This window comes from Cervus elaphus, chromosome 12 (assembly GCF_910594005.1).
Source record: "Cervus elaphus chromosome 12, mCerEla1.1, whole genome shotgun sequence".
NCBI classification, from domain to species: Eukaryota; Metazoa; Chordata; class Mammalia; order Artiodactyla; family Cervidae; genus Cervus; species Cervus elaphus.
Genome location: NC_057826.1, coordinates 75,783,871 through 75,855,959, shown reverse-complemented (window position 1 = coordinate 75,855,959; position 72,089 = coordinate 75,783,871). Strand labels below are relative to the sequence as shown.

General features: G+C 40.9%; 5 gene segments (V, D, J or C); all 5 read right to left on the bottom strand.

Annotated features, from left to right (window-relative positions):
• Positions 1-29,588: 29,588 nt before the first annotated feature.
• On the bottom strand, positions 29,589-30,496 carry LOC122705738. The segment is given in 3 exon segments: positions 29,589-29,953; positions 30,165-30,257; positions 30,487-30,496. Coding segments are annotated over 2 exon segments (417 nt in total).
• A 14,252-nt stretch (positions 30,497-44,748) lies between these two features.
• LOC122705737 lies at positions 44,749-45,334 on the bottom strand. The segment is given in 2 exon segments: positions 44,749-45,116; positions 45,286-45,334. Coding segments are annotated over 2 exon segments (417 nt in total).
• Positions 45,335-49,039: 3,705 nt separating this feature from the next.
• Positions 49,040-53,236, bottom strand: LOC122705736. The segment is given in 3 exon segments: positions 49,040-49,254; positions 52,598-52,966; positions 53,161-53,236. Coding segments are annotated over 3 exon segments (636 nt in total).
• A 5,018-nt stretch (positions 53,237-58,254) lies between these two features.
• Positions 58,255-58,794, bottom strand: LOC122705735. The segment is given in 2 exon segments: positions 58,255-58,589; positions 58,713-58,794. Coding segments are annotated over 2 exon segments (381 nt in total).
• A 7,170-nt stretch (positions 58,795-65,964) lies between these two features.
• LOC122705734 lies at positions 65,965-67,238 on the bottom strand. The segment is given in 2 exon segments: positions 65,965-66,461; positions 67,181-67,238. Coding segments are annotated over 2 exon segments (555 nt in total).
• Positions 67,239-72,089: the final 4,851 nt, after the last annotated feature.

Sequence of the window (72,089 nt, the reverse complement as noted above, 5' to 3'; positions counted from 1 at the left end):
AATCTTGCTAACATGTGAAATGAGTGCAACTGTATGGTAATTTGAACGTTCTTTGGCATTCATTTCCCTGAGATGAGGTTATTAGCAAAGAGAATATCCTGCAGCCAGTATGAATACAAACAATACACACAACACCTGCAATATTTACAGAGAGGGCTGCTCTGATCCACAGGGCCCTTGACAGAAGGAATGTCTTGTCAGAAACTCTCCTCTTGGAACTTACTTAGGTAGCAGCATTTCTGGAGCCACCAGAAGGGATGGAAAAGTCAAGAAAAGAGAGAATAAAGCTCCAGTCACTGAAGATGGAGTGTCTGCAGGTGAAACTCAGCAGGGTACACAATCTTGGCCTGAATTTTAAAAACCAGAGACTAGCTTCCTGATCACACAGTCATCCATCAACAGTGAGACCTGGAATTTTTATTAACACATTGTGAAATATTTCAGCATATATAATCTGAACTGTTGTTGAAGAGTTAATGTCACTTTAAGGGATTCTATGACATCTGGGGGCATGTGGATGGGCTGAAAACAGGCATTTCTGGAGAAAAACGCTTAGGTTCCTCTTTACACTGTCTTGTCCCAGATTCCTCTGTCAGGCAATTCAAGAATTCCAAGGTCCTTGGCCCGGAGTATCAGAGCTGGAAGTGCTTCGACAGCACCTCTGAGAGAGAAACAACACTTTCTTCCGGGTCTGCCCACAGCCGGAGCCCCATCTGCACCTGGGTTTGCGCTCAGCTCCCCCTGCAGCCCTCCATCACTGTGTCCCTCAGAGCACAGTAGTACACAGCCGAGTCTGATGCTTGCACTGCCTGTTTCTGCAGGTGGAAGGAGCTGTCCCTCTTCACAAGAGTGGCCTGAAAACCTTCATGCTCTACCGTCTTGTCTGCTGTTGAGCCCTTCAGGAGGAGCTGAGGAGCTTTGTTGAGATGCTGGACATACCAGAAAAGATAGGAAGTTGAATATGTAGTCTGGTAAGTGCAGTTCAGGGTCATGAGAGCCCCCTCTGAGACAGTCACTGGGCCTTCTGTCTGGTTCACTGAGTGACCATCAGTCCCTCCTACAAGAGAATCACTTTGTTATGATAGAAATGTACAGGAGGAGAGTTTTCAGCCAGAGAAGAAAAATAAAATTTACCTGTTATCATAGGAAAATGAGAAAATATTTTAGGATAAAATGCTACTTACCAAGTATTAAGAAGATGACCAGAACTGAGTGACTGGCAGAAAACATTCTGGCAACAGTCCTTGTTCCCTAGAAACACCAAATCTATCAAAGGTAGTCTTCAGCTGGATGTTACCGAAATTTCTCACTCAGAAAATGGGAGCCCCTTTCTGCACAGCAGCAGTCACCTGTCTTGTGGCTACAGAGGAGGCAAGTCAAACCAGCTCCTGAATACAAAAAGGAATCACATTTGAAGAAAGCCCCACCCTCTGGTGGTGATCTTAAAGATTACACCACAGTCATATCTGACCTCAGTTCACTTCAGTAGCTCAGTCATGTCCAACTCTTTGCGACCCCATGGACAGCAGCAGGCCAGGCTTCGCTGTCCAACACCAGCTCCTGGAGCTTGCTCAAACCCATGTCCATTGAGTCGGTGATGCCATCCAACCATCTCATCTTCTGTCGTCCCTTTCTCCTCCTGCCTTCAATCTTTCCCAGCATCAGGGTCTTTTTTAATGAGTCGGCTCTTCCCATCAGGTGGCCAAAGTATTGGAGCGTCAACTTCAACATCAGTCCTTCCAGTGAATATTCAGAACTGATTTCTTTTAGGACTGACTGGTTTGATCCCCTTGCAGTCCAAGGGGCTCTCAAGAGCCAAGGGATTCTCTTTTGAACACCATAGTTCAAAAGCATCAATTCTTCAGCTCTCAGCTTTCTTTTTGGTCCAACTCTCACATCCATACATGACTACGGGAAAAACCATAGTTTTGACTATATGGACCTTTGTCAGCAAAGTAATGTCTCTGCTTTTTAATATGCTGTCTAGGTTGGTCATAGCTTTTCTTCCAAGGAGCAAGTGTCTTTTAATTTCATGTCTGCAGTCACCATTTGCAGTGATTTTGGAGCCCTAGAAATTAAAGTCTCTCACTGTTTCCATTGTTTCCCCATCTATTTGCCATGAAGTGATGGGCCTGGATGCCGTGATCTTAGTTTTTGAATGCTTAGTTTAAAGCCAGCTTTTTCACTCTCCTCATCCTGACCTACCCCTGACCTAGTCCTCCTGATGAGAGTTTGTGGAGTACACACAGGAGAATGGGACAGGACTCTAAGAGGAGAGCCCCAAACACAAACATGCTTTGGGAAACGTTCCATTATTACATCCATTATTTTCTGTGTGGTATGATATCACTAGCTTTGCAAAGAATTCTAGTGAACAATTTTTAGGAGAAATAGTCAGAGGGTTTCTTCTTTACATATGTCTCCATGATTCCCATGGGTCAGAAAAGGACCCTTCAGCATGGAAAGTGCTCCCTCCTCTCCCCAAGACCTTCACCTGAATTAGCCCTGTTCATCTCCAAGACACAGCCAATATGCTGCTGGAATGTTGGAATGTTACATAATGTTGGAAACATTGTCTAAGTCAGGTCTCAAACAATGTGTGGCTGAACGATCAGGTGAATGAATGATCCCTGTGCCCTGTGCTGGGCTCAGTCACTCAGTCATGTCTGACTCTTTGTGGCCCTAGAGACTACAGCCTGCCAGGCTCCTCTGTCCATGGGATTTTCCAGGCACGAATACTAGAGTGGCTTGCCATGCCCTCCTCCAGGGGATCTTCCTAACACAGGGATTGAGCCAGAGTCTCCTGCATCTCCTGCCATGCAGGCAGATTCTTTACACATGTGAGCCACCTGATCATTTAAGGCAGATCTCATCTAATGTGTGGTTGAATGAGCAGGTTATTACCCCTATCCATCATAAAATGTCATATTTGTAAAATTAAAAAATAAATTGCTGTTACTTCTTTTTATTGATAAAGGTAGAGTCGACCTTCTAACTAGAAAACTGGACAAAATATATGAGACAAGTTGTGGATCTTGGACATCAGGTAGCACAGAGGTAAGGAAAACAGTTGAGATGAGCCAGGACATCGCCCAGCCTTCTTCACGGAGGCAGCTTCTAGACACCAGTGCATGAGAGATTTAATAAAAATGGCCCAACTGTCTCACTCTGAGATGGAATAATGTTTTGGGGATCCTGAGGAACCTAGAAATTTGTGGACCAGTGGACCAGAGAAGAGGGACGTGGGCAAAAGAGAGAGAGGGAGAAAGATGAGGGCAAAGAGGTGGGGGGAGGGGTCGCTGTGAATCTTGGACTGAGTACTGATCTGTAACTAAACAGAGAAGACTCAATGAGTCTGGTAAACCTCCCTTAAGGGGCCTCCTTTGGGGCCTGGACTCTACTTGGATGACAGCCATCTCACACCTTCAGCCTCATGAGGGACGGACGACCTTACTTAGGAAACCTGGTTCTTGAAACATTTTTTAACCTCTTGTCACATTCTTGCTTTAATTCAACTAAGTATTTTTTTTAGAATGTCAAGTTTAGATGCTTAATATATTAGCCAGGCACTCTTCATGACAGAGGCGTGTGTGTGCTATTTATCTGTCTTCTGTTTATTTATGAGGGATTCAGGAATCTCAATGGAAAGAACTGTTTGCTCACTGTCTGCTAGCCTGTTTGTCTAGTTCCCTGTGAAATTATTTGTGCTAGTGAAGTGAACCCAGCAAAAGATTTAATGGGGTCATTTCATAGCTTGTTCTTTCCTCTAGGATAGGGTTTATTTTATGCAAAGTCCGACTATATTATGGTAAGAAGTCAAAACATTGTTCTTTACTGACATAAACCATGTTAAGGCATGGAAACACTGTGGCTGCAGACAGCTGTGAGGTCGCCTTACACGGGCTCTCAGGGCAATGCTGTCAATCCAGTAACAATGGTTGTGACTAAGTCAGTTGAACTTAAGAACTGCTGCTCCTGCTGCTGCTAAGTCGTTGCAGTCGTATCCGACTCTGTGTGACCCCATAGATGGCAGCCCAGCAGGCTCCCCGGTCCCTGGGATTCTCCAGGCAAGAACACTGGAATGGGTTGCCATTTCCTTCTCCAATGCATGAAAGTGAAGTCGCTAAGTCGTGTCCGACTCTTAGCGACCCCATGGATGGCAGCCCACCAGGCTCCTCCGTCCATGGGATTTTCCAGGCAAGAGCACTGGAGTGGGGAGCCATTGCTTCTCCGGAACTCAAGAGCAGTCTTCTTCAAACCTCTACAGAGATTTTCTCACCAGTTAAAATGAACTTTGTTAGTTCTTACCAAAACTGGGATCATTTTTAATGCACAGCTGTTTGCTGAATTGTTCTTTTTGTTTGTGTTTTGTCTGGGCCAGGTGTTAGTTTAGGCTTGTGGGATCCAGTTCCCTGACCAGGGTTCGAACCTGGGCCTCCAGCAATGTGAGTGCAGAGTCCTACTCACCGAACCAACCCTCCACCTAAAATGAGAATCTTGAGTTGAAGTTATCATGCTGGCAGGACTCTGGCTCAGCAGATCACTGGATTCTCTTAAACTCTTGTGCATTTTCAGGAATCCCTAGCTTCCAGCATTCATTCTGGAAATTTACAGGGTTGACTGCAATGTGGAAACCAAAATCAGATACAATTCCTATCTCAAATTGCTTTCAATTGATTAAGAAGCAGGTAAGCAAAAAAGAAAAAAAAAAAAAAACCTATGCCCTGTCTGTACTCCCACTAGGCTGGACCCCACTACATGAAATGAGGGATCAGACTGGAATAGAGAGCTGATGCAGTTACCACCAGGGAAATAAAACCTGCTAGAATACTTTTATTTTCCCACTATTAAGATTCATTTTTGTTCTTTCATCTCCCTCTCCATTTCTAGGCCTGTTTATTAAGATGTTGAGCCCCCAGGGCACAGGTGGCCAGCCCCCAGTGTGCAGGGCTCTAGGATGTCAGGGAGGAAGGCAGTGCTCACCTTCAGGTGGGTGTCCAGACCCACCCTAAGTGATGATGGTGACTACATCTGCCAAGACCATAAAACTACTATAACTATTAAACTATGCATTTAAGTAGTTCTGTCTATAAATTGGGTTTCCCCAGTAGCTCAGCAGTAAAGAATCTGCCTGCCAATTGAGGAGATGAGAGTTCAATCCCTGGGTCAGGAAGATCCCCTGGAGTAGAAAATAGCAACCCACTCTAGTGTTCTTGCCTGGAAAATTCCACAGACAGGGGAGCCTGGCAGCTACAGTCCACAGGATGGCAGAGAGTCGGATGCCACTTAAAAACTGAGCACCAGACACAATACACCCAGACCTGTAAATTATGAAATGACAAGGATTCAGTATCCTGGCCACACCTCACAGACTGCCCAGCAGTAAAACATACATCTCTTCCTACCTGCCGTGCCCACCACTGTCCTTCCAGAAAGTCTGCTCCCGGAAGTTGCAGACAGGGGTTCAGCCTGAGAAGATGAGGGGCTCTCTGTGCAATGGGCATGATTGTAGCAGGGACACAGAGCGGGGACCAGAGTGGCTCCGCATCCCACTCACGAGCAGAGGAGTGTGGAGATGCTCCTGCTCGCTGAGTGGGTGGTAATTTCTCCTAGTCTCCTGAGCAGGTGAAAAGCCCACTCCACTACCAAGATAGCCTATTGTAAGAGTACACAGAGACTTCCCCCACGTGTCTGAAATATGACTGACTGATGAATTGATTTTCCCTGCTTTTGCTGTTGTTCAGTCACTAGGTCATATCTGACTCTTTACGACCCCACGAACTGCAGCACGTCAGGCTTCCCTGTCCTTCACTAGCTCCCAGAATTTGCTCAAACTCCTGTCCATTGAGTCAGTGATGCCATCCAACCATTTTATCCTCTGTCACCTCCTTATCCTCTTGCCCTCAATCTTTCCCAGCATCAGGGTCTCCTCTAGTGAATTGTTTCTTCACATCAGGTGGCCAAAATACTGGAACTGCAGCTTCAGCCTCAGTCCTTCCAATGAATATTCATGGTTGATATCCTTTAGGATGGACTGGTTTGATCTCCTTGCAGTCCAAGGGACTCTCAAGAGTCTTCTCTAACACCACAGCTAGAAAGCATCAATTCTGTGGCACTCAGCCTTCTTTATGGTCCAACTCTCACATCCATTCATGATTACTGGGAAAACCATAGCTCTGACTATATGGACCTTTGCCGGTAAAGTAATGTCTCTGCTTTTTAACATGCTGTCTAGGTTGGTCATAGCTTTTCTTCCAAGCAGCAAGCATCTTTTAATTTCATGGCTGCAGTCACCATTTGCAGTGATTTTGAAGCCCAAGAAAATTAAATCTGTCACTGTTCCATATTTTCCCCATCTATTTGCCATAAAATGATGGGACTGGATGCCATAACCTTAGTTTTTTTTTTTTTTTGATGTTGAGTTTTAATCCAGCTTTTTCACTCTCCTCTTTCACTGCATCAAGATGTTCTTTAGTTTCTTTTCACTTTCTGCCATCAGAGTGGTGTCATCTGCATATCTGAGGTTGTTGATATTTCTCCTGGCAATCTTGATTCCAGCTTTTGAGTCATCCAGCCCTGCATTTCACCTGATGTATATAAGTTATATAAGTTATATTATACATATATATATAATATATATAGTAAGTTATATAAGTTAAATAAGCAGGGTGACAATATATAGCCTTGATGTACTCCTTTCCCAATTTTGAACCAGTCCATTGTTCCCTGTGCCGTACTAAATGTTGCTTCTTGTCTTGCATACAGGTTTCTTGATTATCCCTGTCTTTTTAAGAATTTTCCACAGTTTGTTGTGATCCACACAGTCAAAGGCTTTAGCGTAGTCAGTGAAGCAGAAGTAGATCTTTTTTTTAAATTCCCTTGCTTTTGCTGTGATCCAGCAGATATTGGATCTGCTCTGGTTCCTCTGCCTTTTCTAAACCCAGCTTCTACATCTGAAATTCTTGGTTCATGTACTGCTGAGGCATGGCTTGAAGGATTTTGAGCATAATCTTGCTAACATGTGAAATGAGTGCAACTGTATGGTAATTTGAACGTTCTTTGGCATTCATTTCCCTGAGATGAGGTTATTAGCAAAGAGAATATCCTGCAGCCAGTATGAATACAAACAATACACACAACACCTGCAATATTTACAGAGAGGGCTGCTCTGATCCACAGGGCCCTTGACAGAAGGAATGTCTTGTCAGAAACTCTCCTCTTGGAACTTACTTAGGTAGCAGCATTTCTGGAGCCACCAGAAGGGATGGAAAAGTCAAGAAAAGAGAGAATAAAGCTCCGGTCACTGAAGATGGAGTGTCTGCAGGTGAAACTCAGCAGGGTACACAATCTTGGCCTGAATTTTAAAAACCAGAGACTAGCTTCCTGATCACACAGTCATCCATCAACAGTGAGACCTGGAATTTTTATTAACACATTGTGAAATATTTCAGCATATATAATCTGAACTGTTGTTGAAGAGTTAATGTCACTTTAAGGGATTCTATGACATCTGGGGGCATGTGGATGGGCTGAAAACAGGCATTTCTGGAGAAAAACGCTTAGGTTCCTCTTTACACTGTCCTGCCCCAGATTCCTCTGTTGGGCAGTCCAAGAATTCCAAGGCCCTTGGCTTGGAGTATCAGAGCTGGAAGTGCTTTGACAGTACCTCTGAGAGAGAAACAACACCCCCTTCCAGGTCTGCCCACAGCCAGAGCCCCATCTGCATCTGGGTTTGTGCTCAGCTCCCCCTGCAGCCCTCCATCACTGTGTCACTCAGAGCACAGTAGTACACAGCCGAGTCTGATGTTTGCACTGCCTGTTTCTGCAGGTGGAAGGAGCTGTCCCTCTTAACAAGAGTGGCCTGAAAACCTTCATGCTCGGGCCTCTGGTTTGTCATTGAGCCCTTCAGGAGGAGTTGTGGAGCTTTGTTGAGATGCTGGACATACCAGAAAAGATAGGGAGCTGAATCAGCAGTCTGGTAAGTGCAGTTCAGGGTCATGAGAGCACCCTCTGAGACAGTCACTGGGCCTTCTGTCTGGTTCACTGAGTCACCATTGGTCCTTCCTACAAGAAAATCACTTTGTTATTGTAGAAATGCACAGGAGAGGAGTTTTCAGTCAGAGAAGAAAAATAAAACTTACCTATATTCATAGGAAAATGAAAAATCATTAACATTTTGGATAAAATGTTACTTACTGAATATTAAGATGATCAGAAGAACTGAGTGAGTGGCAGAATGCATGTTCGCAAAAGAAAACGGTCCTTGTTCCCTGGAATACACCAGTCTAACAAATCTAGTCTCCATCTGGATGTTCCAGAACCTCCTCACTCAGAAACGGAGAGCCCCTTTCTGCACCATAGCAGTATTCTTTCTTGCGGCTACAGAGTAGGCAAGTCAAACCAACTCCTGAACACAATGAGGAACCGCATCTGAAGGAAGCCCCGCCCTCTGGTGGTGATCGTGAGAATTGCACCACAGTCCGTTCTGACCTATTTTTCCTGATAATAGCTTGTGGGAGTACATGCAGGAGAATGGGACAGGACCCTAAGAAGAAAGTTCTAAACATAAGCGTGCTTAGGCAAACTATCATTACTTCCATGATTTTTTGCATGGTACAGGTATCTCTAGCTTCTCAAAAAATCCCAGTTACAATTTCTAGATGGAATAGTCAGAGATTTCTTCCTTCAATGTGTCTCCAAGATACCCATGAATCAGAGAAGGATCCTCCTGAATGGAAAGTGCTCCCTGCTCTACTCGAGTTCTTTACCTGAATTAGCTCTGTTCATCCCCAAGACTCAGTCAACATGCCATGGAGGAAACCTTATCTACAGCAGGTCTCAAATAATATGTGGTTGAATGATAAGGCTATTATTACATACCCTACCATCATAAAATGACACATTTGTAAAAACACTAAAAAAAAAAAAAAAAAAAATTACCGTTACTTCTTTTTCACAGTTAAAGGTAGAGTTGACCTTACAACTAGAAAACTGGACAAGATACATGAAACAAATTTTGGACCTTGGACATCAGGTAGCACAGAGATAAGGAAGACAGATGAGATGAGGGCTAACACTGCCCAGCTTACTTCATGGAGGCAGCTTCCAGGCACCAGTACTTGCAGGGTTTACCAAAACTGTCTCACTGTGGGATTGAGATGGAACCTAGAAATGTGTGGACCACTGGACAAGAAAAGAGAGATGTAGGCAAAAAGAGAGAGAGAGAGAGATGGGGCAAGGGGGTAGCATGTGGAGGGCAGAGATCCAAAGTGAATCTTAGGCTGAGTAATAATCTACTGTAAAAGAGAGAAACCTCAGGGAGTTTGGTAAACCTCCCTGAAAAGATCTCCTTTGGAGCCCCTGGACCATACTTGGATGATAGCACTTGTCACATTCTTGTTTTAATTCAACTAAGTATTTTTTTTTTTTTTTTTAGGAAATCATTCTTTTGCAAGTGGTTGACCAGTTTTCCCAGCACCACTTGTTAAAGAGGTTGTCTCTTTTCCACTGTATATTCTGGCCTCCTTTGTTGAAGATAAGGTGTCCATAGGTATGTGGATTTATCTGTGGGCTTTCTATATTGTTCCACTGATCTATATTTCTGTCTTTGTGCCAGTACCATACTGTCTTGATGACTGTGGCTTTGTAGTAGAGCCTGAAGTCAGGCAGGTTGATTCCTCCAGTTCCATTCTTCTTTCTCAAGATTGCTTTTGCTATTCAAGGTTTTTTGTATTTCCATACAAATTGTGAAATTATTTGTTCTAGTTCTGTGAAGAATATTGGTAGCTTGATAGGGATTGCATTGAATCTATAGATTGCTTTGGTTAGTATACTCATTTCCACAATATTGATTCATCCAATCCATGAACACGGTATATTTCTCCATCTATTTGTGTCCTCTTTGATTTCTTTCATCAGTGTTTTATAGTCTTCTATGTACAGGTCTTTTGTTTCTTTAGGTAGATATATTCCTAAGTATTTCATTCTTTTTGTTGCAATGGTGAATGGTATTGTTTCCTTAATTTCTCTTTCTGTTTTCTCATTGTTAGTGTATAGGAATGCAAGGGGTTTCTGTGTGTTAATTTTATATCCTGCAACTTTACTATATTCATTGATTAGCTCTAGTAATTTTCTGGTAGAGTCTTTAGAAAATGAAGTTCAGATGCTTAAAATATTAACCAGGCTTGCTTCATTTCAAAGGCATGTGTGTGGTGTTTATCAGGCTCCTGTGTATTTATTTTATTAGAGATTCAGGGATCTCATTGGGAAGAACTGTCTGCTCAGTGTCTGTCAGCCTGTTTGTCTAGGTTCCTGTGCAATTATTTGTGCAAGTGAAGTGAACCCAGCAGAAGATATAACAAAGTCATTTCATAGCTGCTTCTTTTTCTAGGATTTACTTTATGGAAAGTATGGTTGTATTATGGTAAGAAGTCAAAACATTGTTCTTTGCTGACAGTAGCCATTTTAAGGCATGAAGACTTTGTGGCTGCACTCAGGTGTGAGGTTGCCTTACATGGGTTTTCAGGGCAGTGCTATCAATCCAGTAGCATTTGTGTGTTGTTTTTCAAACTTGGTTTGATGCACCTGAGATCAGGAACTTAATCTTATTAATCTCAGTGGCCAACTTCTCAAAATACACAGAACACTAGTTCAGGGCAAATGGTTTAAAAATATTTGAAAAATGAATGAATAAGTGAATGAGTGGACATGTCCAGGTGTACAATGATCTGTTTATGAAGTATAGTCTCTATGAGAAATAGTTCTCAGGCCCGCGGTATGATGAGCTTTTTCCAGCAGCATGTCTAGGGTCTGAACACAGGGGCATTAGGTATTTCTCAAACTAAAGCACAGTTCTTCATGTAAGAGATCATTCTCATACTGACTATTTAAAAAATACTATAGCACTTTTATACATACAAAACTCAGGTTAAGTATAAATGTCTTCGGTTCACAGTTCTTAATCACTAAAGTGAAACTCGCTTAGTCGTGTCTGACTCTTTGCGACCCCATGAACTATATGGGGTTCTCCAGGCCAGAATACTGGAGTGGGTAGCTTTTCCCTTCTCCAGGGATCTTCCCAATCCAGAGATCAAACCCAGATCCCACATTGCAGACGGATTCTTTACCAGTTGAGCCACAAGCAAAGCTCTAGAATATGGAGTGGTAACCTATCCCTTCTCCAACGGATCTTCCCAATGTAGAAATCGAACCGGGGTCTCCTGCGTTGCAGGCGGATTCTTTACCAACTGAGCTATCAGGGAAGCCCATGCACACAAAATATAAAGTTAATAAAATTCATATTAAAACATTAATGTGAGGAGTGATATTTTGATGAAACTAAAGAGGTGGTGAAAACTCATTAGTAGAAAGCTATAGATTGTGTCAGTCAACAATTCACCTGATTAAGATGATTTGGAGCTTAGTACACTATTTGCTGCTGCTGCTGGTAAGTTGCTTCAGTCGTGTCTTGACTCTGCATGACCCCATAGATGGCAGCCCACCAGGCTCCCCTATCCCTGGGATTCTCCAGGCAAGAACACTGGAGTAGGTTGCCATTTCCTTCTCTAATGCATGAAAGTGAAAAGTGAAAGTGAAGACGCTCAGTCGTGTCTGACAGTTAGCGACCCCATGGACCACAGCCTACTAGACTACTCGGTCCATGGGATTGTCCAGGCAAGAGTACTGGAGAGGGTTGCCATTGCCTTCTCCACACTGTTGTCTGAATTACTGTGATTACTGATTTCCAGTATTTTTACTTCTATTCAAAAATATCCATTTAAGTCAGCATTATATAACTCTATTATTGAACAAAGCATCAAAAAATCAGCACTGAAAAAAATATTGTGCATTTACTGCTGCTCTTTTTTCTGCTGAATTGCATGTTGATACATTCAAACTTTTTAAATGTTTAAAAAATATTCTTAAAACTTTTATCCATTTAAAGACCTATGATGCTTTTATTGTAAAGTGTCATTATTCCATTTGCTTTAATTAGATTAAAAAAATGACATAACACAAAATCTTCAGAAAGACGGGGAGTATTCTAAATTGACCCAACAGATGATTAGAAATATGCCTTTATTATTTAATTTGTTGTCATCAAACAAAAAAATCCAAGTTGAAAAATTCTAATGTAATTCCTACACCCTGTAGGTTGGCAGACTTTTTTGTCCATAAAGGGTCAAATAGTAAATAGTTTAGGTTTTGAAGTCGTACAGGCTCTGCTACAACTATGCTGGTATAGCACAAAGCATCCATGGTCAATGCATAAATGAATGAGCATGGCTGTCTTCCAGCAAAACTTTATTTATAAACATAAGTATCAAGCTACTTTGCCCTGTGGCTATCCTTGGCCAATCCCCGCTATACTCCAAGAATTTATCCATAAACCTCTAAAGATTACTTTTTCCACTAAATATTATCATAGCTTTTTGAGGAGGCTTAAAATAAAGAACACAGTAATGGATAGAAAAGAAGAAGGAAATTGAATGATGCTAATGCCAAAGATACTTCTCGGGTGGCTCAGTGGTAAAGAATCCACTTGCCAAGGTAGGAGATGTGGATTCTTTCCCTGGGTCAGGAAGATCCCCTGGAGGAGGAAATGGCAACCCACTCCACTATTCTCACCTGGAAATCCAATGGAGAGAGGAGTCTTGCAGGCTACAGTCCATGAGGTCACAAAGAGTTGGACATGACTTAGCAACTAAAAAACAACAACAAATGCCTAAGATACAGTGATGCTGAGTTTTCAAGAAAGAAAAACACAGCTATGGACACTATCATTAAGGAGATCACAGAGTAGGATTGAAAATAAACCTTAAACAAATAATGAAAGAAGTAAAAATAAATCACAAACCTGAAAATGCAGAGGTCTGTAATTCTAAAAATATCCACTAAGCTTTCCTTAGCTATTGACTGTTGGACAAGTATACAAGAATGAGTAGGCACCGACTATATTTTTAACTCTTTTGATGGAGAAGGAAATGGCAACCCACTCCAGTATTCATGCCTGGAAAATCCCATGGACTGAGGAGCCTGGTGGGCTACAGTCCATGGGGTGGCAAAGAGTCGGACACGACTGAGCGACTTTTCTTCTCTCTTCTCTTCTAACTCTTTTGAAGCAAGGAAAAGAATTTTAGGAAAAGAAAAAAATTTAAAAATCACCTAAAATTTCTATGAATGGGTTATGTAAGAGGAAAGAAGTGCCTTTGACAAACATAGTATCAGTTCTGTTGAAAGAGAGGGAGAGACAGAGATGGAGATTAGGACACAATGAAATGAACCTAGAGACACAGCTTTTTTTTTACCCTCAGAGCAAATGCAGATCCAGGTGACTGACAGGCTAAAATTTGCTCTCTGACAAAATCGCTCTCACCATGGTATAAGGGACTACATGGAAGAGTGATGGGGTGCGTCGAGTGTTGAACAAGAGACTAAGATGGATTTTTAATGAGGACTGTGGAGGTGAGTTGGGTTGTGGGGCTTGTGACATCTTCTAGAGGACTTTTAGGAAGCAAAGTCAACAGAACTGGGAAGCAGACTGGAGACAATATTTCAAAACTGAATATCACTAAACCAGCAAAGAAAACCTACATGAGTATTAATATACCCCATATTGAGAGTACAGCAGAAACTGCTATTTGCCTATAGAATGCTCATTTTCTACTACCTCTAATAGAGCTACAATTTTTCTCATTTTTATTTTATGTTATAGTTGATTGACAGTATCATGTCAGTTTCAAGTGTACAGCAAAGTGATTCAGTTACATAAACATGGACCTGTTCTTTCTCAAATCTTTTCCCACTTAGGTTATTACAGAACACGGAGCAGTCTTCCCTGTGCTCTACAGTGGGTCCTTGTTGATTATATACTTTATTTTTTTACTTATTTATTGGAGGATAATTACTTTATACTCTAGCGATGGTTTCTGCCATACATCAACATGAATCAGCCACAGGCGTACACATGTCCCCTCCCTCTTAAACCTCACTCCCACCCCCCTCCCCCTTCCACCCCTCTAGGTTGTTAGAAGAGCACCAGCTTTGAGTTCCCTGCGTGATACAGCAAATTCCCACTGGCTCTCTGTTTTACATATAGTAATGTATATATTTCAGTACTACCCTCTCAAGTCTTCCCACCCTCTCCCTTCCTCACTGTGACCAAAAGTCTGTTCTTTATGTCTGTGTCTCCTTTGCTGCCCTGCAAATAGGTTCATCATCACCACCTTTCTAGATTCCATATATATGCATTAATACATGATACTTGTCTTTCTCTTTCTGGCTTACTTCACCCTGTGCAATAGGCTTTAAGTTCATCCACCTCATTAGACCTGACTCAAATGTGTTCCTTTTTATAGCTGAGTGATACTCCATTGTGCATATGTACCACAACTTCTTTACCCACTCATCTGTCAATGGACGTCTAGGTTGCTTCCTTGTCCTAGCTATTGTAAATAGTGCTTAAATAAACTGGGGCATATGTGTCTTTTTCAATTATGGTAGAACCAAAATTTTGTTGTGAGTGACACTGTGAGGCTGTCACGGCTAACGCCATGGCAGGCAGCCTAGATTAGGGAGTAGCCTGGTTTCCCAGGGTAACATAATAATCAGGCCTCCTAGAGCCAGCCAATCAACATATGCCTAGCCAGAGAAAAGGGAACCTATCAGGGGAAAGCTGAAAGCCCCACGTTGGGCCAACAAAAATTACCTTGCAACTGTGTAACCTATCAGCTTGCGCCAACTACCCACTGTGTAACCAATCCGATTGCGCCAACTACCTGCTGCTTATTTTGACCTAATAAATACCCGAGAGAACTGGGGCTCGGGGCCTTTCGTCCTCACACACCTGGTGAGGGCGGGAGGCCCTGGCTCGAGTCAGTAATAAATTCCCATATTGCGAGTTGCATTGTTTCAAGGAGTCTTCTTTCCCGACCGGGGACTCGGACTACGGGCAGAACAGACACCATGCTGAGATTGAGAAGATCCTGATATCCCAACCTAGACAGCATATTAAAAAGCAGAGACAATACTTTGCCAACAAAAGTCCATATAGTCAAACCTATGATTTTTCCAGTAGTCATGTAGGATGTGAGAGTTGGACCATGAAGAAAGCTGAGCACCGAAGAACTGATGCTTTTGAACTGTGGTGTTGGAGAAGACTCTTGAGAGTCTCTTGGACTGCAAGGAGATCCAACCAGTCAACCCTGAAGGAAATCAGTTCTGAATAGTCATTGGAAGGTTGATGCTGAAATTGAAGCTCCAATACTTTGGCCACCTGATGTCAAGAACTCATTCACTGGAAAAGACCCTGATGCTGGGAAAGATTGAAGGCAGAAGGAGAGGGGGATGACAGAGGATGAGATGGCTAGGTGGCATCACAGGCTCAATGGACATCAATTTGAGCAAATTTGGGGAATTGGTGATGCTCAAGGAAGCCTGGCGTGCTGCAGTCTACAGGATCGCAGAGTCGGACACAACTGAGCAACTAAGCTGAATTGAACTGAGAACAACAATTTTGTTGTGAGCGACAACATGCAGAGACTGAAAAAACCCTGATATCCCAGGCTCCTTTGCCGATGGAAAAAAAGTGGAGACACGGACTAACACTCGTGAGTAAAATGTAAGTAGGAGCTGCGGGGTGAAGCTTCTGAAAATGGTTGGCATGGCCAGCATGTGCTCAGTTGCCTCTTGACGTTCTTCCTGGAAGGTGGAAAAAATGGATAGACTTCTTGCTGTTTCGGCAAAGTATATAAACCAAAGTGACAATTTAAGGACAAGAAACAGCCAGAAAGAAGACCCTTGATTCCTCACAAAATTACGAAGCTAGTATACCAGCCCTGGACTGCACATGGTACATGCGATAGAGCTTCTTTATATGAGAGGGAAGTAAATTCCAGCTTGTTAAAAATGTTACCTGAGTTTTTTGTGATGTGAAGCTGAACCAATATCTGATATAAATGCTGTTCATTAAAAATACATCACTGCATCAGTCTGATTGAGTAAGCTCCTAATAACCCAGATCTTCAAAGGTGTTCTAGGCGATTCTGATATAGGTGATGGTGGTGGTTTAAGGTCTGGAATGTGGGAACCACAGTCCTACCAACCTTTCCCCTGCCCTCCTACCTTTTCCACCAAGTGTCACATAAATACAAATGCCCTTTGTCCACAAACACATTTTCAGTAGCATCAAAACTGTATCAAGAAAACTACTCTTACCAGGAACAAGAATACAATGGATGGAAAACTGTTTTATGTGATAATAAACAGAAGTATCCACTTTCAAAAAACAATACTTTAGGGGCTGATAGCAGAAAACATACATCTCTCACTTGTAAGAGGAAAAATTCTGACTTTTAGATAAATTCCCATCTCTTTAATGGAGGAATTGAAGCTTAGAAATCTTACAAATCATAAATGGCAGAATCAGATGCACATCTTTGTCTCTTTTACTCCAAAGACTGAGATCTTTGTGTCTATTATTACATAACATTTTCACTCCTCAGTTTTAAAGTGAAAAGTTTCATTGAAATAGTCCTAAATCCTTTTTATTTCTAATGCCTGATGAATCTACTGTTTCCTATACAGGAATTAGAGAAATACTAAAATCATCTCAGGCATCTTAAAGCCCTCCCTAGGTCATGAGGGGGCTGCACATATAACAGATGAGCCCTTCTATACTGAGAAGTCCTTCTTCATCCTCCAGAGGTGACCTGGTAAAATTAGAACTTGAAGGGTCTTTAGGCTCATCCAGTCTGAATCCTTTGTTTAAACTGAGGAAACTGAAGGCTGCTACACCGATGACATGGCTAAAGACACAGCCAGGATGGGCAGAGCTGAATCTAGCATTTCAGTTTCCCGTTCTAAACCTCATGCCCTTTGCTACAGTCTGACACGCTACCGAAAACATCAGGAGTTTGAGAGGAGCTCCTTTCGTGTTGCTAGCCGTTTGCAGACTCTCCTTTGTGGGAAGACAAAACCACCAACCCTGCACACTGTTGTGGCTTCCGAGAGACAGCTCTGGCAGGTCTGTGCTGGGGCTGCGGGTGCCCGCGGAGCACTGTGGGTCTGCAGCACAGAGGTAAGTAGCAGCATCCTCAGCCTGGGAAGCCGTGATGGACAAGGAACTGCTTTTGATGGAGTCGTCAAGTGTGAAGTGTAGTCTCCCACTATATTTCTGTCTCTCATTTGAACTCATTAAAATCAGATGAACAAAGCCTCGCCTTGAATCCTGTCTGTACCACTGTAAGGCAGTTATAGTAATACTTTTATAACTGCAGTTCATGGTGACATTTTCACCCTCCTGGATGCTCAGGGTCTGAAGATTCTGTTCTCCTTGTTGGCTATTCACCTCTAGGCAGAAACACAAGGACAGAGGCCAGGAGTCAGTCACTGCAATTTCACTCGCTAGTGTTTGCATTTCCTTTCACAAAATGAGGGTACATTTCCCAATTAACAGGCTTTCCTGGTGGCACAGTGGTAAAGAATCTGCCTCCAAAGCAGGAGATGTGTGTTTGATCCCTGGGTCAGGATGATCTCCTGGAGCAGGGAATGGCAACCCACTCCAGTATTCTTGCCTGGAAAATTCCACGGACAGAGGGGCCTCACAGGCTATAGTCCATGGGTCGCAAAGAGTTAGACAGGGCTGAGTGACTAACACTTTCACTTTTCACTTTTCCCAATTAAAGAGATTTTGCCCCTCAGTCTTGTGGGCTCTGAACTTTGGTCACCCTCTTCCCATCACCAAGAGCCCCGACTCACTGGCCAGCTGAAGCCACAGAATCACCAAAGACAGAACCAGAAGCTTCTCCATTCTTCTGTTTTATGGGGAAGAAGACGCAGCTCTCGTCCTGAAATAAAGCCAGGTTCCTCAGTCTAGCTCTCTTTTTTGAGTGTACTCATCCAGTCCCTCTGAGGCCCAGGGAGAGTCTCAGGTTTCTTACCCAGCCAATCAAAGGAAGCTTAATCTTCTGCTTTCAATACAAACATGCTGATTTCAAACAAAGTGAGTCTGAGGAGAGAGGCAATGCCATCTTGTGAGGGCAACATCATCCTGCAAAGAGAACCACTTGAGGAAGATGAAGTGTGTTAGGGCTGGGTCAGAGGAAATCGCAAAGCTGTTCTGTTATCTGCCTTTGTCGAACTCCAGTCCCAGCCTAGAGTGAGAACAGCTACAATCTTATGCACTAAAACTCAATTAAGAAAGAACATTGATGCCCAGTATTTACAGAACACCTCTGAGGAGCACCGTTAGACTTCTTACAGTCACTTCTGATACCATGCCCTTCTTCTTTTTTCCTAACTTGCCTAATGCTGGAATGAGATTGTGTATCAGTCAAGGTTCTTATTTATGAGTAACAGAAACTGACTCTGGCTGAATTAAATAGAAAAGGAATAAGTTAATTAATATTGGGTTTGCCTCAGAATCTCCAATACGGTCAGAGAACTAGACTCCAAAGCTATAGAGTCAGTCTACCAAACATTTAAGGAAGAGTTAACACTGATCCTTTTCAAACTACTCTCAAAAGTTGCAGAGATTGCAGAGGAAGGAACATCTCAGTGCAACCTGCTTCATCACTTTGGTCTCATGACTTCATTATCCGGCCTTGCTAGCAGTCTGAAAGTTATGCCTGAGCTCAAAAGCACTGATTTGCACTTACCAAGTTTGACCTCGATAATGCTATTGCTCAGGGCCTAATCTGTCAATGACACAGACTCATACTGAGTCCCTGATGTGGTGTCATTCCCCAGAGAGACTTCCCAGATGCCTGGTGATGACTGGATTACATTAGATATCTCCTATGATGGAGATGGCTGAGCTTTGTTCTCACTGGAATAGACACTTATACCTGCTGTTGTACTCTGTCAGCGTCCTCCTCATAAACTCACAGAATGCCTAATTTCAGCAAGATATTCCCTACAGTCTTTGCCCACAGGATTGTTTTTCTTACCACATTCCCTATCATCCAGAAATGGCTGACCTTATTAAATTTAGCATGGCTTATTGATTCTATGGGCTTTCCAGGTGGCACAGTGATAAAGGATCCACCTGCCAATACAAGAGATGCAAGAAATGCAGGTTTGAGCCCTGGGTCAGTAAGATCCCCTGGGGTAAGAAATGGCAACCCCCTCCAGTATTCTTGCCTGAAAAATTCCAGGGACAGAGGACCGTGGTGGACCATAGTCCATGGGGTCCCAAAGGGGACTGAATGACTGAGCACTCTCACACACATTGATTCTGTAATAGCACCGGTTGAAAAACAACTCTGAAAAGACGGCATTCTGTCTCATCGGCTGCAATGTGTGCTTTACAGCAGAGATAAGTAATGGTGTTGTCTCCCCCATCGCCAGAATGCGTGATTCCAGAAATCAAGGAGGTGGCACTGGGAGCGGATCCTTCACTGTTATTTTCAGTAACTCACTAGCAAGATTTTTGCATGTAATGTTTGTAACTTTGAGTTGCATTAGTTCTTATTCTCTAAAAGAAATAATGCTTTCCCCAGGGAACACAGCAATGGTTTCACTGAATTGGAAGATAAGACTTCCATGCGGCTATTTGGGCTACATACGTCTCACAACCAATGAATAGAAAATGAGGTTACTCTACTGACTAGGGTGGTTTATACCAATTACCAAGGAGAAATGGGGTGTTGCTACATATCAAATAAAAAGAGGACTATGTCTGGAACCCAGGAGATTTCCTAGGGGAGCCTCTTGGCACTTCCATGCCCAATACTAAAGGTCCTCTGCAGTCCTCTAGAGGTTAACAAATAAATTTGGACATCTACCTTAGCATTTGTTATTAAATAAATTCTAAATATAGATGATTAATATTTTTAAGTAATAGCTATTTTTTGATAAATTTAGGATGGTCATGAATTTTCTAAGCATGAAAGCCAGAAAGAGTATAGGAAAATATTAGCAGATCAGATTTCACAGAAATTTAAGCTACTGTATAGGTTTGTTAATGAAATGCTTAAGCATTACCATACCGAGTTATTTTCCATTCATCATCATTGATTCTGACCTTCCTCACACCAGGAATGGGCCCTTAGAATTTCAGATCTACAGTCTTTTTTTAAATAGTTCATTAACAAAGTAACAAGCATTTGAACTAAAAAGAAGGCAATTCTAGAAAGAGTGTAGATTAAAAATGTTCCTGATCCCCTGTGTTTAGCCAAGGAGCTTTCTGTTGAAGCCAGCCAACGCTGTGCCAACAGAGCTCAAGTGAGTTCTTCCATTGGGGCTCATAATAAATCTGGGGTCAGTAGCAAGGAACTTCAGGATGAAGAGCAGAAATCTATAGGTCGTAAAGAAAGCTTTGCATGCAGAGATCAATGGACCTCTAAGGAAGCTAGTTCTTTTGAGAAAGTCTTTTCTCTAGCCCCCAAATAGCTGAGAAGGAAGTAGCAGATTGAGTCCCATCTGTCCTAAATGGAGAGGAGTACAACGAGATCAGAGAGCAAAGACATGTCTTTCTAGTTTTTCAGCAAGATACTGGCATTGCTGTTGAGACCAGTGCCCTACTGCCTAAGACATTGCTGACCACAGGTACAGAAATATCTAGACATTTCACTCTCATGGCATTGCCTCCACTTAAAGTGCCCCAGCAACCAGACAGGTCAGAAAGGAGTAAAGAAAGGGAAAGGATACTTCAGAGAAAAATAAGGCCTCATCTGGGGAAAATAAAGTCTAAAAAATGATCAGGGTCAGTGACCCAATTCCCCTAGCCAAAAATCAGGACACAAAGTTTTCAGTGATTGAGAATTCATTTAAAAGGAAGCTCTCACAAAGAAGGAATATCTCACTGAATGCATTGCTTATTTATTGAATCCTCTTGAGGGAATAAGTGCAATTAAATAAAATTAGGAGAATTATGTAAACCTCAGACATAATTATCATGAAAAAATACAGTGTCTCCAACAAGATTTTGATTGATGGAAGAGAAATAGGACATGTACATGATGACCACCTGACCTCAATTCCACCGCCCTTCTGCTCCTATCCAGCACTTTCCCCACTCAACTTGCAAGTGCATCTGACTGATTCTGCTCTGTGACTATAAAGTAGGGGCCACAATTCAAGTAACTGTCTCCTATTTCTTTCTCCCCAATCTCTCTTTTCTTTTTCTCTTTTCTGTGCACTACTTCTGTTTCATCTTCTCGTCTCCTTTTTACTTTTTTTTTTTTGTCTCTGAAAGAAATGGATGTGTAATAGAAGGTAGAAATCATTGGAATAATTGTGAAGTGACATCAAGGCTCGTATTTTAGAATTTTTAGTCATGAATATCAAAACTCTAGACAGGTAATGCATGTCTTTTCTTCTTGAACTTTTAGTTTTACCACGGCCCTAATCTGATGCTCAATTCTGTTGGGGAATCATCGATTTACACCACTCAAAGCAACAGATCTTCCTCACAGATGAGTATATGGAGATGCCCCAGTTCCCCATCTGACTAGTTCAGAGGTTTTCCTAACTGCCAGAAACCCTCATTCTAATGTTCACCAAGATTCATCTCAAACCTTGAGAAAAAATTTCGTCATTTGGAGTAGCTTAGAGTGCCCCCTAGTGGTCTAAAATTGTTGGGGCAACTAGCTCATCAGCAGCCTCTAGCCCTCCATTCTCTCCTGAGGACCATCTAGAAATTATCAGGAACAAAAGAACTGTCGGCTTGGGTGGGGATTTTTTAAGTAAACTTATTCCTTCTTCAAAATGTCAGTTAATGGAAACTACTATCTTAAACTATTTTGTCAAATTGCATCTTCAAAGCTGAATGTGATTTTTCCAGTCTATTTCAGAATAAGTCCACAACAAATTATCAAAGGTTTTCTATGAGTGAGATCTTGTTCTAAGTCTTTAAAACTTAAAAACTGAATTCAGCTTTGTATACTTACAAGACATTGCAACATAATAGGAAAGACAAGGACATGTGTGTGTGTGTGTGTCTTCATGTACAAAGTGGCACATGAGATAGTACAAAATGAATCCAGAAATAAGGAGAGATTTCTTATAACAGAGAACAGTCAAACAAAAATTAATGAGAACAAAATCGCCTTGTCTTTTTCCTGGAAATGATGGAAAGGAATGTTATCAGAGGTTAAGTAGAGATATTGGGTTGGGAGTAGACTGAAGACTAGAGACACTTTCTAGATGAAAATGAAAGAGTAGGAGATGGACAGACAGGGGGAAGTAATGTGGGAGATATGAGGTAAAGTGTTCTATTCTATTGTGCATTTCAAAATTTTAAAGGACATATGGATATATTATTAACCTATCTCTCCTCTCTATATGTAATAGTATACTGTTTGCAACTTGAGTTGTGGAACTCCGTTATACGTCCTGATGATCTATTGATGCTAACACCCCGCTTCATGATAATGAAGTCCCCTATATACGAACCTTCAAGTTTCAAACTTTCAAAGATGCAAACATGCATTCTCATGTCCAGTCATGTAAGTTAGTTCACATATCTGGTGTAATTTTCAAGGTACTATAATTTTATTTTGTTTTCTTTATTTTTGTATTCATCTTTTATGTGTCATTTGTGTGAAAAGTATTATAAGCCTATTACAGTACAGTACTATATAACCAGCTGTGTTAGTAGGACAAAGCTAACTTTGTTGGACTTGCAAACAAATTGGAGTTGTGTACACGCTCTCAGAATGGAACTCACTTGTATGTAGGGGGCCTAATGTAGAATAGATTTGTAATACAGGTTTTGAACTCATTTTCTGAGAAACACTTTGTATTTCTTTTTTCCAACTATTACCACCCCCAAGTGCTGCAATAAATGTTTCAAGCATGTCTCTGAGCAGAGGCCAGAGTGAAGTGAAGAGTAAGCTAGGTGGCTACCTGGAGGAAAAGCACTCAGGTCCAGGAAGAAGAGCTGCAGAAACCCCAGGGCAGGAAAGCAGATATCAGGTCAGAGCAGCATCAAATGTGGTGAAGGGGAGAGAGTGAGGAGGAGACAGTGCCTGATGGCAGAGAAGGGCAGGGAACCAGGTGGAGCAGTCTTGCAGGTTGTAGTAAGAATCTGCTTTTCATCTCACTGAGATGAAAAACCACTGCAGAGTTGTGAGCACAGAAGCCACATGATCTGAGTTATGTTCTCAGAAGCTCACTCCGCTGGGTGGAGACCAGACTGAAGACGGCAAGAAGGAAAGAAGAGAGATCAGCGAGGGTTAGTATTGCCACCCCCAGGCAAGAGATGAGAGTGGCTTGGATCAGGTAAGAGCAGAGTAGGGGGTGAAAAGTGATCAATTCTGGGCCTGCTTTGAAGAAAGATCTAATTGACTTTCCTAACAGATCAAATGGTGATATGAGAAAAATTGAGGAGATAAGGGCACCTTCAAAGTTTCTGACCAAGGTGATTAGAGAATTTCAGAGACAGAGCTGCCTTTTGCCTAAATGAGGATGAGTTCACAAAAAGCAGGTGGGAGGTCTGGAGGGTGAAGTAGCTGGAGTGGTGGAAATCAGGAGATCACCTGGAGATATACCAAGAAGAAGATGCCCAAATGGGGATGTCAGATAGAGCATTTAATATACAAGTTCAGAAATCAGAGGAACCATGTGGGTTTCATATATAAATGGTGATATTTAAATAGTTTTTAAAACCAAGAGAATGGATACAATTAGCTGGAAATAAATTGTTGGTAGAAAGTAAAGAGTTCTAAGAATAAAGTCTTGAGATATTCTAATGTTTAGAGATCAGGGGGATGAAGGAAAAACCCTCAAAAGAGACTGAGAAGGAGCAACTGATAACAGGATGAGAACCAAGAAAGTGCTCTGGCTCTAAATCTAAATAAAGAATTTCAAGAAGGGAGTGTTCTATAATCTTAAAATGTCATCATTATTTGCTATGAAATTCGTATGTTGAAACTCTAATCCCCCAATGTCATTGCATTTGAAGGTGGGGTCTTTGAGAGGAAATTAGGGTGGAGCCCTCACTGTGGGATTTGTGCCTTTATAAGAGATGCAAGACAAGCTGTTTCCCTCTCTGCTCTCCACGTGAAGATACAATAAGAGGTGAGCAGTCTGTAAACCACAGAAGGGATCTCACCAGCAACTCACCATGCTGGCACCCTGACCTCAGACTTCCAGCCTCCAGAATGGTGAGAAACAAATAAACCCATGTTGTTTATAATCCCCGGCATATTGTACTTTGGTCCAAACAAAGACACTGCTTCAAATAGTTGAAAATACTAGTTGGAACAATAAATGCATGTAGACACAAATATAAATAGGCAAATTCTCCTGTTAAGTTACAGAGACAATCTGAATGATATCCAAATCTTGCTTAGGAGACATAAAAATAATGCAATGAAGTGACAGAAATGTTAAAAGTCTGTGATTGGGCTCCCTGCTGGACTCAGGTGGTTCAGCAAGCATCATATTCAAAAAAGGAAGGATGGATATGAGTGTCATAGCAGGTGGGGGATGGGGAGAGATTATTCCTCTGTTTGGTGCTAAAAGGGGAAGAGTAAATTAGATCAAAGACTTTTACTTAGCATCAGAATGGAACATGTAATGTTAATTATTTAATCAATGCAAATTAATAAAAAAAACAATAATTTTCTTTGTCAGTCAGAAAGTCTAAATATGACTCGGTTTCAGGTGAACAACTCTGATATTTGCTAAAGCCATGAAAAAAAAAAAAAATGACGTGGGCACCACATGTTTATGTGCAGAAAGGGAGAGTCCCATTCCAATTGTCAATGGTCAGAACAGACAGGTATACTGTGCCAAATGAAGGGGACCTCACACTAAGGAGAATGTCAAGAGGCGTATCTGCAGAGAAACCTGAGCTACATTCTAGCAGTAAAGAAAATATAGCACACAAATAAATGATTCTGGAAAGAACTGTGAGAAAAAGAAGAGTACACTTACATAAACTCAATAAAGCTGGAAGGAGTGAAACCAGGAGAGCAGAAATGAGAAGAACTTCTGTAGGTACAGAGGACACGGCAGTAAATTGACACAGACACTCAACATAGCAAAGCAATTAGCATCCCATGTGGGTAGGAAAGAGGGTCTGTTCACGGGACACTCCTTCTGTGGTCTAATGATAAGATGCAACTCTAAAGGGAAAAGACTTCCCTACCCAGCTTATTTTAGCGTAGATAACACTGAAACCTAATGTTGAAAATATTAAGCAGAGAAATCTCAGCTGAAATGAACGTCTGGTCAGCGGGGGTCCTTTTGACAAGGTCAAATCAACTTCCTTCTTTCTGAGCACTCCATTGACTTGTACCAGTTTGAAATAAATTCTCATTTGTGCTTCTATTTACTTCTTGATCCTGTTGATAGATTTTCTTTCACATGTAAGACCAAATCATATGGTCAGTTTGAAATTCTATATGATTCAAAATATCTGATCAAACACATGTACTCTCCTCCTTTCTCACCAAACTTCCCACTGGGATGAAATTTACAAGTATAAATAGGATGATACCAAATCCATAATGTGAAAATAATAAAAAGATGAAAGATATGAACAGTTCCCATAAGACAAAAAGTAGATGCAAGCATTCTGATGGGTGAAACAGAGAGGGAGAAAGCACAGCCCAGAATGAACTATGAGAAGATTTTATTGGACATGCAAGTGAAGGAAACTTACTCCCTAGGAACCTATAGAGATTCTGGACTGAGAAAGGATAAGTGTGATGGAGGGCAGGAGGGACAGCATGTAGGGACCAGTTGAAGGTCAATATGTGGACTAGTTATACTAGTCTCCTTGCTACTGGACTTGTATGTGAGAAGCATAGTAGGCTAGCCTGTATGTGGGCACTTGATGTTCACTAAAGTTGAAATAAAGCACCTGGAATGCTATTTTTTCCTATGAGCACTTAACAGAGCTAAGCCACCTTCAAACTGATATGAGGTGGAAAGGAGAGGAAGAAACAAGTTAATAACCAGTTCCCTGCTCATTCATCCTAAAAAGAAGCCTTCCAAGTAACACAGTAAGTCCACATGGCCAGAATATTGGCCAAGAATCCCATTCAGGAAGAAACTTTGTGGAGAACAGGGACACGATCATATAAGAAGTCCATTCCACTACCCAGTTCTTCATTCTTAAATATAAAGCAAGAATAAATTAACACTAGTCATTAATAAGTACAGATGGTATCTCTTTCTATATCTTGAAGCATCAAGTCATCAACTGTGAATAGAGAGTCATTATACCTAGGACCAAGGTGGTGGCAGAATGTCATGCTTTACGGTTTCATATGGAAATGCATATTTGGAGAATGACCAAAAGATCTAAGAGAATAATATAATGGTTCCTTGGTCACTACTCTCAAAAAATCTGGAGTCTTAGCTTTAAATAGTAATTCTTTACATTTTTAAATTTTTCTCTTTTAAGTTCTTTACCGTACATTATTTTAATTTTTCCAGATTGGTAAGAAATAGAAAGGGCTTCCTGGTAGCTCAGATGGTAAAGAATCCACCTGCAATTTAGGAGACCTTGGGAAGATCCCCTGGAGAAGGGAATGGCTACCCACTGCAGTACTCTGACCTGGAGAATTCCATGAGCAGAGGAGCTGGCAGGCTACAGTTCATGGGGTCGCAAAGAGTTGGACACAACTGAGCAGCTAACACTTTGACTTTTCACTTTTCCCAATTAACTGGAAGATTCTGGCCTGGAGAACTCCATGGGTTGTATAGTCCATGAGGTCACAAAGAGTTGGACATGACTGAGTGACTCACTTTCACTTTCAAGAAATAGAGAAAGAAATTAGCTTTTTAAATACAATAATTTTCAAGTCTACCATTTATTGAATGCACCCACACGACAAGAGAGTTCCATGCTAGTAGTAGACACTGCTGGTGCTCAACCTAAACCCCCTTTTCCAGGCCAGTAGACCCAATTCCCAGCTGCTGCAAGCATTGGCTATGCTTGGGTCATAGCTGCCCTCTTTCCCAGAAAACTGATCTACACCAATTTGCATCACCTTTCTCCAGTAGAGTATACCCATGCTCCAATGAGTGCCTTATTCTAAGATCAGCTGTATGACCCCCTTGGCTCAAGGTGGGAGGGACCAATTCTGTGGGGCATTTCATGCTCCAGAGACCCCCATGAAGTCAGGCTGGATCAAGAGTTCAGCTCAGCCACATTCATTTTTACCCTCTTCCCCTCCCCACTTGCTTTTCTCAAAATAAGATGGGTGTCAGAAATCCCAACTTTGGCTTTGTTAAGGAAGTCAACCTAAGACAATATGCTACCTCTCTTAACCATAAACATTTCCTGAAATATATATGAGTATAGCCTGAAATCAAGTCTCTCATTAGCAACAAAAGATAATCAGACCAGCACCACAAACCAGGTTCTTTCCAGTGGCACCAGAAGACACACAAGTGGAAAGAGAATTGAAGTATCTTGAGCTCAATATATTTCATGCTCTTTCTCACTGCCTTTCAAGTGCTTTTTCCATGATTTGGAAATATTTCTGAGTCATAAGTTTCCAGACTGAGAATTTGAAGCAAATTCCAATTCGATTACATCCTTCTTTGCATGCTAAGTTGCTTCAGTTGTGTCTGATTCTGTGCAACCTCCTGGGTTGTAGCCTTTTATACTTTTACATCCTTTTAGTCAGTGACTATGTGAACAAAACTGAGTGAAAATCTTAACTAGTCATTCCCAGCTTTTCCTGCTCTTTGGACTAAACAAACAATGTCATGTCTAACAGACCACGACTCCAGCTTTGTGACGACTGTGACTTCTAATTTTTTCCCTGGATCTATTTGTTGTTGTTCAGTCACTCAGTCATGTCTGGCTCTTTGCAACCCCATGGACTGTAGCATACCAGGTTTCCCTGTCATTCACCATCTCCTGGATCTTGCACAAACTCTTGTCTATTGAGCGGTGATGTCATCTGACCATCTCGTCTTCTGCCATCCCTTTCTCCCCTGCCTTCAATCTTTCCCAGCATCAGGGTCTTCCAATGAGTCAACTCTTTGCATCAGGTGACCAAAGTGTTGAAGCTTCAGCATCAGTCCTTCCAATGAATATTCAGGGTTAATTTCCTTTAGCATTGACCGGTTTAATCTCTTTGCAATCCAAGGAACTCTCAAGAGTCTTCAACACCACAGTTCAAAAGCATCAATTGATTTCCATCAGATCACAAACATTTTTCCCGGACTTTGGCATAAGTTATAGGACAATTCCACAGCACCGGTGAGTCAGGTGAGGGTGGATATTCATATTCTTGTTGGTATTCCCAGCTCCCCTCACCAACATTTTCTAAAGCATCCTCAATACCATATGGTCTTTGACAACTGATCCATGTAGGTCTCTAATCACCATAACATTGGTTACTCAGAGATCCTTCTCAGGAAATCTATACCCCTACTGTAGTTTATTCTCTCTACCATCCCCAGCCACACTCAATTACATAGGAACCAATGCACTCTCCCACAAGGCTCACACCTGGAACTTTGAGTTCTATTCAGCCTTTACTAAAAAATGGTAACATAAACCTCTGATCTGAATTCCTGCAACTGTCTAGGCTTTTTGTTTCAACCAGTTTTCACCTCTTGATGCTAGTCCTTCCATCCATCCATCAAATGTATCCTTATCTAATCCATCAATGCGGTTGCAGTTGAAGGTGAAGATGAGGTGGCAGACCTATAACTAAAATAATTCATGACTTACAACATTTTCAAAATAGTTGCTTAAGACTCCATTCTGGGACTTTCCTGGAGGTCCAGTGGTTAAGAACTGGCCTTCAAATGCAGGGGGACTTTCCAATTCTCTTTCCACTTGTGTGCCTTCCAATCCCTGGTCTGGGGACTAAGATCCCACATGCTTCACAGCCAAAAAGCAAAAAACATAAAGTAGAAACAATATTGTAACAAATTCAATAAAGGCTTTAAAAATGGTCCACATTAAAAAAAAAAACTTAAAAAAAAGACTTCTGCATTTATGTTTTTCCATTATTTTCTAAAGCAATGCATATCAAACACCTTGAATAACTACATGGGGAAAGATCAAATGTACCAGGAACTATGAGGGAGTATCTCAGTTATCATATTAAAATATTGTTGTCATATATAAAAGCATCATAATACCAATTCCAGTGAGTAAAGTTATGGTACAAAACTAGAGTACAATGAGAAGATTGAAAAAATTTGTCATTCAGACCAAACTGTGTCTTTAATTTCCCTTCAGAATCAACTGTTTCAGAATTATGAAAATACTTCCCTAATCAATCAAACCTCCTTCACTGTTCAGTTCAGTTCAGTTCAGCCACTCAGTCGTGTCCGACTCTTTGCGACCCAATGAATCGCAGCACACCAGGCCTCCCTGTCCATCACCAACTCCCGGAGTTTACTCAAACTCATGCCCATCAAGTTGGTGATGCCATCCAGCCATCTCATTTTCTGTTGTCCCCTTCTCCTCCTGCCCCCAATCCCTCCCAGCATCAGGGTGTTTTCCAATGAGTCAACTCTTCACATGAGGTGGCCAAAGTATTGGAGTTTCAGCTTCAGCATCAGTCCTTCCAGTGAACACTCAGGACTGATCTCCTTTAGTTACTCTACTCTTAACCTCATTTACATCTAGAGAGGTAGCAGGATGTCTGTGCCCTGCAGCCTCAGCTCTCCACGAGGCACTGCTGGGCCCCCAGCAGGTTTGGGCACAGGCTGCAGGTGTCTGGGGAGCACTGTGTGCTCTCTGCACAGAGGTAGGTGGCTGAGTCGCTGGGCTCGGAGTCTCTGATAAGCAGGGAGACATGCTTGTTGGCTTTGTTGGCCTGCACTGTAAATTTTCCTTCCTCTTTGTCTTTGTCGGCATATACATACAGCAGAAACTCGGGGCCTTTCCCAGGGTACTGTCTGTACCATGCGAAGTACGTAGAAGCACTGTCAGAGTAAGTGCAGCTGAGAGAGGCGATGGCTCCCTCTGGGACAGGCAGAGATGCAGGACTCTGCTCCACTGTGTTCTCTGGGCTGCTCACCGCTGTGCAAAGAGACAGTGAATGGTCAGTCAAAGAAGATTGGTTAGGTAGTGGATGCTTCCTCTCAAGAATTCAAGTTGTCTTTTCACAGGCCTCCCACCTCTACCATCCCTTATTTAAGGGAAATAGTGTTCATGTTTCTCCATGAGTCTAGAAGGGACAATGACTCCAAATACTATATTTTATGGTCCCATAGAAATGCCCCAAACTTACAGATTAACTGAAGCCACAGGATCACTAATAAAACTCTTGAGGATTTCATCATTCTTGCCTCCTCTGGTTCATTGAGGATTCAAATTTTAAGCCCTAAAAAAAAAAAAAAAAAAAAGTCGAGCTCAGACATTTCAATTCTTCTGCTCTAGAAATCATAAAAAGAGCCTGTTCTACCAAAGAAAAAAGAGACTTTTTTCACTATGCATGCAACATACCACTGAGCTCCCCCTCTCTCCTCCCACTTTCTCCCTCCCTTTCTCGCTCTCACTCTCTCTCTCAGTCTCTTGCTCTCTCTCTCTCTCTCTCTCTGTCTCTCTCTCACTCTCTCTCTCGCTCTCTCTCTCGCTCTTGCTCTCTCCCTCTCTCTTTCCCTCTCTCTCTCTCTCTCTCACACACACACACACATAGGAAGGAATACATGAGTAGGGTCCCTGAGAAGACACTGCCATCTTGTGGACTCAAGACCCTGATCAAGGAAATATTCGAAACATAGATCCTTACTATGGGAACTGATGAAAATAAAAATTTGCCACTTTAGTTAAATTAAAAATTTGAGAAGCATATGGTCCAAGTCAATGTGTGTGGGGATAGAGTGATGTGTACATGTGTGTTTTACATCAAATGGCAACACTTGTCTGATTAGAAGCAATTTTATCAAATGGCCACTCTCTCACACTGACAAAAAGGTATTCTAATGATAGACGTCTGGGTGAGGCTCTCATGATTCAGGGGATCTGTGTAGTTCTTCTTCATATCAGGCCAGACACTTCCTATCTTATTTCCCCACCTCTATTTTTAAAGAAATCTAATCTAACTCAAAAGAATCCTCTTAAGACACAATGGGATAACAAACACAGGGACAGATGTTCAACATTACTCATTATCAGAGAAATGCAAATCAAAACAACAGTGAGGCACCATTACATGCCAATCAGAATGTCTGCTATCCAAAAGTCTACAAGCAATAAATGCTGGAGAGGCTGTGGAGAAAAGGAAACCCTCTTACACTGTTGGTGGGAATGCAAACTAGTACAGCCACTATGGAGAACAGTGTGGAGATTCCTTTTAAAACTGGAAATAGAACTGCCATATGAACCAGCAATCCCACTGCTGGGCATACACACTGAGGAAACCAGAACTGAAACAGACATGTGTACCCCAATGTTCATCGCAGCACTGTTTATAATTGCCAGGACATGGAAGCAACCTAGATGCCCATCAGCAGACGAATGGATAAGGAAGCTGTGGTACATATACACAATGGAATATTACTCAGCCATTAAAAAGAATTCATTTGAATCAGTTCTAATGAGATGGATGAAACTGGAGCCCATTATACAGAGTGAAGTAAGCCAGAAAGATAAAGAACATTACAGCATACTAACACATATATATGGAATTTAAAAAGATGGTAATGATAACCCTATATGCAAAACAGAAAAAGAGACACAGATGTACAGAACAGACTTTTGGACTCTGTGGGAGAAGGTGAGGGTGGGATGTTTCGAGAGAACAGCATGTATATTATCTATAGTGAAACAGATCACCAGCCCAGGTGGGATGCATGAGACAAGTGCTCAGGCCTGGTGCACTGGGAAGAACCAGAAGAATCGGGTGGAGAGGGAGGTGGGAGGGGGATCGGGATGGGGAATACATGTAACTCCATGGCTGGTTCATATCAATGTATGACAAAACTCACTGCAATGCTGTGAAGTAATTAGCTTCCAACTAATAAAAATAAATGAAAAGAAAAAAAAAAAAGATGTAAAAGACATGATGTGGCTCTCAGCATGATGGCAAAGGAGGAAGCCATATATCCCTCTCCTGCACAGACATGGATGCAACAACGGTATTAATGACAATATGCCTTGAAGGACAAGGCAGAACCAGCTAAAAGTAAACGCGCTCCCGGAAGAACAAGCTGAGAGCAGTCACATTTACAGGGGGGAGAAGAGCAACTTCACTTCATCCGCATCAGTCCCTCAGATGGGTTCAGCTCAGTACCAAGAAGATAGCCTGTGCCCATCATGTCCCCCGTGGGGGAGGGGAGTGATATTGGAGCTTGCACCCGACCTTCAGTCCTCTCAGGGCGCCCTCTGTGGCTGGTTTTCTATCTTACCTCCCGCCCAGTATGACAGGCAGAGAGCAATCCCTTGGGACAGTGAGCAACAAAGGAAAATGCAGGACGTCTCTTTTGCTGCCGGTCCTGCTCTGTGAACTTGGGAGAGCAGAACTGAGGTTCTTCCACCAAACGGGAAAAGAGAGCAAATGGTGGGAGGAGAAAGAGCTGGCCTTACTCCTAGCATTTCAGAGTAGGAGTGGTTTCTCTCTCCCCCTATTCAGGATGGAGCAGAGCCTGGTCCCTTGGGACAGTAAGGAACAAGGAAAGGGTGAGTGTGGTTCTCCAACTAGCACTGCCCTGCAAGACTGGGAATCAGTGCAGAACTGGTTTTAACCCCACACAGAGTGAAGGGGGCCTTATGCCAGATAATGCAAAGCACCCTCCACGGAGCCAGTTTCTACTTGCTTCAGGTCATACTTGGCACTGAATGACTGACAGGGCTTGGTCACTGGAACAGCTAGCAGCAAAGGGAGAAAGAATGGTGTGGTATTACAGCTAGTACTGATCTGCAAGGTGGAGGAAGGATAGAACTGAGGTGTTTCCTTCAAAGGAAAGGACTGGAAACCAACGGGTCCTTGTCCAAATTTACTCAGGAGTACACTCCCAAAGGGACTGGTCTCTATCTTGCCTCATATTTAGCACTGCTGACTGAGGAAGGTCTCTTCTAGTTAAGACCAGACCATAAATACTGGGAGAGGTACCTGCTGCTTCAAAAGCTCACACAACAAAGCAAATGTACAAGATGCATAAAGAATCAAGAAAACATGATACAATCAAAGGCAGGAAATAAATTTCCAGTAACCAACTGAAAGAAATGGAAATCTGTGAATTACCTTAAAAAGTGCTAAGTGTAGGAGCTTGTGAAAATTTTCTTATTGCTTCTATTTTCTCAGTGAAATAGAAAGCCAACCAACACTTAAGAATGTGGATATCTGAAGATTTATTCCAAACTTGAAATATAATGCCCAAAGATTTTGAAAGCAAAAGAATGGCAAAAGATATATCACATAAACACTTACCTTAAAAAGCTAACATATTATGTCCTTGTATAACAAACTAGGCCTTCAGAATAGGATTATTAGAGATGAAGACACATGCACATTGAATTAATCCTATTGATTCTGTTTCTATGGGGAACCCTAATACAGAGAACTTTTAAAATTCATAAAGAAATTTCACAAGCAAAAAACCATAGTCTCAAATTTGTATGTACCTAAATAATATATATTGTGGGTTTTACATACTTTTGTGAACATTTGCTATATTTCACAATAAAATTATTTTTAAACATTGATGGCTCAAAGAAACAGTTGATTAGAAATGCTTAATTCAGAGAAGGATGAAAACAGAATCAGTCCAGGAAAATCAAGAGCAGAAGAGCTGAGAGAAGACAAGAGAGGAGAGAGGTGAAGGGAGCAGGAGAGGAAGAAGAGAGAGAAGAGAAGAACCTTAGACCACAGAGCTGCCCATACCTGTTCTGCTTAAACTAGTGGCAAGATGTTTGAAATACAGTCATCAATTTTCAACTACACCCTCAACAGAAGCAAGGATAGTTACTAAAGTAAATTTTTACAAACTTCATCAAAAATCAATGTGGCAACAGAAAAAAAAGTTCAAAAATGTCCTACAAAGCGATGACAGAGTTCAAAACACTGAGGCAGCTGCAGATTTCAAATCATTTCAAGTAGATGTGACTCTAAATCCCAGTCCTCATTATTTAAATCCTCTTCTTCAAGAAGACAGATGACACAAGATTGTTCTTGTTCTCCAGTGTTGATTGTCCACCTCCCAGCCTTGTGTGGACTAATTGTGAACATGTTTTTAGCGACTTTGCCTGGGTCCCCAACTGACAGAGCTGGGAACACAGGTAGATTGTTTCCATTGCCTGAGACGACACTTCATACACATCTTTTGATGCAATGGAGTGGATTTATCTCTCTTTACTTCTCCAATGGCATCTCTCCCAGTCACATTTTTTTCTCTATATTTCTAGCACTGGCTTGAAGTTGACTGGACATGTATTCCTTATGTATCCAGTAAGCAACTGGCAAAAAGCATTGTGAATATTGAAATATAAATATTGAACAGAAAAGAATGCCTAGGTTGAAAATTTTAATAAGGAAAAATGAAAGAGATAGGAAAAAAGACAAATATAACATTTAAAAATCAGAAGAAAAATGAGCCATTTAAGATCAAAGACAAAACTAATCTGAGAGAAATTAAAGAAAATATGAGATAAAATTTTACCAGTTAAGGTGCTACATATTATGAAGCATGAAATATATAGCTCAGAATCCATAAAAGAAATTTTTCAAAAATTTACTATATACTATTTTTAAAATTCTGCATAGCAAACATGAACAAAGTCAAAAAGATTGTATTAAACTTTTTTAAAGACATATATATGACAGTTTTACGACAACCTTCTTAACAGACAATGTTCTTTCAAATCTATATTTAAATGACTCTAACACAGGCGCTGTTTTAGTTGCTAAGTCACATCCGACTCTCAGGCACCCCATGGACTGCAGCCCACCAGGCTGCTCTGTCCAGGGGTTTCCCAGGCACGAATATTGTAGTGGCCGCCATGTCCGTCTCCAGGGCCTCTTCTGGACTCAGAGACTGAGCCCTCATCTCCTTCCCACCTAACCAGCTGGGAAGCCCCATAACCCAGTAGGGAAGGGTAAGACACGTGAATAGAAAATTTACACGAAAACATAGAAATGACTTTTAAATGAAATTAAGTTCTGCCTCATTCATAAACTTTAAATAATTTAAAAAAAATTTAAAGCCTAGCTGATAAGCAAAAGTCCAAAACCTCAGTAATACACAAAGTTTAGGAAAATAAGTATTCTGCCTAATCGTGACTATTGGTGGTAAAACTTATCTAGGAGAAAATTTAGTTGAATCATAAAGACTATGGGTATGTTACTATCTTCAATAATATTTTATTTCCCTAAAATGAATACTTAATTATTATATTTTAAATTTTTAATTATTTTGGCTTTCTTACTTACATGTGCCATTGCTCAATTCATCAATGGCTAACTTCCAATTTTCTGCTGGGTTCGGAAAGTGATCACTGCTTATTATACAGGCACTGGTAGAGAACATAGGTGGTCTCTGCTTATATATTTTTAGTCTTCCTATTTTCAACCTTCACTCTCTGAATGACCTCGGAACACACAAACACACACAACGCTTCAATCCACCCTAATTATTCAAATGTAATTGATGTTTCTGGTCTCTAAATTTTTCCACAAGGGTACAGCAGCATCCCAATGCTTCTTGTTCGTTTTTTGAATGGCCTCCAAGTATCACTATTTATGTGACTTTACCCTGAAATTACTTTAATCCTGGACAAGGAACTATTGGTGTCATACTCTTTTGCCAAATTCACTAATGAGAGTTGGGTATGGGGAATCTTCACTTCTTGTTCTCATGCCCTACTCATTTGTATGACTTTTGTATCAGCCAGAGACAGAGTCAGAACACCACAGACTGTGCCCCAGAGTGGATCAGTCAGGCGCTCCACATCCAAGCCCCGCTGCTGCTCAGAGTGAGCGTCAGCTCCCCCTGCAGTTCCCTTCTCTGTGTCTCTCAGAGCACAGTAGTACACAACCGCGTCTGACTCTTGGACTGAGGCTTTCTTCAAGTGGAAGGATGTTGATTTTCTGTGGTATGTGGCTTCAAACTCTTTGCTGATTTCCTTCTCCTTGTCCTTCGTGGCTTTCAGGAGGAGCTGTGGACCTTCTCTTAAATAGTGAACATATCAAAAAAGAGTCGGGTACCCGGTGGCTGAGTAAGTGCAACTGATGGTCAGAGCAGCCTTTTCTGGAAGAGTCACTTGGCCGCCTAACTGGGTCATTGAGTCTTCACGTGTTTGTCCTGGGGAAAAATAAAAGAGTTCTGTGTGATCTCAGGCATAAAGCTCTGGGATAAAATTATGATTAAAGGTTTTGTTGACATAACAGAAGAAAGAATCCACATTTTTAGAAGCATTTTGCTTACCCAGCAGGAAGAGTATTATGGTCACTAAGCCTGAAGAAGAGTTCATCTCTAGAGTATCTCCTGAATAACGTTCTTGACTCTGAAGATGAAGAAATGTTGAAGTCACAGTGAAATTTAGTTCCACGCAGAAAATGTGTCTGTGTTAGGAAGCTGCACCCTCTGGTGGACAGGGACAGAAAAATGATGCATGTATCCTGGTCTCTGCTGCAAATCAGAAAAATGTTATCCTTGACAGTATCCATAAGGCACATGTCAGTCTTCAGGTGAGGCTTGGAAATCTGATCAACAGCTGTCAACACCTCTCAGGTCTGTTTTGTTTTTAGGATACTACCTGACATGGAAGTTCTTTAACAGAGCATCCCAGGTATTTCTGTAGTTAAGAAGATAATCAATTTTCTTAAGCACTTTAACATAGTGCTTTATAGTCACATGCATCCATGTGGGCCAACCTATAATCCACTGACTGTCAGAAAAGGGTTTTGTGGCTGATTACAGAGAAAGTAATAAGAAGTCAAGTCAGTATTGAATGAATCTCTATTTCTCAGCATTATACCCCAATTTATAGAACAGTGACTTACATTTATTACATGCTCACTAAGTATTTGCTATACCAAACATAAATAATGAATAAAGGGTCTTTGATTGAGGAATCACTACTACTTGAAATATAGTATTTTATCATTCCTAAAATAATACCATTTGTAAGAAATGCTAACTTTTTAATAAATATTTTCAGGGGGAAACTTCACACTATCCTATCAATAGTCAAATAACCTTGAATTTCAAAACCATTAAAATATGAAAACAAAAGAATTATCATAACTGAATTTATCAAATCCTTATAGAATGATCTGACATCAATATCTTATTCTACTATTTCCCTGATTTCAAGATAAGATGGCTAATCTATCTGAATCAGCCAAGATGAACCCCATACTCTTAATGAAAATCTAGCTTCAGGATTGATTCTCTCAACACCCATCTGCCACATTTTGTTGCCAAACTTTAATCAAATAGTTTTCCTCCATTGGGTTGGGAACCCTAAAAATGTGGATTTCTGTCAAAAGCCTGGAGCATGAGTTAGGACTCTGTTCTTTCCCAGCTTTTCAAATTATTAAAAACATAGCTGATATGTATACAACAGCAAATAATAGAATCAATGTGTGACTGATCTTAAATGACAGATTCAGGAATTCCAACTATAACTTCATGAATTGTACTTTTCAGGATTGAGACCAAGAAGTGTAATTTTTTCCTTGACCCCACTGCACAGCTTGTAGAATCTTAGTTCCCCACCCAGGGATGGAACCAGGGCCCTTGGCAGTGAAAGAACAGACTCCCAGCTGCTGGACAACCAGGGAATTCCCAGAAATTCGTAACTTTTAAAACTCCCAGATGGTTTTGTTGCAGCTAGTTCAATACTGGTTTATAAGATTTCTTTTGTAATCAGTGTCCTAAAGCAAGATGGTCATCAATGATCAGGCAGAAATGCCATTTTTTAAACTGGTCTTTTGCTATGAAGTAAATGGCAACCCACTCCAGTGTTCTTGTCTGGAGAATCCCAGGGATGGGGGAGCCTGGTGGGCTGCTGTCTATGGGGTCGCACAGAGTCGGACAGGGCTGAAGAGACTTAGCAGCAGAAGCAACAGCAAAAACAAGCACTTCTTTAGCTTACTTTTTATGAATATTCATCTTTGAAAAAATAAAATAAACAAAACATCCTCAAGGATGAAGTTCTGGAGTGGAGCGCACCTCTTGTAAAACCCTGTAACCGTGCATCCCTAGACAAACGTGCATGGGTGCTCAGCCGCTTCAGTCATGTCCAATTCTTTGCAATTCTATGGACTGCAGCCTGCCAGGCTCCTCTGTCCATGGCGTTCCCCAGGCAAGGGTTGTCATGCCCTCCTCCAAGGGACCTTCCTGACCCAGCAATCGAACCCACAACTCCTGAATCTCCTGCATCGCAGGAAGATTCTTTACCACTAAGCCACAGGGGAAGCCCCATGCTAGACTCAAAGATGGAAGTTTAGCTCAGCCTGATTCCTGGAGTTCACTCTCCACAGATTTGTATCAAGCAGCTTCATCAGTCCAAAGTAAACATACAGATAATTTCCCTGATCTAGATTTAAGTAATAAAATCAGGCTCAGATTCTCTTTTGGGTTCACATATTCCTTCCTTTCTCCTTTATTTTCCAACTCCGTTGTCAAAAATGGCCTCAAAACTATGCTAGGAAGGAATTCTGAAAAAATTTGACACATTAAACAGAAGGCGAAAAATAAGTTTGGAGGATGCTGGGTTGAAAATAAATGTATAACACATGGACACAGAAAGCTACTATCCACACCTTTAAAAAACTATATAGGACAATGGAAACGCAGAGGAGAAATATTTGGAGTTGGGGTCACATTAGAAGACTCATGCAACATTGAAGAAATACATTTGCTAAACTTGGATTTTTAATTGTTTTATAAATACACAACATTCACAAAACTATACTGCACTTATTTTAAATAAACAAATTAATAAGATTTGACATGTGTACACATTTGTGAAGCTATTATTCCAAGCAAGATAATGAACAGTGCATCACCCAAAAGAGTTTCCTCACATCTCTTTATAATCTTCTCTCAATCCTCTCCCCCCTCACTCCAATTTTCATGCAGCACTTCCATCATGAACTAGTTTGCATATTTTATATGATATAAATGGAATCATGTGTACTCTTTGGTCTATTTTCTTTCTCTCAGCATAATTAAGATTCTTTCATGGTTGTAAGTATCAATGGTTCATTCCTTTGTATTGATGAAATGTCTTCCGTTACATAGATATAAAACAATTTGTTAATCTAGTCACCTATTAGCAAACATTTCTGTTAGTTCTAGTTGGAGGCTGCTACAAACAAAGTTGCTTTGAGCTTTTTTGTGTCACATTTTTAGTAGACATGTGCTTTCATTTTTCTCTTGGGTGAATATCTGGAAGTGGAATCCCTGGAGCATATGGTAGGTGTTTATTTGACTTTAACTTTCTTATTTTTCTAGTGGTTTTTTATAGATTCCCTTGGATTTTATACTAAGATAACTATGCTGTCTGTGACTAAAGACAGGTTCATGTCTTCCTTTTCAAATTGTGTTTTTTTGCTTCTTTCTCTTGCCTTTTTACACTGGCTAGAATCCCTAGTAAAACACTAAATACAAACAGTGAGAGCAAAAATTCTTCCCCTAGTGCTGAAATTAGGGGGGAAGCATTCATTCTTTCACCATCAAATATGATGTTTGATGTAGTTTTTGTAGAAGCTTTTTATTAAGTTGAGGAAATTCCTTAGGTCCTAATTTTCTGGAAGTTTTTGAACAGGAATGGATGCTGAATTATCTCAAATGCTTTTTCTGCATCTATTGAGGTTATTCTCGTTAATTATCAACTGCTACCTGTCAGCCCCTGTAACTACACTATTGATAACTTGCCACAATAAAATATCAAAGAATATATCACTCTCCCATTTTATATAATAAAACAAGGCTCACAAGTGTCTAGAAAGTTTGTGGCCAAGCTAATAATTTTGAATAGAAATCTCATTGATAGCAAACCTGATTCCCTGTTTTTTATACTATTGATCATTTTCAGGGGCTTCTCTGGTGGCTCAGAGGTAAAGAACCCACCTGCAATGCAGAAGCTGCAGGTTGGATCCCCGAGTTGGGAAGATCCCCTGGAGGAGGAAATGGCAACCCACTGCAGTATTCTTGCCAGGATAATCCCCTGGACAGAGGAGCCTGGCAGGCTACAGTCCACGGGGTCACAGGGGGCTGGACGTGACTGAAGCAGCAGAGCGCACACGCACACAGTACAGTCTGTGAACCGCTTTCTTCTTTATTTCTGCACATTGAGCAATAAAAAGTGACTAAATCATCACAGATTTGACCCTTTCACCAAAAGAGGACAGCAACACATTGGAAAGAATATCCAAGCTGCAGTTCAGGAGCTGACCACCAGGTAATGGCTTGGCCACTCCTTTCAGATCAATTGTTAGGCACCTGAGGAGCAGTGCACTATGACAAAGATGACAAATTCTTCTAGGTTTACGTGAACCCCCAGAGTACCAAAACTTCCTTCACAGCTCCTGATCACTCGCTTTCTCTAGTCCTTGAAACTGGCTTGTGATAAAGTAGTCTAGAGGATGGCTGTTCAAATTAACTAAGATAAATATTTCTCAAAAATTTAAAAACAGAAGTGTCATATGATTCAAGAATTCCACTTCTAATTATGTCAAAAAATTGAAATTTTGGTATGTGCCCAAAACACTGAGATATTTATATAGCTATGTTTCTGTCAAAAGGTGGAAGCAACCCAAATATCACCAAATGAATGGATAGATGAAATGTGATCTATACTTACCCTAGAATATTATTCAATCTTAAAAAGGAAAGAAATTCTAAAACATGTGACAACATAGATGAAACTTGAGTACATCATGATAAATGAAATAAGACACAAAATGACCTGTGGTGCATGATTCCACTTCTACAGGATGTCTAAAGTAGTCAAACTCAGAGAAAGTAGAAGAGTAGTGGTCAGGAGCTAGAGGAACAGGGGAATGGGGAGCTACTCTTTAATGAGTACAAATTTTCAGTTTTTCAACATGAAAAGAGTTCTAGAGATGAATAATGTTTCTGTTTAATGATAATGTAAATATATTTAATATCACTATATTCAGTTCAGTTCAGTTCAGTCACTCAGTCGTGTCCGACTCTTTGCGACCCCATGAATTGCAGCACGCCAAGCCTCCCTGTCCATCACCAACTCCCAGAGTTTACTCAAACTCATGTCCATCGAGTCAGTGACACCATCCAGCCATCTCATCCTCTGTCGTCCCCTTCTCCTCCTGCCCCCAATCCCTCCCAGCATCAGGGTCTTTTCCAATGAGTCAACTCTTCGCATGAGGTGGCCAAAGTATTGGAGTTTCAGCTTTAGCATCAGTCCTTCCAATGAACAGCCAGGACTGATCTCCTTTAGAATGGACTGGTTGGACCTCCTTGCAGTCCAAGGGACTCTCAAGAGTCTTCTCCAGCACCACAGTTCAAAAGCATCAATTCTTTGGTGCTCAGCTTTCTTCACAGTCCAACTCTCACATCCATACATGACCACTGAAATGATCACTGTGTTATACACTTAAACTTATTAATATGGAAAAAAAAATATCTGTTAGGATGGTATGATTTTTTGAGTTAAACAAATTTAAGACTTTTTAAAATTAATTTTTACTGGAGTACAGTTGATTTACTGTGTCATTTTCCGCTGTACAGCAAAGTGAATCAGTTGTGCACACACAGCACACCCAGTCTGTTTAGAATTATATTCCCATGTAGGTCCTTACAAAGTATTAATCAGAGTTCCCTGTGCCCTTCAGTAGGTTTCTTATTAGTTATCTGTCTATATTATATATGTAGTAGTGTGTATATGACAATCGCAGCCTCCTAATTTATCCCTCCCCTACTTCCCCCTTGGTAACCATAAATTTGTTTCCTCTTTCTGTGGCTCTACTTCTGTTTTGGAATTAGGTTCATTTGTACCATTTTTTAAAATTCCACATATAAGTAATATATGATATTTGTCTTTGTTGACTTCAGTCAGTGTGACAATCTCCAGGTCCATCCATGTTGCTGCAAATGGCATTACCTCATTGTTTTTATGGCTGAGTAATATTGCATAGTATACATGTACCACACCTTCTTTATCCATTCTTTCCATAGACATATAGGTTGCTTCCATGTCCTTGGTATTGTAAATAGTGCTGCAGTGAACATTAGGGTGCATGTATTTTTTCAAATTATGGTTTTCTCCAGATTTATGCCCAGGAGTGGAATCGCTGGGTCATATGGTAGCACTCTTTTTAGTTTTTTAAGGAGCGTCCATACTGTTCTCCATAGTGGCTATACCAATTTACATTTCCACCAACAGTGTAGGAGTGTTCCCTTTTCTTCTTTTCTCCACACCTTCTCCAGCATTTATTGCTTGTAGATTCTTTGATGATGGCCATTCTGATCAGTGTGAGTGAAAGTGAAAGTCACTCAGTCATGTCCGACATTTTGTGATCCCATGGACTATACAGTCCATGGAATTTTCCAGGCCAGAGTACTGGAGTGGGTAGCCTTTCACTTCTCCAGGGGATCTTCCCAATCCAGGAATCAAACCCAGGTTTCCCACATTGCAAGCAGATTTTTTGCCAGCTGAGCCACCAGGGAAGCCCAAGATTTTGTACCAACTGAGCCACCAGGGAAGCCCAAAGATCAGTGTGAAGTGACATCTCATTGTAGTTTTGATTTGCATTTGTCTAGTAATTAGTGGTGTTGAGCATCTTTTCATATGCCTCTTGGTCCCCTGTACATGTTCTTTGGAGAAGTGTCTATTGGATCGTCCCCTCATTTTTATTTGAATTGTTTTGGTTTTTTTTTAATATGGATCTGCATGAGCTGTTTGTATATTTTGGAGACTAATCCCTTGTCAATTCGGTTGTGAATATTTTCTCTCTCTGTGAATTTTCTTTCTGTTTTGTTTATGATTTCCTTTGCTATGCAAAAGCTTTTAAGTTTAGTTAGGTTCCATTTGTTTCTTTTTATTTTTATTTTCATTACTCTAGGAGGTAGACCAAGGAAAGATTCTAGTGTGATTTATGTCAAAGAGTGTTCTGCCTATGTTATCCTCTAACAGTTTTATAGTATCCAGTCTTACATTTAGGCCTTTAAACCATTTTGAGTCTATTTTTGTGTATGATGTTAGAGAGTGTTCTGATTTCATTCTTTTACATTTAGCTGTCCAGTTTTTCCAGCCTCACTTATTGTAAAGAATGTAAGACATTCCTTTTAAGATTTCTACTCTACACAATTGCTTTCCAAATACAAAAATAAGAAGCAGCTACTATACAAGATCACTTAGCAACCACCCATTACCATTCAACTTTTAAAACACTGACAAAAATGGGATTCAAGTTAGAAGGAAGAAGTTGCAGAGAAGGAATATTTGGGATTGTGTAACAATGATTGAATGAGAGAGCCTAGAAGGGTGCAAAATCAGCCACATGATGGCAAAAATGCTTTTGGAAGAGCGTGCAGTGAAAGGTAAGACCAGAGACAGAACATAATTCATACAGTACTTTGCAAAATGTCCTTCTAAGAGCCACTAATTATTGATCTTTTTGTGGATAAGACTGAAGAGAGGCAGGAAAAACTTACATTATGGAAACTGAGCCATTCAATGATAGAGGTGTTAATAAGAAGCAATGAGTATTAGCACAAAGTAGGCACCTTAGAATGTAAATAAAGGTACTATTAACTCAGCTAACAAAACTAAAATGAATGAATTTATTAAATGGTGAAAAACAACATGATATTCAAAAGAAGGAAAACCACACAGAGATTTCATGACAAAACAATGCCTGTAACATAACATATAGTCAATTAATATTTAATGATTTGCTAGGAAAATTAAATAACCAGTCTTGTTTAGGCTTCAGAGACAAAGCAGAACAGGCCTCTGACCTTGCTTCTAAACTTCCTGGACAGTGCCCTAACTGTGAGTAACTGCCTGCTGTGAGTGCAAGACTTCTAGCACAATGGATAAAATGGGGAAGGAATCTTGAGATTGTTGAGCTCCTAGAGGGATCCCCCAGCCTGAGCAACATTCCAAGTTTTACATGACTAAACGAACAGCATTAACATGAAACCAGAGCTGCAACTGGGTCACAGATTGATGGTGATATCAGTTTGCAACTGCCCTGCGATTGTAAATGAGAGCCCTGAACTGTAATCTTTGAAGTCTTATCCATGGAAAGGACTCTTTTCATAACTGGGACTCCAGAAGTGCTGTGACCTGGGACTTCCCAGTGCTGGAAACTCTCAAGTCTGGATGTTGGTCAAAACCCAATTTGTTGATGTATCATCTACTCTTTCTATTTTCTTTTAATGTTAGTGTGTTTAATGCTAATATATTAAAAGTAAACTAGATAATTCTCCAATAAACATCTATATTATTTATTTGTATATAACAAGTGGCTTATTTTGTTAACAAATCCTTCGAACCTGAGACAAAAGTGAAAACTTTTGGTGAAACATGAATAAATTGAAATGAAAATCCAACAATTCACACATATTTTTACTGATTTATAATTCAGACATTTCTGAATTTCCTTAGTCAATTCTTCCAGCTCATATGAATCACTGCATGGCAAGGATTTTATGTGGCTAATTTCTGTCCTCAGTACATAATTTTACATTTTTAATAAATAAATAATTTAAACCTAAATTTTTAGGGATAAGGATTTTTTTTAATGAATGATAGCTCTGAATATGGCCTCTGAACCTAGAGAACTGTTTTCTTAGAATGAGTATCTTCTCTCTAACCCTATGCTTGTGCAACCATAATCACTTCCTGTCTGTGCTGGCAACTCCCTGCCCTGGTCCCTAAGGCAGGTGGAGCAGGGCCCTGGGTTTTGGTGCAGGTCTCTCCTCCACACGTCTCACTGTGGGCTCTCTCAGCGCACAGAAATACACTGCAGAGTCCTCCAGCTGTGAAGCTGAGATGACAAGTGTGATAGATTTTCTTGCTTTCTGGAAATTCAATGAGTAGCGACCTCCTGTGGCATTTTGCTGGTTATGAGAATCCTGACGAATAAGGAGAATCATCCCCCCACTGCTGGGCTGCTTGTACCAGAATAAACTATACTGTGATTCCCTGGTGTCATACTTGCAATCCAGGGTCACAGCTTCCTTCTCCTGCACTAATACTTGTGGTGGTTGTTCTTGAGTTACCTTCTGGGCAATAATGGATCCTAAAGAAAAAAAAAAAAAAGAATCAGAACTTTAGGAATAAGTGGTGTGGAATAAAGAAATCCTATTTTAGACCCTACCACCCCTTCTTCCCAGGGTTCCCATAAGACTGCCTGTTCCTCCAGTCCTTAGGTAACAGAGGAGGTACAGTTCCACCGGGACCATCCTTACCTAAACACAGTGAAGCCACGGCCACCTTCAGAAGGCTGGAGAGAAGCATGTTTCAGCTCTCCGCTAGATGGAAAATATCTTCTTCTTCAGTGTCAAGACTTTGCAAGGTGAGATGAGCCTGACAGGGTGAGGGAAGGATTGCTGGGTGTGTGCTGCTGCTGCCTCACAACAGGAAACAGGGGTTTCCTGGAGTAGCAAGTTGATGTGGCTCATGTCAACATCTCTATGGACCAGGTGAGTGTCTCACTCACCCCAAACTTCCTTTTGCATTAACCAGCTCTTCAGTTCAGTTCGGTTCAGTTCAGTCACTCAGTTGGGTCCAATTCTTTGTGACCCCATGAACCACAGCACGCCCGGCTTCCCTGTCCATCACCAACCCCCGGAGTCCACCCAAACCCATTTTCAGTTGATACCAATTACATCCGAAAATAAACACAAGTCAAATTTGATATTGAAAGGAAGAGTGATAATTTGACTAACTACTGTGTTCAGCTGTTGCATCTATGATGGGACTTGTTTCAAGATACTGCATGTAATGGATTATGGAAACAACATAAGATGTAGTGATCAGTTTCACCCTAGATAATATACATGTTTCAATGCTGTTCTCTTGAAACATCCCACCCTCGCCTTCTCCCACAGAGTCAGGAAAAACAATAAAGAATAATAGTGGTAATAATTCTTCAGAGATCTGAAAGGTGTCCAAGAAGATCAAAACTACTTACAATAGAAATTCCAGAAGAATGATAAAAAAGCAAAAATCAATGAAATCAATCTCCCCAAATTTATTAAATACCTGAGAATATATTAACAGGTTTAAATGCTCAGGATCTCCCCAAAATGAAACAATAGAGAGTAACATTTTTAACACAGTAAGTTTTTTGAATTTCAAGGTGAAAGGAAAATCTCTCCACTTATCTATGGTTGAAATAAAGAGGTTTACCTAAAAAAAAAAAAAAAAAAAAAAGATGTAGTGATCTTTTATCCTCATACCTACATATGCTTTTTTCATTTAAGATAGAAATAAATTGCTTTATGAAAAGAAGACAAATCCGTTTGTGTTAATTACTGCAGCTTTCTCAACCTACATATCAATATAGCAATCACTATAATTCTTCACCACCACATCTGCTCAGTTACCTAACTTGGGACCTAATAGTAGGAGAAAAGATAATCCCCCTTTACAGAAAGCTAGAATGAATCTCACAGACATGGAGTCCTGTCACAGTGGTCCCTTTCTCTTCTCTATTTGTTCTGACAGCCCAGGTCTGTTCAGAGAGGTCAAATAGATGCTAGATAATTGGTCATCAGGTTATCAAACTTTTGAATTTATGTTGTTCCCATTAATTCATTTGGAACCCTCTCAGTCAGGTCCAACTCTCTGTGACCCCAGACCTGCCAGGCTCCTCTGACCATGGCATTCTCCAGGCAAGAATACTGGAGTGGGTAGCCATTCCCTCCTCCAGTGGATCATTTCCAACCCCAGGATTGAACCCAGGTCTCCTGCATTGTAGGCAGGTTCTTGATCATCTGAGCCACCAGGGAAGCCCAAAAGAGCCAGAAAAAGCCTCTATATTCTGTGTACCTAGTTCTAAGGGAATATACCACAAGAGACCTCCATAAGACAGTTGATCATGAAACTACTACTGATTATAATATTTGTGTAAGAATGTAAAAGGAAAGCCATGCCTAAGGTTAAACAACATGGTGTCAACTACAAATTGGCACTTGCCAAGAGTATTTGTCAGCAACTGAACAGCAAGGGCATTTGTCTTCCACCTCGACAGAGACTGAACCCTGCACTGCTGTAGCTGCTGACCTTCAAAACCCTCTGAGGGTAATGCAGGGTGGACAGTGAGGCACTCTGTGCTCCCGGGAAACTGGTGAAACAGGTCTTCACATAGTTAGATGTTTTCAGGAACTGATTTCATGATCCCAATCCTTGCATCTCTTCATATCTAGAAAAACACTAAATCCTTTCATGGTGACATCAGCTCCTTGGGACTAGCAGAAAATCTTTCATAAAGTAAGCACTTGATTGTGTTGAATTCCCCCTTTGCCAAAATCTTATATGTTGACCTTCCCCCACTACCTCTTTGGAGCAGTCTCTCAGAGCTCTCTGAGCTTCGGTCTCCCCGGCTGCAGTCCTCATTTTGCCCCAAGTAAAACTTAGCTCACAGCTCTCACATTGTGCATCTTTTCAGTCAACAATGACAGACAGCAGAGAGCTGTTACCTACAGGGGCCTACCCCTTAAAGTTGAACAGAATTTACCTTCCTATCTAGAAGTAATTACAGCCTCAGCTAAACTGATTGAAGTTTCAGATCCTGCCCTGGCATCTCCATTAAATCTGATGGTACCACACATAGCACAAATTGTTCTCCAACCTAAAGCACCCACCTTTTTCTACCAATCAATTTACTAATATAAAACATTAATTTCCCCTCAGGTTATTCAACTTTGTTACCCTTCTCAGTGAAAAGTTCTCCTGATAGTACCTTTGCTATTCAAAATGCCTTCGTGTCCAGAGCAGATTTTTTTAACACTCTCATACCAAATGTGAATTAATGTGTTTTAAAATAATCTTATCTTAAATATTGAAAAGAAACAATAGCAGGCTGTCTATGCAATAACTATTCTAAACTCCTTTTTAAGCCAATCATTAGCAAAAACAAAATTAACTAAGTATCTGAACTTGTGAATCTATTTTGGATACATTAAATTACAAAAAGTATACATACAGTGGTAGTTAGAGGTTTTTAACACAGTTCACATATCATGTATGCCTGTTAAAATGAAAGTGAAAGTTGCTCATTGTGCCTGATTCTTTGTAACCACATGGCCTATACAGCCCATGGAATTCTCCAGGCCACAATACTGGAGTGGGTAGCCTTTTCCTTCTCCAGGGAATCTTCTCAACCCAGGGGTTGATTCCAACTCTCCCACATTGCAGGCAGATTCTTTACCAGCTGAGCCACAAGGGAAGCCCAAGAATACTGGAGTGGGTAACCTACTCCTTCTCCAGCAGATCTTCCCAACCCAGGAATCAAACCAGAGTCTCCTGCATTGCAGGATTCACCCTTTCTTATTTCTTTAACAAACATCTACTGATAATTAACTATGTGAATGGGGAATGCTCAATTCAACATATAATAGTAAGTGAAAAACATTATAAGCCTATTGTAACAATAATTTATTGAAAAGGTAAGCTGAATATTCACAATATTATGTGATTGCAGAATTATCAATATCATATTTATTGGATATCACACATTTCCCTATAATTGGCATGCAATATATAATCAGAAAAATAATAAATGTTGTTTTCAAAACACAGTATTAAAAAAAATCCATTCATGATAAGGATTATAAATTGATACCAAGAGGTTATTTAGAGAAAAGGAGTCTGAGTAGGAAATGTAAAGGCAATCTTACAATTTTGAAACAAAACAATGCTAACTCCCTTCAAGAAATCAATAAGCAGCAATTATCCATCAAATGTGTCATACTTTCTGGGTCATCTTGAACCTAACCTTCTTATTCTATGCTTGTCTAACACATCAGTTTCCACTTGCAGACAAACAATATGACAAATGCTACTTTGAAGGTTGCACCAGAGAAGGGGGCTGCCCGTTACAAGTATGAGTACAGGTAGTGGCTGCCTGGGCAGCGCTGTGTCCTTGCTGCACAGAAGTAGGCAGCTGAGTCTCCAGGCTGGATGGTTGCGATGTGCAGGGAGAGACGTTTGGAGGTCTTATTCAAGAAAACAGTCAGTCTCTGGTCTTTTTTTTTCACCCATATTTGAATGAATAGCTACAAGGAGCTGGGGACCTTTTCCAGGTTCTTGCTTATACCAAGGGAAATACTCTGAAGCAGTGTCTGTATAAGTGCAGGTGATAACAGCGGTGTTTCCCTCCTGGACACTCAGGGTAGAAGGACTCTGCTCCACCTCGTTTCCAAGACTGACACCTATGGAGAAAGTAGAAGTCAGAGAAAGGAGAAGGTTGTCAGATTATTAAGTTCCACAATTTACTTTCCCTTTTCTACAATAACTAGAAGAAACCTGAATAAAGTCAGTCTCGGTGTCTAACAAATATCTACTAATACACTGTTTCTCTTTTTTTTTTTTTTTAATTAATTTATTTATTTTACTGTTTCCCTTAAACCTTCAACTCACAGTCCAGCTGTAGCCATAAGAATGTGATTAAAGCTCCAATGGGTGTCTTCACTGTTTTTCCCATTTAAGATCAATTGTGGACCTGCAGTCTCCAGCCAGGAGACCTGCTTCTGTTACCAAGTGTCCCCTTCTTTTCTCTAGTGGTTTCTACCCAGCCAATAAGAAAAAGGCTCTGCTTCTGCCCTAAGCCTATCCATTCAGAATCCATTCAAAGGAGCCCTCCACATATTCTGATCAGCAGAGGTGCACCCCCATCTGGTGGTCACATCTCTAACTACTGAATTCTGGTTAAATGTCCTTTTCATGGCTGTGCCTACGAGGGACATGCATAAAATCAGCAAAGGTCAAACAAATTATGTCTCAGATTGAAGTAATCTAATGCACAGTAAGAATATAGAGATAGAGAATTTGACTGTTTATAAGCTGAAAAGAGGTAGATGCGGTTGCTCTTTATTCAATGATGGGCCTGATATATAATTTTTAAATTATAAAAGCACCATGATTCACTCTCCTAAACAAACAAGCAAACATATATATATATATATATATATATATATATATATATATATATATATGAAACTATCAAGTTCAGCCAATATACCATTTTCATTTGCCTGTTATGGAGGAAAACTCTGTAAAAGAAACTTGTAAGCCAAAGATCAGAGTAACAGAGAGAAGATCATTTGACATTTCAACTGCCTGTTATCTCAGACTGTCTCCTCTAACCTGGTTTTCAGTGGGCCCTTGCTTTCTCAGAGAATTGACAGTAGAAACAGTTGAAATGTATCCTAAAATGTAATTACTAAATGGCAGAGATCTAATGTTGCAGTTTGCATTAGACAGCTTTTCTTTGCTCAGCAACAAGGGTCTGGAATAAGGAGATAGGAAAAGAACATTAAGGGGGAGGTGAGGATATCCAGCTTATCCTCTACTTTCTGCTGCTAGCTCATTTGATATATTTTTTAATTATATAATTTTTCATTCTGCCATCTTGGATCTAATTTCTGTTTTGTAAAATGAGGTGAACTAAACCCTGTCTAAGGGCTCATCTAGCTCTAAATTCTTTTATACTATTTAGCAGAACAAATCTTTATTGAGGCCTGCTCATATACAATGTAGAGTGATGAGAGAGAGTGGGGAGAGACCCCTTGCACTCTGGAACCCCAACACCATTTGTGCATTTCATGCAGTCTTCGGGGGCTGTGGTTGCCACTAATTAACCCTAGGTCCTCTTCTGAAGCAGAGGTAGGGTCCGTGGAGTGAATCCCTATCTGTGATTTCATTTCTCCTATAAGATCAAGGAGAATATAAATCCAGAGTAAAATGGCATAAAATGGGGCAGGGCTCACTGAATGTGAGCGTCATCACAGACAGCGAGGTCAAAGGGGCTTTGTGACTGAATCGGTAAGGAGATGTTCTTCTGGTGATTCATTCTGTAAGTCTTACTTCATCTTGTAGGAATAAAAGAAAAAACATCTGCACGACTGGAGGACCCGGGGGAAGTCGCTGAGTTGCCAACAGGTAAAGCAAGAGGCTCTTTCTAAAGCTACCAAATTGCTTTCTGGCTTCTGTCTCTCCGTGCAAGTGTAGGTGGGGATCACCTGTCATTTTTAGAACCAGTGCAAAATGAAAATTTGGAATCTTCTTTGCAAGAAGCAGGGTAAAGTCTCATTGGGTAATGTTTCTAGTGGCTTCCCTGGTGATTCAAATGGTAAAGAACTTGCCTGCAATGCGGGAGACCTGAGTTCGATCCCTGGGTCTGATCCCTGGGTCGGGAAGATCCCTTGGAGTAGGAAATGGCAACCCACTCCAGTATTCTTGCCCAGAGAATTCCGTGGAACGAGGAGCCTGGCAGGCTGTAGTCCATGGGGTCGCATAGAGTAGGACAGGATGGAGCAACTAACACTTTCCCTTTGAACTTTTCTAGTGGCACCATTTTTCTAAAATGCTTTAACTCTTCATACAAATTAGTTTCATGTATCTGAATCTAATTTTTTGAGACTTTCAATCATTTTAGGTTCACAGGAACATTAAAGAGAAGATGCAGAGGTTTCCAATATACCTCCCACTCCCACACTTGCATAACCTCTCTTCTTATCAACTTCCACACAAGACTGGTCTATTTCTCACAACTGATGAGCCCATATTAACACATTATAATCGCCCAAAGTTTATAGTTTACTAGGATTCATCCTCGGTGTTGTACATTCTATGGGTTTACAGAAATGTACAGTGTTCATCATCATAGTATCACAGAGAGTAGTTTCACTCCTAAACATCCTTTGTGCTCTGCCCATTCATCCCTCCACTCCCCTCAATCCTTGCAATCACTGGTTTTTACTCTCTTTATAATTTTGCCTTTCCCAGAATGTCACATAGTTGGAATCGTATAGTAGGCGGCCTTTTAGATTGACTTCTTTCACTTAGTATTATGCATTTAAGTTTCCTCTGTATTTTTAAGGCTTGACAGCCCATTTCTTTTTAACACTGAATAATATTCCATTGTTTGGAGGTACCACAATTTACTTATCCATCCACTTGCTGAAGGACATCTTGGTTAGTCCCAAATGTCGGTACCTGTGGATGGGCCGCTGTAGACCCGTGCCTTTCTCTCAGCCTGTGGCAGCCGCCCTCAGTGTTTGGTGCTCCTTGGTTTTCAGACACAGCGCTCCAGTCTCTGCCTTGTCTTCACATAAAAAATTATTTTTCTTATATTTGTTATTACCAGGATCAAAAATCTGAATACAAGCTTTAAAAACATTACACACATTTAATTCCCTTTTCACTTTGAAGGAACACACACACGCAGTTAACCAAAAAATTGAGTCATCTCTTTCTGTTTGTTGATCACCATATATTTTTTCAAGCATTTTCCATCAGAGAAATTTATATGTAGCTTATATTTTATCTGTCAAGAACAGTAGATTGTTTTAACAGGACATTGAATATTGGCATCTACATCAGTTATGACAATGGTTCCATATTAGAGCTTTATATACAAGAGAGATTTCTGGGATGAAGAAGGGCAAAAAAAAAAACAAAAAAAAGACAAATAGTGAAATGACAGTCCTAAAGGATCTGATCTTCGGAAGAAAAAAGTGCTGAAGTATGAATCTGGAATCCCAAAGAGGTAACAAGGTACTTGCATGGTGTAGCCCTGCGGAGGGGTGGGGCTGAGGCAGCTGCAGTTTGGGCACAGGCTGCAGATCACCGGGGAGCACTGTGCCTCCACCGCACAGAGGTAGGTGGCTGCGTCTTCCAGCTGGGAGGCTGCGATGTGTAGGGTGCTATACCGTTCCTTAGAATTCACTGTGGAACTCAGCCTTCCTTTCTGCTTCGTCCCTGAAGTTATGAAAAACAGCGTGGTGAGGCTGCCTCCAGGATTCTGCTGGAACCACTGCACACGGCTCACTGTGGCAGAAAAATTGCACCTCAGAGTAGAGTTGGCTCCTTCCTGGAGCTTCAAGACTGAAGGGCTCTGCTCCACCTTCACTCCTCTCACCCCTGCTCGGAAAGAGAAAAGCAAACACATATGATGTCACTGAGGGGTCGCGGATGGGGTTTCCAGACCAGGAAACTCTCTCAGAAAGCACCTGAGGATGAAGGAGCATCTAGGAGCCCCAGTCAGCTCTCCCCCTCCCGCCCACTGATGGCTGTGGACACTGCCCAGCCCCCTCTCTGGGGTGACCCCGACTCACAGCAAATCTGGACCCACAGAAACCCCAGCAGGGCTCCCCACTGTCTCTTCATGATCCCTTGCCCAGGTAACTGAGGTGCCTTCACCCCTACTCTGAAGGATATAGAGTCCTGGAGCCAGAGAAATGTTGTTCTTACTGTCAGTGTGTTCCACCAGAATCACTGAGTACCAATCACATCTGAGGTGTGTCAGCTCACTTAACAGGAAACTCCACCCACAGTGGCCTGGTGAGACTGCAGTAAGGTCATCAATTTCTCCAAAATTGAGGTTTGGGGGGACAATGCAGAGAGGTAAAAGCAATATTTCCGATATGTGTAGTGATAAATTTTTCTTTTCTTAAAGGACTATATGTAAGAGAAGATTGTGGGATAGTGTGTGAGGAAAGGTAGATGATATTTCTAGAAGAATTGTGTCATGATGGATTACATAGAACCTTGAGGAATTATAGGGACGGATAACCCATTTTTCAAACTGCATAGTTTGGCAGAGATTTTGATAATTCGGTTATGTGAAAATTCTCATCAAGGAAAACTATCTGATACATGCACTGTTTATTGCAGAAGTAAATACAATTTCTTGAAATCATTTAGAAACCAAGATATATAGTCAGCCTCTGCACAGATTCCAATAAGAATTTGGTTCTTGAAAAACAGGACATGCATATAATGTTCTCTCTGCCTTAATTTCCACCTCCCCTTCCTACTGTCCAAATCTTGGACTCCCTGTTGACCCACAGCTGATTCTGATCTGGTCACACTTTTTTGCTCAAATTCAATATTGTCTTTCTCCTTTCCTTCAATTTTTGTTCCTTATTTTTTCCTCTTTTTATTCTTGTTCTTTCTACTCTCAAGGAAATATGTGAAAAGGTAGGAGGTCTAGGGTATTGGAATAATTTCTGGGTCAGTGGGTTTGGGGAATTCAGTCATAAAAATTTTAAAAATGAATACAGATCATGCAGATGTTTTCTGCTGAGCTTCCATTCTCTCAGAGCTCAGTAGTATCCCTATTTCTCTACCTCTGCGCAGAGAATCATACTCACCATTGATTTACAGAGGTAAGGGCTACAGCTTTCCAAAGCTTGTATACAATGACAAAGCTGACATCTGAGATGAACTTTACACAAACACTGTTCCCCTCTCCCCACCTTTGCTGTCTATAATTTGACTGTTCCCCATGCTCTCTGGGCTCCTCTCTTAACTGTTCCATCTTTGGAATCATCAGAAAAGGTCTTCACGTCTTGTAAAGCCTACAGTGCCCCCTAGTGGGCTGAAACCATCAACAAAGACCCATTCAGACCAACAACTGCCGCATCACAAAACCCCGGTCCCATTCACTGCATGCTTCCTGATGAAGAAAGTAGTCAGAAAAAAAGTCACTGCCTAGATTGAATGGAGACTAAAAATAAACTGTTACTCTTAAAATGTCGTTTCATGGGAATTTATCCTTTAAAAATTTGATAAATTTCATTTTGTGCTTTTTTTTTCATTACTTTAGTTCAAAATAAACCCTTATACAGAAGTTGTGCTGTAAATATGGTAACTTATTAAAAAGAACAAAATTTTGCCATTTGCAGCAACAGGGATGGACTTGGAGGGCATTATGCTAAGTGAAATATGTCAGAGAAAGACAAATACTGTATGATATCATCTGTGTATAGAATCTAACAAACACAGTAAACTAGTGAATATAACAACAAAAGCAGCCTCATAGATAAAGAGAACAAACTGGTGGTTATTAGTGGGGGCAGGGCCAATAGAAGGGTGTGGCTGTGGGAGATACAAACAACTGGGTATAATAAGATAGGCTTAAGGATGTATTGTTATAACAGGGAGAATATAGACAATATTTTGTAATAACTGCAAATGGAAAGTAACCTTTAAAAGTGTCACATAGCCATTGTTATGGCTACAGTCCATAGGGTCGCAAAGAGCCAGACAGGACTGAAGCGATTGAGCACACACATACACAAGTGAAAGAAACCAATCTGAAAATGCTACACACCATATGATTCCAACTATATAATGTTCTGGACAAAGCAAAACTATGGTGACAGTAAAAACATCAGTGTTTGCAAGGGGTTACAGGGAAGAAGGGGAAAAAAAATTACAGAACATTTTTAAGAAAAGAAAGGCTAACCAATGAGTAAAAGTCAGAAAGTTTAATAGTATACAAACTTGGGTAGCTCAGCTGGTAAAGAATCCCCCTGCAATGCAGGAGACCCCCGTTTAATTCCTCGGTTGGAAAGTTCTCCCCCAAAAGGGACAGGCTACCCACTCCAGTATTATTGGTCTTCCCTGTGGCTCATACAGTAAAGAATCTACCTGACCTGGGTTTGATTCCTGGGTTGGGAAGGTCCCCTGGACAAGGAAATGGCAACCCACTCCAGTATTCGTGCCTGAAGAATCCCATGGACAGAGGAGCCATGGACAGAGGAGTCCATGGGGTTGCAAAGAGTCAGACACAGCTGAAGTGACTAAGCCCAGCACAGCACATACAAAGTTTGGGGGAATTTTTTGTGTTGTTTTCAGTTCATTAAAGACTAACTTCCACTTTTATGCTGAGTTTGCTGCTGCTGCTAAGTCACTTCAGTAGTGTCCAACTCTGTGAGACCCCATAGACGGTGGCCTACCAGGCTCCTCCATCCCTGAGATTCTCCAGGCAAGAACACTGGAGTGGGTTGCCATTTCCTTCTCCAGTGCATGAAAGTGAAGTCACTCAGTCGTTTCTGACTCTTTGCGACCCCATGGACTGCAGCCTACCAGGCTCCTCCGTCCATAGGAGTCTCCAGGCAAGAGTACTGGAGTGGGTTGCCATTGCCTTCTCTGTATGCTGTTTAGAAAGTCATCATTGCTTGTCATAAAGAATTGTGAAGAGCATGGCTATTCTTTCCTTACAAACGACCTCACTCAGGCCTCCTGTTTTAGTGCTCCCCAAAACCTTCAACACTCACACATATGCACTTATCGGAGCAACACCGTCTTTCTCAATTACTCAGATGATTGGTGCCGTGTTTTCTTAACCTTTGCACAGGTGCTCAGGACACATTCTGATGCATCTCATGTGAGGTCTAGGTTCCTTCTCCAACTATTCTACAAGACGAGTCTTCCTTCTTCCTTACACTTCTCACCCTCTGAAATCTGCTGACAGCACTCTGCGCTGCTAACTCTTTTTCTGTTCTCTCTGTATTTTCAGGCGTACACCCTTTCTAATTTCTTAGAGTTCCAGGGGAATAAAGAGATAAATGTGAATAAAATCCTTTCCTCTCTTTCCACTGTTTCATTATGTATGAGATTTTGTTCCTTCTCCTTTCATCCCTTCTTTCTCTGTTAAGAATGATAATTTTTGGAGGCTGTGGCTCTCCTATCACCTCTCATGCCATGCACTCTCAGGAAGACATTGTGCATGTTAGCCATCTGTATGTCTTCTTTGGAGAAATGTCTGTTTAGATCTTTGGCCCATTTTTTGATTGGGCCATTTATTTTTCTGGAATTGAGCTGCAGGAATTGCTTGTATATTTTTGAGATTAATCGTTTGTCTGTTTCTTCATTTGCTATTATTTTCTCTCATTCTGAGGGCTGTCTTTTCACCTTGCTTATAGTTTCCTTTGTTGTGCAAAAGCTTTTAAGTTTTATTAGGTCCCATTTGTTTAATTTTGCTTTTCTTTCCAATATTCTGGGAGGTGGGTCATAGAAGATCTTGCTGTGATTCATGTTGGAGAGTGTTTTGCCTTTGTTCTCCTCTAGGAGTTTTATAGTTTCTGGTCTTACATTTAGATCTTTAATCCATTTTGAGTTTATTTTTGTGTATGGTGTTAGAGATAAAAAGATGCTCAACATCACTCATTATCAGAGAAATGCAAATCAAAACCACAATGAGGTACCATTACACGCCAATCAGAATGGCTGCTATCCAAAAGTCTACAAGCAATAAGTGCTGCAGAGGGTGTGGAGAAAAGGGAACCCTCTTACACTGTTGGTGGGAATGCAAACTGGTACAGCCACTATGGAGAACAGTGTGGAGATTCTTTTATAAACTGGAAATAGAACTGCCATATGAACCAGCAATCCTACTCCTGGGCATACACACCGAGGATCTGAAAGAGACATGTGTACCCCAATGTTCATCACAGCACTGTTTATAATAGCCAGGACATGGAAGCAACCTAGATGCCCATCAGTAACGAATGGATAAGGAAGCTATGGTACATATACACAATGGAATATTACTCAGCCATTAAAAATAATTCATTTGAATCAGTTCTAATGAGATGGATGAAACTGGAGCCCATTATACAGAGTGAAGTAAGCCAGAAAGATAAAGACCAATACAGTATGCTAACGCATATATATGGAATTTAAAAAGATGGTAACGATAACCCAAATGCAAAACAGAAAAACAGACACAGATGTACAGAACAGACTTTTAGACTCTGTGGGAGAAGGCAAGGGTGGGATGTTCAGAGAGAATAGTATTGAAACAAGTATACTATCAATGGTGAAACAGATCACCAGCCGAGGTTGGATGCATGAGACAAGTGCTCAGGGCTGGTGCACTGGGAAGACCCAGAGGGATGGGATGGGGAGGGAGGCGGGAGGGGGGATCAGTATGGGGAACACATGTATATATGGCTGATTCATGTCAATGTATGGCAAAAACCACTACAATATTGTAAAGTAATTAGCCTCCTACTAATAAAAATAAATGGAAAAAAATATATTAAAAAAAAAAAAAAAGGAAGACATTGTGCAGACAACACCTCATCTGGCACACTTTGGTTCTTTGAAAGTATAGTGAGGCATAGTAATACCCACCTGGGTGACTTGGAACAACTTGTGGAAGCAGGATTTTTCAAGAATATGCAAAACACCACTTCATTGATTATGTGGTTTTACCTTGAAATTACTTTGACCCTGGAAAAGAAACTATTGGTGTCAGAGAGTTTTCAGTTTTACTAGTAAAGAGTTGGGTATGGGGAATATTCTCTTCTTATTCTTATGCTTTAGCCATTTGTAAGTTTTTAGTATCAACCAGAGACTAAGAGACAAACAACCACAGGCCCTGCTGGAAGCACAATGCATCCAGGCCCTGTCGCTGCTCAGAGTTTGCGCTCAGCTCCCCCTGCAGTTTCTGTCACTGTGTCACCCAGAGCGCAGTAGTACACAGCCGAGTCTGACTCCTGGACTGAGGCTTTCTCCAAGTGGAAGGAGGTGGTTTTTGCATTGTATGTGGCTTCAAAACCTTTGTTGGTTTCCTTGTCATTAGCCTTCATGGCTTTCAGGAAGAGTTCTGGACCTTCTCCAGGATACTGGACATACCAGAGAAGAAAGGGGTACCCGATGGCTGAATAAGTACAGTTCACAGTCAAGGTAGCCCCTTGCAAAAGGGTCACTTGGCCGTCCATCTGGCTCACTGAGTCTCCACGGGTTTGTCCTAGGGGAAAATAAGAGAGTTCTCTGTGATCTTGGGCATAAAACTCTGGGATAAAATTATGCTTAAAGGTTTTGTTGATATAACAGAAGAAAGGATCCAAATTTTTACAGGCGTTTTGCTTACCCAGCAGGAAGAGTATCACAGTCACTAATCCTGGAGAAGAGATCATCTCTAGAGTGTCTCCTGAAGAACGTTCTTGACTCTTAACATGAAGAAATGGTGAAGTCACAGTGAGGTTTAGTTTCAGTGAAGTTTAGACACACAGGAAACGTGTCTGTGTTAGGAAACTACACCCTCTGGTGGACAGGGACAGAAATGCGATGCATGTATGAAAGAAAGTGAAAGTGAAAGTGAAGTCGTGTCCAACTCTTTGAGACCCCGTGAACTGTAGCCTGCCAGGCTCCTCTGTCCATGGGATTCTTCAGGCAAGAATACTGCAGTGGGTTGCCATTTCCTTCTCCAGGGGATCTTCCCGACCCAGGGATCGAACTTGGGTTTCCCACACTGCAGGCAGACTCTTTACTGACTGAGCCACCAGGGAAGCCCAAGTATCCTGGTCTCCTCCCTAAATTAGAAAAATGTTACCCTTGACTTTATCCACGAAGCACATGTCAGTCTTTAGGTGGAGCTTGGAAATCTGATCAACAGCTGTCAACATTTCTCAAGTCTGTTTTGTTCTTAGGATACTACCTGACATGGAAGTTCTTTAACAAAGCATCCCAGGTATTTTTGTAGCTGAGAAGATATCAATTTTCTTAAGCACTGTAATATAGTATTTTATATTCTCATGTATCCATTGTGGGCCAACCTATAATTCACTGACTGTCAGAAGAGTTTGTGGCTGATTACAGGCCTTCCCTGGTGACTCAGAGGTTAAAGCGTCTGCCTGCAATGCAGGAGATCTGGGTTCGATCCCTGGGTTGGGAAGATCCCCTGGAGAAAGAAATTGGCAACCCACTCCAGTATTCTTGCCTGGAGAATCCCATGGACTGAGGAGCCTGGTGGGCTACAGTCCACGGGGTTGCAAAGAGTGGGACATGACTGAGCGACTTCACTTTCACAGAGGAAGTAATAAGAAGCTAGGTCATTACTGAGTGAATCTCTGTTTTTCAGCATTGTACCCCAATTTATAGAAGAGTGACCGACAATTATTTGTTGTTTAGTCACTGAATCAGTCATGTCTGATTCTTTTGCAACCCTAAGGACTGTAGCCTGCTAGGCTCCTTTTTCCATGGGATTTCCCAGTCAAGAATACTGGAGTTGCCATTTTCTTCTCCAGGGGATCTTCCCAACCCAGGGATCGAACCTGAGTCTCCTGCATTGACAGGCAGATTCTTTACCACTGAGTCACCAGGGAAACCCTGACTGATGTTTATTACATGCTCACTAAATATTTGCTCTTAATGAATAAAGGGTCTTTGATTGTGGAATCACTACTACTTGAAATAAAATATTTTCTCAGTCCTAAAATAATATCATTTGTAAGAAATGTTATCTTTCTAATAAGTTTTTTTCAAGGGAAAAAGTCACATGGTCTTATCAATAGTCAGATAATTCTGAATTTCAGAATCATTAAAATGTGAAAACAAAAGAAATATCATAATTGAAATTATCAAACCCTTGTAGAATTATCTAAGATCAATATCTTATTCTCCTACTTCTTCCTTGACTCTAAGATAAGAGGGTTGGCCTATGTAAATCAGACAAGTACTAATCCTATTATATATTCTTAGTTGAAATCTAGCCTCAAAGATACTTTCTATTCTATCTGCCACATTTTGTTGCCAAACTTTAACCAAATAATTTTCCCCCAGTGTTTGAAACCCTGAAGGTGTGGATTTGTGTCAAAAGCCCAGAGCATGAGTTAGGATGCTCTTCTTTCCCAGTTTTTCAAATTGTTAAAGACCTCTCAGCCAATATTCACATGACAGCTGAAAATAGAATTAATGAGTGAATGACTTAAAATTACAGATTTTGGGCCCACCAATAACTTCATGAATCACATTATCCAGAGTTGAGACCCATGAATCTGTAAGTTTTGAAACCTCCCCAAGAAGTTGGGCCGCAGCCAGTCTGATGTTGGTTTACAAGTTTTCATTTGGGACAGATGTCCTAGATCAAGGTAGTTGTCAAAGATCAGGGAGCAACAGGATGTTCCCAGGACTACATGCATACTCAAAACTTCTCTTTTTGAGTACCAGCAGCAAAAACAAACACTTCTTTAGCTCTCTTTTTATGACCATTCATTTTATAAAACAAAACCTCTGAGGAGTATCAAGATGAAGTTCTAAGAGGCATTCATCTTCTGTAAAGGCCTGTAAGCATAGATCCCTAAAGACACAGATGGAAGCTTAGCCCATTCTGTTTCTGGGAATTCACTCTTCTCAGATTCACATCAAGGAATTTCATGAGTCAGAGTCAGCACATGGATCATTTCCCAAATCCAGACTTGAAGTTAAAAAAACCAGGCTCAGATACTGCTTGGATTCACATATCCCTTCCTTTCTTCTCCACCTTCCAAATCACATAGTGAGAAACTGCCTCAAAAATACGCTGGAAAGAAATTCTGGAAAATGAGTTACAAACTTCTGTTCTGGTAGGTGGGTTTCCCTGGTGGCTCAGATGGTAAAGAATCTGCTGGCAATTCTGGTATATAGAAAGAATGCAAAATAGGCTGCAATGATGTAGGACTGAAAATAAATGTATCGCATATGGAGGCAGATAGTTGTTCTCTCTACTTTAAAAAAACACAGTTTAAGGCCAATGAGTACATACAGGAGAAGTATTTTTGCTTTTCGGGGTCATAAAAGAAGACTTGTACAACACTGAAGAAAAGTATTTGCTATATTTGGATTTTAATGGCTTTATTAATGCATAGTTCTCTTTAAAATAAATTGTACCTCCTTAACTTAGTAAGATTGACACTTGTATATACTTGTGAAACCATCACCACAATCAAGATAATGAACAATGCATCACCCCAAAAGTTTCCTCTTGTCTCTTCTTAGTCCTCTCAGCCCTCTCTTCACTTCCTACTCCCATTTTCAAGCAACATTTCTCTCATAAAATAGCTTGCATATTCAGTAATTTCAAGTAAATGGTATGATATGTGCCTTTGATAGCTTCTTTCATTCAGCATAATTATTTTAAGCTTCTTCAATGGCTATTATAATCATGTTTCATTCCTTTGTATTGCTGAGTAGTATTCCACTATATGGATATGACTTATCTATAGATACGTTTATCTATTCACCTACTGATGGACATTTAGGTTAGTCCTAGTTTGTGGCTGTTACAAATAAAGCTGCTTTGAACATGTGCGAATAAGATTTTTTATAGTCATACTTTCATTTCTCTGCGGTCAATATCCGGGAGTGGAATGACTGGAGCCTATGTTAGGTATATATTTGACTTTGTTTAACTTTCGTTTTTTTCTAGTAACTTTTTTGCAAATTCCCTTGGATTTGACACTCAGACAATTATGCTGTCTGTGACGAAAGGTAGATTCACTTCTTCTTTTCCAAACTGTATGATTTTTGTTTCTTTCTCCTGCCTTATTGCACTGGCTAAGACCCTTAGTCCAATATTCAGTACAAGTGATGCCAGTCAAAATTGTTCCCTTATTCCTGAAATTTGAAGGAAAGCGTTCAGTCTTTCGCCATCAAGTGTATTTGATGTAGATTTTTTTGTAGAGGACCTTTATTAAGTTAATGAATTCCCTTAAGTCCTAATTTGCTGGGAGTTTTTAATCAAGAATAGACACTGAGTTTTGTCCAGTGCTTTTTCTGTACCTATAGAGGTTGCTGTCAGTAATCATCTGTGACTTGTTAATCTCTGTGGATACATTACTAATAAATTGTCACAACAAAATATTAAAGAAGATATCACTCTATCACTTTACAAATAGTAAAACAAAGCTATCTAGAAACTAAATTTTAGAGTTAAAAGTTTTGAACACAGACCTGTCTAATAGCAAAAATCTGTTCCCTTTTTTCCCCTATAGATACTTTTCAGAGAAATTTTGAGAGAGAGAGGGCAGCAAAATTACTTCTCGAATCTTTGAAATATTTTAAGACAGTCTTTTAATAGGTTCTTTACTTATGCAAACTGAACTAATTAAATAATTATAAATTTTGCCCTTTCGCCAAAAGCGGAAAGAAACATAAAGAATACTCATGAACTTGTTTACAAAACAGAAACAGACTCACAGACATGAAGAACGAACTAATGGTTGCCAAAGGGGAAGGATGGGGGGAGAGATAGTTAGGGAGTTTGGGATGGACATGTACACACTGATGTATTTAAAATGGATAACCAACAAGGCCCTAATGTCTAGCACTCTAGGAAACTCTGCCTAATGTCACGTGGCAGCTTGGATGGGATGGGAGCTTGGGGGAGAATGGATACAAGTATCTGTATGGCTGATTTCCTTTGCTGTCCACCTGAAACTATCACAACATTGTTAATCAGGTATACTCCAATATAATATAAAATTAAAAAAAAAAAAAAAAAATTCAAGGTGCAATTCAGAAGATGGCCACCAGGGAGTGCCTTGACCATCCCCTTCAGACTCCTACTTACTAGGCACCTGAGGAGCGATGCTCCATACCAGTGCACCAAACTCTTCTAGGTTTCCGTAAACCACTAGAATTCTGAAACCTCATTCAGGACTACTGGTCACTCTATTTCTCTTTTCCTTTAACTTGGCATGTGATAAAGTAGTCTAGAGCATAGTTTTTCAGACTAACCAGGATAAACGTTTCTCAAAAATTTAAAAACTGTATTGCCATGTGATCCAGCAATTCTACTTCTTATTATATTATATTCAAAACACTTGAAAGAATTTGGATGTATACCCCAAATACTGAGATATTCATATATCCATGTTTCTACGAAAAGATGGAAGGAACACAAATGTTCATCAACAGATGAATGAGTAGACAAAAAGTAGTGTATGTGTACAATGGAATATTATTCAACTTTAGAAAGGTATAAAAAAAATGAACAACATGGATGAAATTTGAGGACATTATAATAAAAGAAATGTCACAAAATGACCAATATTTTGTAATTTGACTTATATGAATTATCTAAAGTAGTCAAACTCATAGAAAGAGAAAGTAGAACAGTAGTGGCCATGGGTTGAAGGGACAAGGGAATGAGGAGTTAGTCTTTTTTTTTTCATTTACATTTTTGGCTGCACATTGAGGCATGGGGAATATCAGTTCCCTGACTAGGGATCAAACCTGTGTCCCCTGCATTGTAAGCATGGAGTCTTAATCACTGGACTACTAGGGAAGTCCTGAGGAGTTTGTCTTTAATAAGAATAAATTTTCAATTTTTCAAGATGCAAAGAGTACTAGAGATAGATGGTGTTTGCCGAACAACAATGCGAACGTACTTAGTATCACTGGATTGAACACTTAAAATAGTTAAAGTAATAAAAATGAATGTCAAAATGATAAAAATTTAATTTAAAAAAATTTAAGGGAGTATTTTAAGAATTCTACTTTACACATCTGCTTCCAAATGCAAATATAAGAGGGAGTTATAATACAGGACCACTTATCAATCATCCATTACCATTAGATTTTAAGGCACTGAGAAAATGAGGTTAGAGGTGGGAGGAAATTGGAGATAAGGAGTATTTTGGACTGTGTTAACACTGATTGAAAAAGAGGGCCTAGAGGGTTGCAAAATCAGTCACATGATGGTAAAAATACTTTTTCAAGAGTGGCACAGCAAAGGGCAAGAGCAGAGAAAGAAGACAATTCATACTCTTCTCCTTTACTATGTCCTTCTAAGAGCATCTAATTATTAATCACTTTGTGAATAAGATTGATGGGAGGCAGTTAAACTATATTATAGAAATTGAACTATTTCATGCTAGAGTTGTTAATAATGCAGAATGAGCATTAGGACAAAGTTTGTGACATATTAAACCTTTTAGAAAGTAAATGAGAGTACATTGATTCCACTAATAAATCTAAAATAAACTTACTCATTAAATGATATAAACCTGTGTTCAAACAGATATTCAAAAAGAGGACTACCACAGAGAGATTTCACCACCTTCCTCATTCCAAGTAATGTCAGTGATATAATATAAATACAATAAATATTTATTGAACAAATTGATCTCTGGAAAATTCTTAAAGAGATGGGAACACCAGACCACTTGACCTGCCTCTTGAGAAATCTGTATGCAGGTCAGGAAGCAACAGTTAGAACTGGACATGGAACAACAGACTGGTTCCAAATCAGGAAAGGAGTACGTCAAGGCTGTATATTGTCACCCTGCTTATTTAACTTATATGCAGAGTACATCATGAGAAACGCTGGGCTGGAAGAAGCACAAGCAGGAATCAAGATTGGCGGGAGAAATATCAATAACCTCAGATATGCAGATGACACCACCTTTATGGCAGAAAGCGAAGAAGACCTAAAGAGCCTCTTGATGAGAGTGAAAGAGGAGAGTGAAAAAGTTGGCTTAAAGCTCAACATTCAGAAAACTAAGATCATGGCATCTGGTCCCATCACTTCATGGCAAATAGATGGGGAAACAGTGGAAACAGTGACAGACTTTATTTTGGGGGGCTCCAAAATTATTACAGATGGTGACTGCAGCCATGAAATTAAAGGACACTTACTCCTTGGAAGAAAAGTTACAACCAACCTAGACAGCATATTAAAAAACAGAGACATTACTCTGCCAACAAAGGTCTGTCTAGTCAAGGCTATGGTTTTTCCAGTAGTCATGTAGGGATGTGAGAGTTGGACTATAAAGAAAGCTGAGGGCCGAAGAATTGATGCTTTTGAACAGTGGTGTTGGAGAAGACTCTTGAGGGTCTCTTGAACTGCAAGGAGATCCAACCAGTCCATCCTAAAGGAAATCGGTCCTGAATATTCATTGGAAGGACTGATGTTGAAGCTGAAACTCCAGTACTTTGGCCACCAGATGCGAAGAACTGACTCATCAGAAAAGACCCTGATTCTGGGAAAGACTGAAGGTGGGAGAAGAAGGGGACAACAGAAGATGAGATGGCTGGATGGCATCACTGACTCAATGGACATGAGTTGAGTAGATTCCAGGAGTTGGTGATAGACAGGGAGGTCTGGTGTGCTGCGGTCCATGGGGTCACAAAGAGCAGGACATGGGTGAGCAACTGAACTGAACTGAACTGATCTGAAAGACCAATAATTCACACATATTTTAAACTGATTTTTAATTCTGACATTTTTGAATTTCCTTAGTCAATTCTTCTAGTTTTATCTAATCACCATACGGTAAAGATTTTGGTGGTTATATTTGTCTTCAATAAGAAATTTAAATCCAAATTTTCAGGGATAAGAATGTTTTTGATGAGTGATAGCTCTAGACATGGTCTATGAACCTAGAGAAATACTTTCTTAGAGTAAGTGTTTCCCCTCTAAACCTACACCTGTGCTGCCGCAGTGCTAACCACTTCCTGTCTGTGAAGGCAATTCCCCACCCTGGTCCTACCGCAGGTGGGTGTATCATTAGAACTCTGGGTTTTGGTGCAGGTCCCTCCCGCACGCCTCTCACTGTGGGCTCCCTCAGTGCACAGAAATACACTGCAGAGTCCTCCAGCTGTGAGGCTGAGATGGTAAGTTTGATGAATCTGCTTGCCTTCTGGAAATTTAATGAGTAGCGGCCTTCTGTGGCATTTTGCTTGTTATAAGAGTCCTGGCGAATGAGGAAGGTCATCGCCCCACTGCTGTGTTGCTTGTACCAGAACAGACTGTGAGCTGTACCACTGGTGTCGTATGTGCAGTTCAGGGTCACAGTTTCTTTCTCCTGCACTGACATTGGTGGTTGGTCTTGAGTTACTTTCTGGGTAATACTGGATCCTAGAGGGAAAAAACAGATAGAAGTAGACGGCAGCCATGAAATTAAAAAGCACTTGGTCCTTGGAAGGAAAGCTATGAATAACCTAGACAGTGTATTAAAAAACAGAGACATCACTTTGCCAGTAAAAATCTGTATAGTCAAAGCTATAGGTTTTCCAATAGTCATGTTTGGATGTGAGAGTTGGACCAGAAAGGAGGCTGAGTGCTCAATAATTGATGCTTTCAAATTGTGGAGCTGGAGCAGACTCTTGAGAGTCTCTTGGACTGCAAGGAAATCAAACTAGCCAATCCTAAAGGAAATCGACCCTGAATATTCACTGAAAGGACTGGTGCTGAAGCTGAAGCTCCGATACTTTGGTCACCTGAGGCAAAGAGCGGACATGTTGGAAAAGACCCTGATGGTGGGAAAGATTGAAGAGAAAAGAAGGGTGTAGCAGAAGATGGGATGAGTAGATAGTATCACTGACTCAATGGACGTGAATTTGAGGAAACTGAGAGATAGAGAGGAACAGGGGAACCTGGCGTTCTGCAGTCCATGGGGTTGCAAAGAGTCAGACACAAATTAGGTACTGAACAAAAACAACAGAGATTTAGGAATAAGTGGTGTAGAATAAAGAAATTCTACTTTACACTCAGCTAGACTTCCTTCCCAGGGTACCCTTAAGACTGCCTGTTCCCTTGATCTTTAGGTCACAGAAGAGGCACAATCCCACTGGGACCATCCTTACCGAAACACAGTGAAGCCACGACCACCTTCAGAAGGCTGGAGAGAAGCATGTTTCAACTCTTCCACTAGAAGGAAAATATCTTCTTCTTCAGTGTCAAGGCTTTGCAAGGTGAGGTGAGGTTGACAGGGTGAGGGAAGAACTGCTGGGTATGTGCTGCTGCTTCCCCACAGCAGGAAATAGGGGTTAGTTGATGTAACAAGTTGAGTAGCAAGTTGATGTAGTTAGTTGAGTAGCAAGTTGATGTGGGTTACATCAACTTCTCCATAAACCAGGTGAGAGTCCTATTCACCCCAAACTTCCTTTTGTATTAACCAGCTCTTCGACTGATAGCAATTACATCTTAAAATAAACACAAGTTAAATTTGATATTGCAAGGAAGACCCCCTCCTCCATACACATACACACAATGCTGTGTTGGGTCATTGCTTCTGTGAAGGAAATGAGTGAGCAGCTCTTATTTAAAACTATTATCTGTAATGTATTATGGAAATAATATAAGACACACTAATTATGCATCCTCACATCTGTGTTCTGTTCTTCCACCTAAGGTAGAAATAAATCACTTTATGGTAAGAAGGCAAAGCACTTTAGCTCTTCTATTCTGCCTCAGTTCAGTTCAGTTCAGTCGCTCAGTTGTTTTCAACTCTTTGCATCCCCATGAATCGCAGCACGCCAGGCCTGCCTGTCCATCACCAACTCCCGGAGTTTACTCAAACTTATGTATTGAGTCGGTGATACTATCCAGCCATCTCATCCTCTGTCGTCCCCTTCTCCTCCTGCCCCCATTCCCTCCCAGCATCAGAGTCTTTTCCAATGAGTCAACTCTTTGCATGAGGTGGCCAAAGTATTGGAGTTTCAGTTTCAACATCAGTCCTTCCAATGAACAGCCAGGACTGATCTCCTTTAGGATGGACTGGTTGGATCTCCTTGCAGTCCAAATGACTCTCAAGAGTCTTCTCCAACACCACAGTTCAAAAGCATCAATTTTTCAGCGCTGAGTTTTCTTCATAGTCCAACTCTCACATCCACACATGACCACTGGAAAAACGATAGCCTTGACTAGACAGACCTTTGTTGGCAAAGTAATGTCTCTGCTTTATAAAATGCTATCTAGGTTGGTCACAACTTTCCTTCCAAGCAGTAAGCATCTTTTAATTTCATGGCTGCAATCACCATCTGCAGTGACTTTGGAGCCCCCAAAAATAAAGCCAGCCACTGTTTCCACTGTTTCCCCATGTATTTCCCATGAAGTGATGGGACCAGATGCCATAATCTTAGTTTTCTGAATGTTGAGCTTTAAGCCAACTTTTTCACTCTCCTCTTTCATTTTCATCAAGAGGCTTTTTAGTTCCTCTTCACTTTCTGCCTATTGTTACAATAATGCTTCTCCTCACTATCAATATTTTCAGTTGCTCATCTTGGGGCCAAAGCAGGAAAGTCTTATCACCTTTTGCTAAGGAGTTTAGGCTGAGGTTGCAGAGATTGACTCCTGTCACAGAAATCCCCTTTTATTCTCTACTAATTTTGACAGTCCAGATCTGTTCATGAAAGCCAGATTAGATACCTTAGTTTTGTCATTAGGTTATCAAGCCTTTGAACTTATATTCATCCCATTAACTCAACTGGGACCATAAACAAGCCATACCAAACAGTTATATATCCTATATGCCCATCTCTAAAGGAAATACATAGCAGGTGATCTCATACACCTCCATAAGACAGCTAACCATAAGATCAACACTGATTCCACCCCCAACCCTACACCTGTGCTACCACAGCCCTAACCACTTCCTGTCTGTAATAAATCTTTGTTTGTGTATGACTATAACAGGAAAGCCATGCCTAGGGATATGACTCAACACCATGGCAAACAACAAAGACCCACTGCCTATCACAGCCTATTTCTTGATACATTAGCCAAAACTTATCTTCCCCTGATAGTTCAGTTGGTAAAGAATCCACCTGCAATGCAGGAGACCCCAGTTTGATTCCTGGGTTGGGAAGATCCACTATAGAAGGGATAGACTACCCACTCCAGTATTCTTGGGCTTCCCCTGTGGCTCAGCTGGTAAAGAACCTGCCTGAGATGTGGGAGCCCTGGATTCAATCCCTGGGTTGGGAAGATCCCTTGAAGAAGGGAAAGGTTACCCACTCCAGTATTCTGGCCTGGAGAAATCCAAGGACAGTATAGTCCATGGGGTCGCAAAGAGTCAGACAGGACTGAGTGACTTTCACTTCACTGTTTACTTCACATCTTCCTGTCACAGTAATGACAGCCTCAGAGAAATTGTTTGAAGCATCTTTAGATCTTGCAGTGGAATCTCCATTAAGTTTAATGCAACTACATACAGTAGGAATTGTTCTCTAACTTAAAAACACCCAACTTTTTTCTAACAACTGGTTGACTAAATATGAAGTATCATTAAAGTCTCTTCATATTATTTAAGTCTTTTAAACTTCTCAATTAAAGGATCTCATGATTGTATTCTGTTACTCAAAGTACATCCATACCTGGAACAATTCTTTGGACAGTCTCACATCAAACTCTGAATTTATATTTTTTTAAATTTTTGAAATGAGTTCAGTATGGGTCGGGGGGAGGGGGGGTTCTTCCCTTGTAGCTCAGCTGGTAAACAATCTGCCTGCAATGCGGGAGACCACAGTTCAATTCCTGGGTTAGGAAGATGCCCTGGAGAAGGGATAGGCTACCCACTCCAGTATTCATGGGCTTCCCTGGTAGTTCAGTCAATAAAGAATCTGCCTACAATGAGGGAAACCTGAGTTTGATCCCCAGGTTGGAAAGATCCCCTTTAGGAGGGCATGACAACCCTCTTCAATATTCTTGCCTGGAGAATCCCCGTGGACAGAGTAGCCTGGGCAGGCTACGGTCTGTGGGGTCGAGAGGAGTCAGACACAGCTGAGTGACTGAGCACAGCACAGCACAGGAATCGGGCGGTTTGTCTTCACAAAAGGGGAGCATGGGGCGTTCTGGGGAGCAGCGGAGCTGTTCTGTGTCAGGATCTTGTGATGGCTACATGATCTCCACAGTGGATTAAAATTCAAAATAAACAGAAATATAAGTAAAAAATAGTCCATTTTCCTATGTAATTACTTAGGAATTAAGATTTCAAATACTGAATTCAAAATAGCAAAATAGGAATCTTCTACCATCTTTTCACCCCGCCAAAAACGCCGATTTTCACAGTCATATTCCAAGGGAGCTTTGAGAAGTCCAGAAATCCAGCAGAGAAGTTCCCGAACACTGTCTGTCATCAGACACACTGCAGAGGGTTAGGGGAACAATTTCCCATTACCTTCATCACCCCTCCCTCACAGCACACAGCTGGGCTCCAGGAGAAACATTCGTGACCTGCGATTTCTCCCCAGAGGAAAGTGAGAGCCTGTGAGTGAGCATCTGCTCTCCAGCTTTGGGAGAACCTACAGAGAAGACTCGCCCCTTTCTCTCCTCACCCAGAACACTTAGGTGTGCTGCTCTGCTGGGGAGTGGGGAGCCCCTGGGAACGGCAGCCAGGTCTCCAGGAGGGCATTAAAGTGGACAAGTTTCCTACTGCCAGGGCACTGGCTCCCTCAGGACTGCCCACCAGTCACCGGGGATGCCTTGCCTGCCAATCATCAAAAGTGGCCCAGGGGTACCAGCCATCATACAACATCTGACTCAAACACCACTCCTCCCTGTCACTGCTCCCAGGATTCAAAGAGCAGCCAGAGTGAGGCTCTGCAGATGCCTCATGAGCATGGGCAGTGGCGGCCCCACCCTGCTGGCCTGGAGGAAACAAGACAGATGTGAGCAGCCAGCCTCCCCCTAAGAAAAGTAAGAAACATGGGGGCTATCAACACCCAGACTGGCCTCCTAGCATCAAGAGAAGGCCATCAAGTTTGCAGTAAATTGTCCACAGACAGGAGAAAGCAAATACACCATTTGATTTGCAATCATTTGAACATGACATTTTCAAATCACTTTCTATCTTACTTTTCCTCAAATACACAAAAAATATATTCTGTTACTGGACACTAAAGGAAAACACACATCACATTTTCTCAATAAGAAAGTGGTCAATGCACATAAAAGGGACGTCAAACAATGTAAAATTGTAATTTATTATTTCTCATAGAGATATTTCAAAGCTGATGTTTGGGAACAAGACAGTGAAATGAGGAATGCTCAGTTCAGTATTTAATATTAAGTGGAAAAAGATACTAATTAAGATAGGAATTTATAAAAAGAGTAAACTGAATATTAGCAACATTGTGTGATCATAGAATTTTCAATATCATATTAATTATATAAAGCATTTTCTTATATTTGGCATATAATTTGTATAATCAGAAAAATATGCTGTTTTCAAAGCACAATATTTTAAAAACCCATTCATAATAAGGCTTGTGATATGGATAACAGGGGAAGTATTTGTAGAAGAGGAGTCAGAATGGCAGAATGTAAAGTCGGTCTTACAATTTCAAAATCAATCAGTAAATTACTAACGCTCTTCAAGAATTCAGTAAGCAACAGGTATCCAACAACATGTTCTAACCCTTTCTAGCTACCCTTAAGCCTAATATTCTTATCCAATGCTTTTTATGGCTTCCCTGATAGCTCAGTGGGTAAAGAATCCACCTGCAATGCTGGAGACCCCGGTTCAATTCCTGGGTGGGGAAGATCCCCTGGAGAAGGAATAGACTACCCACTCCAGTATTCTTGGGCTTCCCCTGTGGTTCAGCAGGTAAAGAATCTGCCTGCAACTGGGAGACCTGGGTTCGATTCCTGGGTGGGGAAGATCCCCTGGAGAAGGGAAAGGCTACTCTTTCCAGTACTCTGGCCTGGAGAATTCCATGGACTATATCCATGGCGTAGCAAAGAGTTGGACACAACTGAGTGACT